The sequence below is a fragment of the Gossypium raimondii genome, chromosome 5 (assembly GCF_025698545.1).
Source record: "Gossypium raimondii isolate GPD5lz chromosome 5, ASM2569854v1, whole genome shotgun sequence".
Lineage (NCBI taxonomy): Eukaryota > Viridiplantae > Streptophyta > Magnoliopsida > Malvales > Malvaceae > Gossypium > Gossypium raimondii.
Window position 1 is genome coordinate 22881342 of NC_068569.1, and position 70535 is coordinate 22951876.

The following is a 70535-nucleotide window of genomic DNA, read 5'->3' on the forward strand; positions in this document are numbered from 1 at the left end:
CTATTCACAAAACGAAAATCAACACCAAAAATGGGCAGAAAGGAGAAGGATATCATATACTCGATCACTTTAGCTTGTATTTGAGTGATTAAATCTTTATTGTTGATCCAAAACTATAAGGAAAGTGACAATAACGTTTCAAAAGCCACACTTTCGGGAGATGGAAATTTGTCAATTATCAGGACATTTTTTCTCAGGCATTCCCCTTCAATTTAACCATCGTTTACGAAAATCAGCTAGAACCCCAAAGTTTTTAACTTATGCGAATGGGGTTAGCTGTTACCAAACGGAGAAGACGGGCCAAGATTCTCAGAATCGGATGTTTATTCTTGGCATGGGTTTTGTCGGACAATTCTTTGCTGAGGAGCTCCGGAATGAAGGCTGGTAAGATTTCCTAACTATCCACTATCTGTAATTTATTAAAATTTTAAAGAATTCATTCATCGTTGGTTCATTTCTATGCTTCTATATGTAGGATTGTCTCTGGGACTTGCACAAGCATGAAGAAGAGAAATGAAATTCAGGAAAGAGGACTCGATGTTCTACTTTTTGATGCAAATCAGCCAGAGTAAGTTTTAGTTTTTATTTAATTTCATTTGCAATTATGTCTGTATATTGCATCTTGCTTCTTTTTATTTGCTTTTGTCATAATTTCCTTTTTGTAATGATTTTTGCTTCATGTTTTATGTTCTATAGGATGGGTACCATGAATACATTGAAATCCTATACACATCTTCTTGTCTCAATTCCTCCTATTATGGGTATTGGTGATCCGGTATGCTGAGAATGTTTCGGTGCCTACTGTATTTGATCCTTTTTCGGCCAACATGCTCATTTTTTTGAGGTTTTTAATTTGGCATATTTTTTTTCATTTGTTGATTTTTAGATGCTTCAACATGGAGAACTTCTAAGAAGTACAATGATAGATGGCAATCTTCAGTGGCTCTGTTATTTGTCCTCTACAAGTATACCTTTCATCATATTCATATCTGCTGTTTTGCTGAACATAGCATGCATTAATGCTTGAATATCTGCAAGTAATCTATATCAGCTTAATGTTCTGCTTTAAAACTTGAAAAACTATCTAGCCATTGTCATGTTCACACTGTTCTGCGGCTTTACTCATCAATAGAGGGGACTATGGTATCTGTTGGAGAGCTTCGTTGTGTATTTTAGAAGTTCGTCTTCCTTGTAAAGGACAAAACCTTGCACCATTTACTCCTTAAAAGTAATAGTACAATTTGATACCTCATGCCTAACAACCTCATTATGTTTAGCAAAACTTATCTGGCATGGAAATCCACTGTGATCTTAACAGGTGTATATGGGGATTGTGGTGGTGCATGCGTGGACGAGGAGTAAGACCAAGACCATACCCACATAGACTAGTGTTTTATAAATGACTCCCCATTGGGAGTACTAATTTCCTGCATTATATAATTGCAGTTTCCTTGCTAGCCCTACAAATGAGATGGCTAAATTGAGGTTAGTTGCTGAGCAAGGATGGTTGAATCTAGCACATGATGTTGGGATCAAGGCACAAGTATTCCGACTTGGAGGTATCTATGGCCCTGGTAGAAGGTTTGATAGTTTTCATAACCAGTAGTTTGATGCTTAGAATTACTATTTAGTAAGGAACTCACATGTTAGCACGAGTTTATTTTATGAAGATGGTGATATTAGGTAAATTTTGGCCTTTATAGTTCATGTATGATTAGCTATGTAAATCAGCTCCACCTTTGTATGTTAATGCTATCAGCAGATCATTATTCAAAAAAGAAGTTATCAGCAGATTTGTTCTATGTTGTTTTGATTCTTCATTTTCCTTAAAAGTATCCATGTCCAGCACCCATACCTGGCATATACAAGTCAAATGCATGGGGTTAAGAAATTCCAAAAACTATTTGCATACATAGAAAAATTGGAAAAAATTTAATATACTCGTGATCCACACCAACTGTGTTTGAGTTACTCTAATACTGGTTATAAATGTTCATTTAAATTAATAATGTCATTATTAATCATCAATGAATTTAAATCGAACTTTTCGTGTCATAAATGTTCATTTTAGCTTATTGTTGTGCACTTCAAGTTCTGCACAAACTTTCAGGAGGCTTATGAGTGAGAACTGCTTCTTTCCTTTGCAGTGCCGTTGACACAATAATTAAGCAGGGACCTTTATCAGAATCCCAGAAACGGAGAGTTGCTAAACAATTCACGTCCAGAGTTCACGTGGCGGACATTTGTCAAGCACTCAAGGCCAGCATTCGCATCCAACTCTCCAGGTATGCTTTAATTATCAGCTGCAGTTAGGTTCGCTAGTGAATTTTTACTGAATAAGTATCAATTGAAGTCCATTTGATTAAGAATTCAGAATATCATACTACAATCTACTTTCAAGAAGAGATTTGGCATCAAAATATCAGTTTGTAATTCGACAACCTCCATCATGCAGAATCAAATTCATGATTCTTGGAACTTCTAATAACCTTCTAAATATCTTGTCTATGGCATCTAGATATCGAACCAGTCATTATGTTGTAACTTTTTTCAGGAGAATTTACAATATTGTAGATGATGATCCAGCATCTCGGAAAGAGGTATTTGCTTATGCATTGGACTTGGTTGAGAAAAAGTGGCCTTCTCTGGTCAAGGAAATCACTTCTCATGAGAGAGCTGAACCATTTGTTCAAAAAACAACTTTAAAAGGTGAGAAACGAGTTTCTAATGCGCATATGAAGAATGAATTGGCTGTGCAGCTTCTTTATCCAAGCTATAAATCTGGATTACAGAGCATAATCGACCAGATTGGGAACCCATTTTAGCTATAAATCTGTATGCATTTCACCAGCGTTCATTCTTGGCTAGTTTTAGAGACTTTTTTTTTAAGGCAAAACCACAAGGTTGCGTAACTGTGAAGTAACAAGCTTTGTTGTTTTTGTTGTTCTACTGTAAATATGTCATGCCTTATTGAAGTTATTTATGTCTGAATCTTGCTCTTATTGCTTCCCTGACTGTACTAAGCGACTGCAATCGGGCATCTGTAGAAAACTATAAGTCATCCATTCTCAAATCAACTCAAGACCAAGACATTACAACGGCAAAGGACGGTGCAATTCAGTTTGAACATAACATAATTGTGATGTTTTTATTTATTTATTGATATTCAGCTTGAACAGGTTATTTGTTTTTTTCTATCTGCAGCAAAAAGAATGGCAGTAACAGCTATTACAAAATCAGGTCCTAAACACTATTTAAATATTCAAACTACCGTCCTGCACCTCAGTGTTAGCCCTGTTATGAAACCATTTGATAAGTCCTCGAAGAGCAACATTAGGATCTTCACATTTCATCAACTCTCCTGCAACCTCAGCTGGTGTTGCCTGAACCTTATCTAACCACCCTTTGATTTCACCAAAAAGTTGATGATCTTGAATTCGCAAGTAATTAGAAGCCAGGGTTTTGAAACCACTAAATGTGCAGTAAGACATATGGAGGTGCATATCCATGCGTCCTGGTCTTAGCAGCACTGGATCAAGACGGTCCTTGTGATTGGTTGTAAACACTATTATCCTTTCATCCCCACAACTTGACCACAGTCCATCAATGAAGTTCAGTAGACCAGATAATGTAACCTGCAGTAAAGGCACCAATGGTCAAATGAGCCAATAGATTTTAAGGGATATTTCATTATTGATGCATACCTTGTCATCTTCAGCAGAATCTAGTGAAGTATCAATGTCTTCAATGACAATTATAGATCCATTACCAGTACCAATTAATAATCTCCTCAAATCCGAATTGCATTGAATTTCTTTCAAATCCAAATCATAAACATCAAACTTAAGATAATTAGCCATGGCAGCAACCAAACTTGACTTCCCTGTTCCAGGTGGTCCATATAACAAATACCCACGTTTCCAAGCCTTCCCTACTCTCCTGTAAAACTCTCTTCTCCTTGAAAACCTATCAAGATCTTCAATCAGTGCAGTCTTCACTGTTGGATCCATTGCCATTGTATCAAAACTTGCTGGATGATCAAGACTGATGGAACCCCAATAATCAGTGCCATTGTAATCAACCGTGTGAAGCTTCAATGTCTTGTTCTTTTCTTTTATCTCTTTTGCTTTTTGAAGAAGGTAAGGCAAGTAAGAACCCAACACCATCTCCCTGTTCTTCTTATGAAAACTCAGCTCGAAGTACCGTATTTCCTCCTTTAAAACCCCATTTTTGTTGTTTTTCTTTAACACATGGTTCCTCGAAGTAGACAGCAACACCCACTTCAACTTCACACCTTTGAATACATCCACCATTTCTTGATTCTTGTCGGTAGTCACTTGCAAACGCTTCTCTTTTTGGGGCTTGTTAACTTTGATCCTCGGCGTGGACGACGACAGCTTTTCGCCCAAGTAAACATTTGCGGCGTGGAAGACTTGATTGGCCGTGAGCCCGTCGGATTCTTCGATGACGACCGTGAGCTGAGAAGATAAAGAGGACGAAATCTTGTGAAGGTGTAAAAAGAGACGATCTTTGATGGATTCGGGGATGAAATCATTGGCGATGGTTCGTAAAAGAATGACGGAAGCGGTGAGAGAGGCGGTTGCTGACAGAATTGCTTCGTAGGAAGGCATAGCTTTGGTTGAAAACCACATTTTTTTTTCTTAGTGTGTAGAAGAGTCCATTTTCGGGGGGTTTTAGAGAGGTTTTAAGCTAAGAATTCTCTGGGAGAAAAAGTATTCATGCATAGGTTGCCTTTCCAGGCCCAACAAGGAAATCCAACAAAGAAGCCCACAATTTGTACAAGGAAAAGCTAAAAATATATTAGGCAGCCCAACGTGGTTTCCTTTGCAAATAGGAATTAAAATTCCCAAATCTACAATTTCGTCAGTTCGGGTCAAAAAGCATAAATAGCTCTAATTGTATTTTTTTAGTTTTTTTGCCCATTAAACTTTGTTTTTTTTTTCAAACTACTTTTTCTAACAGATTTAATGAAATTACCATTAAAAAATTTAACGAGAATGATGTAGAACATTTTTAATGAGATATAATTTAATACTTGATAACAATAAAATAATTACATGTGAAAATAATAAAATAAATAAATCATATATGAAATTAAAAAATAACTCTTAATTTAAATAAAATAAATGTAATTATCTAAAAAATGTTTTAATAAATCAAATCGAAAATATTGAAAGTATACTTTCATTTTGAAACTTTTTTAGATAATTACGTTTATTTTTTAATTAAGAGTTATTTTTAACTTCATGAATTATTTATTTTATTAATTTCACATGTAATTATTTTATCGGGTTATCTAAGTAATAAATTACATCTCATGAAAAATATTTCACGTATGAAAGTCGACATCATCTCGTTAACTTTTTTAACGACACTTTCATCAAATCATTAAAAAAGCAAATTGATAAAAAAGAATATATGTTTATGGCAAAAAAGCTCAAAATACAATTAGGGCCAAAACATTTAAACGTTAGTGGCCAAATTTTTCATTTAGTCGAATTTTATTCAAATTCTTTTGGATTCTTAATTTATTGTGCTTTGTATTGATTTAATTTCAATTTGTACTTTTGCACATTAACCCTAATTTCTAATTAGTGCATCATTAATTAGAATTAGAAATTAGTTAGTAGAGTGATTATACATATTTGACCTATACTTTATTTAATAATTAAATCCTAATAAATCTTAATCAAATTAGATCACTTTTGAACCGAGTTAATCTTTTATGATAGTAAATAATAACATATTATATGTAATGTCCCAAAATCTTTTTATTCTTCTTTTCCATATTTAATATCAATTTGTATTATGTATGTAGTCTATTTATACTAAATATACCTTTGAAAAGAAATAAAATGTATATAAATGTTGATGTTGACGACAAGAAGAGTATAAAAAAGGAGTTGTAGCAGTTTTGGTATTTGGAAAAGAAGAAAAGTGGGGGACCAATTTTGGTTTCAAAATAAAGGACTCATTAAATCTTATTAAAGTGGATCATGCCCCAGTTTTTGACCTACAAAATATTTCATTTTTGTTTTTTGTATTAGGAAAATTTCTTTTGTTTATGAAACCCTACATTTATTGTCTAGTGGTCTGCCCCCCTAATCCCAGTTTCCTCGTTGCTTCCGAGAAATTACGTTAAATCACTTGCAATTTTACAATAATTCAAACATCAATCATTGAAGTTATACTTACTAAAAAACAATCAACAATTTCGTTTTAATGTGTAATTTGGTATAATTATACATATAAGACTTAAAATGTGATTTTTATTTTAATTTTTAATTTAATTTATATACATTTAAAGAAATAGATACATATTAGATTAATATAATAATTTATAATGCAATATATCAACAATGAATTCCCTTGCTTTTTATTTTTTAATTATAACATATATTTAATTTTATATATATCTTTGTTTTAAATTTTTATTTATTTTATAATATATATTTAGTTTAATTTTGCCAAAATTAACGTATTACGAAACATTATTTAAAAATTTGGGACAGAAAGGCATGATGGTTTGACGTTGGGATTAGAGTCGAGGAAAAGCTATTGCTCTGTTGTCATTCTTATTTAATATTATAAATAAGAAGATCATAGGTTTGATAATTGATACCAAAATATTTTAGTTTTTTTAAAAAAAACAATGAATTATATTTAGATATACACTTATTTAAAAGACTTTTTAAAAAGTCAACACGAATTACTAAAATAATATTATATTGTTGATTGTGTGTTAGCACGATTGGTATGAGTATTATTGTTAATGTAGGAGGATGTGGGTTTGAGTGTGTTGAAACGTATTATCCTTTTATTTATGGGTTAAAGAGGGGTTTTGGGTAACTCTAGATATTGTCTTACAAAAATAAGATATAATCAAAATTTATAATGATTATTAAAAAGAAATGAATATTATATTAGAGGTGGCTGCCCCCTGGTTGAAAGGTTTAGAAAAGTGGAAAAAGGAGTGAGAGTTCAAGTGATGTTTTATTCAGCAACAACTAAATGAATATCATATATGACAGCTAGTGAGCAGTAGAACAGAAATAAAAATCACAATCTCTGGTTGCAGACAAGGATATTATTGTTCCAATATGAAGACAAATCTTATATTATAATAATATTTAAAATCAATTGGCAACTTGCCCTTTTTCACTTTTTCATAGTATAATAGATATTTACTATTGCTATCGCAACATGAAAGTAACAACTACCTTTGTATTTCAATATAAAATATTAATGGTTTCCCATTTATATATATGTGTAGCTGAATATAGCAGTAACAGGATATACTTTGTTTAAAAGAGATGCAATTTGCAGGTAATGGATATTGTGATGAAGTCAAGGTGATGCATGGTGTGTGCATATATATATATATAAAGTCGAAGGTTGAATAGAAATAAAATGATTATATATCTGCCATTTGTAGGGGAGCTTCCTGCATGGATCAAATAATTGTTTTTTCATCAACGCCCAGTTGACGGTTAATGCCAAGCTGCGAAACAACGAAAATGTTTGTAATGATGATGGCTTAGTAAATAAACAATGAACTACCCTCCCCTTTTTTGGTTAAATAATTTTCATGGGTAAGAGTTGATGATTATAAAGAAGTGAATCTTAACCTAAAATTAGATTATCGGATAAAGATGTATATCTGATTCGAATATATATATAGGTAGGAATAGTACCCATAGCACACGAGAGGTTTGAACCCCACTCTGAACCCATTGTTCCCTAACAAACCACCGCCTAAACCACCATAGCCTCAACCCTTCTTTTTTATCCCAATGGGTCCTTTTTGTCAAACATCGAAGACCAAATAAAAACCATGTTCTTGAAAGCCTTGAATTATTGTACTGCAAACAGCTGGGCTTTCATAGTTTTTCAAACTTACTTGGTACTGTGGTCTAATCATAGGCAAATAATGAGAGTTTTTTTTACAAGGAAAAAAGGAATTATTAGAAGACATGACACAATATATCACTTCAAAGGGACAATACATAAAGCTGTTGGTGGGAGCTACTTTGTCCTTGGAATTGCAACTTTTTTTCTCTTTTTTTGTTCCAAGGGATTCTGAAGTTAAACCAAGTTTCGATAAACACGATTAAGAATGAGATTAAGACAAAAGTAGAGCAAAAGTTATTGACTTTCTTGCTAATGATTTGAAGCTTTTTGGTTGTAAATTCATCCACATTCTAATTTTATTTAATCAAATTATTAAAGTGCTTTCATTTTCGACTGTTAATTCAAAGCACGTAAACGTGCGTTTCTCAATTGGTGGTGACATACAACACAACTCAATGCCAGTTTCCCTTTTCTAATGCACTTAAGTAGATATTATTGTAGAGGAATTATTAATAATAATAATTGAGATTAACAGTGTAATTTTTCATGATGGGGGGGCCGGGGGGTGTTCATGAAGCCAACAGTTACCTTTTTTGGCTTCTTTTCATGCATTTCACAGCTCTTTTACATACTAGTACTATATATAGCTTCAGATTTTTTGGGTATTGATAGTCAAACACTGAAATTGGAATGCATATATTCTATGCAATAATCATCAAGAATTGGAAAGCAATTGAGGATTATGTACGAATGCTGGTTGAATCCAGGGTAAAGAATTTGATATTGTTTGAGACTTTACATTTTAATCTTACAGTAACTCTATATTTGATAGACCATTGAAAATTTTAAATAAATTTAAAATTAATATTTTCAATAACTTGATTCTTTATGTATGTTGATAATCCAAATTAAAAATAATCTGATAATTTTTTATAAAAAGTATGAAAAATAATAAATACACAAGAGTTACTTAATTATCACTTAATGACAAATATTTTAATTAATTAATTATATTTTATTTATTTTAATATTGAATTATCCTATAAAAACTTTATGTTTAAAATTTGATTTTTGTTTAGAATAAGATGAAATGTTTAAAATTAAGGATAAAATGTAAAATTTTATTTTATAATTTAAAATATCTATATTTATCAAACAATCTAAATATATTCCATAACCAGTTTTAAATAATATATCAAACACTTTTATAATTTAAATTCAGTACTTAAATTTTTCATACTTAATGTTTAACACTTATTTTTCAACACTTAATTTTCTAATTTATCATACAGCACTAATTAAAATACAAAACATAAGAAATATCAAAATAAAACAGAAAAACACAGTAAGGAAATGAATAAAATATAAAATAACTAAGGAATGTTTCCTCTAACCAAACTGATGATAAATATAAAGTATTTTGGCGCTTTTTCTTAAATTTTTTATTTCAATATTTTGGCTCTTGAATTGCCATAGTTGATAAATAAGAATTGGGATTTTGCTTTATTCATGAAGGATATTACCTAATTTGATATTTAAAGTACATTCAAATTCTCAATTTGGTATCTAAAATATGCCTCATTTATATATTTTAGTCCATTTAAAAAAAATCTTATAGCCAATCACACAGCACCATTTGACATCTTTATGTAATTTTTTTCTTTTATTAAATTTATATACACATTAAGAATATAAAAATGGAAATAAATATATAAAAATTTAGAAATATATATATATATATATAATCTAGAAAAAATTATATAAATTATAAAAATAAAATTTACAAAAATACAATAATTGATAGTTGAAATTAATAATATTATTACAAAAATGTAAAAAATTAAAAATTTAAAAAAGGTATGAAAATATTTTTGTATAAAATTCTAAAATTTATAATTCTAAAATTATAAAAAGGTATTCAAGTTTTGCAATTTAAGTACTTTTTTAAAATTTATAACATTTTAATTTTATATATTATATATGATTTTTACATTTTTAATCAATATAATATATAATACATAAATTAAAAATAATTGACACTTGGCGTGTTCTAATAGCGCCACATGACCGCTCAAAGTCAATTTAAATTTAATGTTTTTATTATAAATAAACTTAATTATCATGTGGCATTTTTCATTAGTCAAAACATGTCACATGACACTTTTCGTTAGCCAAAGTTGCTTAATAAATTTTTTAAGATCCGTTATAAAATGGACTTAAAATAAAGGAAATTAATACTTTCTAAAAAAGTTAATTACCAAAATTTAAAATGGTGAATTAAGTGTTTTTTAATAAAATAAACAGATAATGTAATAATTTGTTACTGAAAAGGAAACTCAAACATTCCAAAATTCGTACCAAACCCCAGTTCTGGTTGTACTGAAATTTTTACTAAACTGGGTTTTAAATCCGTAGATTTATCCAATTACATATCTATAAAAATAGTATTCGGCAAATTTGAGATTGAAGTTTCAATATCTGGGAACCATTAACAACATCTTTTCTACCAAAAAAATGGATTGCATTTGATTCGTAAGTCAAGTAATAAACTCGGCAAAGCAGAAACACATATATTAGCTTGATGATCATGGTGTTTGATCTGACTTCGATTGGAGTTTTGTGTTCATAGAACTTAAATAAATTATCTTATTAATTTTAAGCCGGGAAATATTATCACTGTACATCCTTAACAGTTATCAATACTATATGATCCTAAAACCTAATAATGTTGTAATTAACCTCCTAATGCTTCAATAGGATAGGCATGCACTTTTCTTTTGTCCTAGTGTAACAGTGTTTTCTTGCAGTAGAGTTTTCTTTCTTTCAGCAATGAAACTATCTATGATCCGCTGAAACTCTTCGTTGCTCATTTCCTCCATTGATTTCCTCCGCGGCTCTATACCTGAAACCACCGTCTCTCCGCCGCCGCCTTCGCAGATTGATGTCTCGGATCTCCGAAACTCGATTGGCGCTCTTTGGTTTACAGATTCCGAAACCGTTGATTGACTTCTTAGATACTCCTTTTCCCTGACTTCAGTTGATGAAACGGCAGGCTTTGTCTTTGTCGGTACTGTACGGTTCGCCGTCGTCGTCGTTGTAGGTTGTTCAACTGGTGAAAGGGAAGTCTTTGTCTCTCTAACCGTTTCAACTGTCGGTTCTAGCTGCTTTACAAGAGAAACCGGAGGAACCGCCTTTTCTACATGAACAATTTGTTTGTCCACCATGCTCTCTTCCGCGGCAGGAACGGCAGTGGCGACGGTGGATCTGAGTATACTCCGGCGATAACTGCCGACGTATTCGTCGTAGATGTCAGCGCTTGTGGTTTGTTTCTGGGTGTGTTTTCCGCCAGACAATATATAAACAACAACGATGATGAAGTTTACAAGGACAAAGGTGAAAAGAGGTTCATTAAAAGCAGAAACCAAACGGCGGCGGAAATCTCCGGTAACCTCGAGGGTGCCAGGGATGAAAGTAGGGAACCAAGACCATGCAAACAAAAACAAAGCCAACAAAAATCCGGTTAAACGAAGTCCAATCTTCAACTTCTTCTCCATGTTGTACCTCCATAAAGCATCTTCTTTCTCGGCCTTGACGTTATCAAATTCAAAGGAAGCCATAGTTTTGTTTACAAGAAAAATGACGGTGAAAGTTAAAAGGTTGCTTTCACAATTTATTGCAAGGAAAAAAAGAAAGAACTTTTTTTTGGGTTTTGTGAACTGAATGATTTGAAATGATGATTCGCAGGGCATTATATATAGATGAACCCATGCAGCACTTTTTGCATTAAAAAAAAGAGAAAATGTATAAAAAATAATGATGATTGAATAATATAGGGTTGACAAGGACAGAGAGCGAAGCAAAGACTTAAGTAGGAGGAGAGTAGCACGCGTCGGGAGACGAGGGGTGAGTTAGGTGGTCCGCAAGACTGTAGACAGCAGAGGAGGCAAAACGGACGAGATCGAACGGGTCCCGGGTTGGCGCAATTATTTTTCTCCGTTGCTGTGTCGCAACTCGCAAATCTCAAGCCTATGATTTTAATATTATCAAAACTAGTGGTGGGTCATACGTTGCCTTCTAATTTTTTTTATATATATTATAAATTGACAAATTAGGAGTTACTCCTTCTGTAATTTTTATTTTCTTTTATTTTATTATTTTGAAACTAATATTTTATGTTTTTAGAAATAACTTTTCAAAATATTTTTATTGATATTTTTTATTTTTAATTAATATATAATTTATTTTGTTATTGTTGATACACTATATCAACGGAAGTTGAGAAGGAGGGGACAACACTCCAAACCCTACCTTTTTATCTTCTTCTCCGCTTCCGTTAATACCATGTATCAACAGTTCTAAAACTTTTTAGGTTTTTTTTAGTTCACAACAAATTCATTTATAAATCTTTATTATTCTATCAATAAATTCTAGTTTAAGTACTACTATATTCGTGTTTATCCATATTTATTATGGTCTAGCTCTAGATATATTTTGATTGTTGGTTTGATTTTAATTAGTAATGGTTTATTTTAGTTATAGGTATTTAGATGTAGTTAAATATTATATCATCTGCAATTGTGATAGTATTTGTAATTGGAGTCGTAATTTTTGAAGAAATTTTAAAATCTTTCTATATGGTTATTGGAAGAAAATTATTGATTATTTCAAATTGATTAAATTAAATTAATCAAAATTACTCGAAATTTTCATTATATTAACATGTGATAAATATAATGATGTAATTTTCAGGTGAATTTTTAAAATTAATATAGAGTAATTGAATCATCATAAGTTTATAACAAGATATGAGAAATAATAAAAACATGCTGACATGTAAAATAATATGAATGCATAAATGTAGGTGAAGAAGTTTTTGGACCAATTACAAAGTGCTATGTGTTAAGTCGAAATTATCATAGGTGTTGTAACAGCCCGTTTTCAGTGAAATCGGGACAATGGTTTCGGGACCACAAATCGGAGTTAAAAAGAAAATTTATTTTAATATTATTGTATGGTCTGCATTATGATAGGAAAGACGTTAGAAAATTTTGATAAGAAAAATTTTACCGATTTCATGTTTAATTATAAAAAGGACCAAATTACATAAAATGCAAAAGTTGAATTCTAGTAGCTAGAAGGATTAAATAGCTATGGAATTCAAAATTTGAGGCCCTTATAAGGAAAATAGACCATTAAGAGAAGTTAGTAGATATTTATGATGATTCATCCATGGAAATTTAATCAAAGAAAATGGCTAAATTGGAAAGTGGAAAAATAAAAGATGATAATTAAATTAAATTAAATAACAAAATATCATCTTTTTCATCATCTTTCCCCAAATTATTTTCATGGAAACCCTAGCTAAGAGAAAAGAGTTCAAGTTAAATTGGCTTAATTGGGTAAGCATTCTTGTCCCGTTTTTAGTAATTTTTATATTTCCGAGATCGTAGTAACCTAATCTACCTATTTTGGGGATTAATTTGTAAAGTTATCAAAATATTAAAAGTTTTCCATGGATGACTATGCTGAAATTTTGAAATTTATGGTAGAAAAATAAAAGGTTGTTGATAAATAAATAACTTTTGTAAAGTGAAATTTGATGAAATTGAGATTTATGAACTAAATTGTAAGCCTATTGATGAATGAGTTGTAATAGCATAATTGGTAAAATGTGCCCAAATGCATATATGTGTATTTGGTAAGTTTGGACACTTGAAAATATGTGATGATATGTCATGCATAAGATTTAGTTTTTGTTTGATTTAAATGTTTTGAATTGGCTTGGGAATGTGTTAAAATGTTAATGTAGGTGCAAGGCAAATTTGGGTGAGTAATAAGGCTTGGAAATGATCGTATTTTGTCCACAAGGGCAGAGACACAGGCGTGTGTCTCAGCCGTGTGTGATACACGACCATGCACACGGGCGTGTGGTTTGGTCGTGTGTCCCCTGCATCTTAAATTTTGAGAAACAGAATGCTTCGAATTACTCACACTGGCAGAGACACGGGCATATGTCTCAGCCGTGTGTGTCACACGGCCTAGCACCTGGGCATGTGACTTGGCTGTGTGACTTCTGCACCTAATTTTCGAAAATTAAATTGTCCACATGGCTTAGCACACATGCATATGGCTGGCTGTGTGACCCAAGTAAGAGAGTTACATGGCTATGGACACGGGCTGGGACACGGCCATGTGCTTCACATCGAATACCCACACGGCCTGGGACATGAGTGTGTATCTCCTGCACCTAAAAAAAATTTTGAGTTTCAAGTTTAGTCCCGACTTGTTTCTAAAGCATAAATTGGGTCTCGAAGGCCCATTCAAGGGACATTATGATTGAATATGTTTGATTTCGGTTATAAATAGTAAATGATATGTGTAAACTGTTTTTAAATCTGTAAACTTCGATAATCCTACGAACCCTGTTTCGGTGACAGATATGGGTTAGAGGTGTTACAGGTTAAGACAAAATTTCAAGGTAAAAATGATGACACCATACATTGTACTATAATTATTTGTTCTCTGATTGATTTAAATTAATTAAGAGATAGATTATAAAAATTATATTATTACTAATTAAATTAAAATAATTAAGCAATAATATTAAATGATTATTGTATCTATAATTAAGTAATTAATATGAAGAGATAAATAATCAATAAAAGAGTTTAATTCTTGTATAACAGTCAAATGAAGAGATTAAGTTCTATAAGAACTTTCTTTTACTTTACTAATTGGTACTATAAAAGTGGTTACCCTCAAGCCATTTAGCACAACTTCACATGTTTAGAAGTCCAAGAGTTTAGAAATCAAAGTCTAGGGTGAAGATTTTGAAGACTAGAAGTTTTCTCTAAAATCCCAAGAAATCTCTGAAGAATTCGAAAAACTCAAAGAAATTTTGAAGAACACCGTACCACTCGTTTAGAAGTCCAAGAGTTTAGAAATCAAAGTCTAGGGTGAAGATTTTGAAGACTAGAAGTTTTCTCTAAAATCCCAAGAAAGCTACTCTTCGATCTTGTTTAAACGACAGAAAAGAGGCTAAACCCGTTTTTCGAGATCAAGCCTAGAAGGCCCTTGAAGCGGAATCTTCCAAGATCAAGTCTACACGACCTTGTATCAAAGTTCTCCGCAATCCGATTACAACAACTTAAAGGTGATAAAAGTCGTTTTCAAGAATCGCTGAAGCAAACATCATTTATTTAAGATCAAGTCTCAAAGACCCTTTAATCCAATCCAATCAAATACTGAAGTAAGTATCTTGCCAAACTCAACTTCAAGATTAAGCCTCGATAACTCTTGAAGTAAACTGCATTCTTCCAAGATAAGTCTTAGCAACCCTTGGATTGAAGCTCCATCCAAGAGAAGAATCAAAGGAGTTTTTTTTTTTTTTTTATAATCAGGAAATTTAGAGATTGTATTTCTTTCAAAGTTGATAAATAGAAGTCCAATTTTTCAAAGTCAATTTTTGACTCAATTTTGTGTGTATAATAAATATGTCAAATTTTATATAAAACAAAATATTAACTATGCAAAAAAGACAAATATTTCTTGAAAAACCCTTATTTGAGATTTTTTAAAGGTTTGACTCTTATTTGACAATTTTGAAAGTTTTGGCCTTCATTTGAGCATATTCGTAAAAATTGATCCTTATAAGACCATTTTGAAAGGTTTGATTTTTATGTGAGTAATTCATAAAAGATTGAACTCCAACTTGAACATTTAACATTGTTTTTATATAAAGTGTAAATTTGGATAAAATGTTTTAATTATAATACTATAAATATACACAAAAAGACAAATATGCCACAACATATAATTTTTTTTAAATTGAATCACTATGATTAATTATGCAAAAATATTTTATAAAGTGAGATATGATAATGACAAATTTTCTCTAAATTAAATAACAAGATAAAACTACAAAAATATGAAATGAATTGAGATATAACATTAATACCTAAAAGTAATTGAACTCCGTATATTGACCTGATAGCTAAGGGTGTTCACCGCTAGGGCTGTGCATAATTCGGTTAACCCGATTTTTTTTCGGTTAACCGACCGAGTTCAGTTAATCGGTCAGTTAATCGAAAAAATTCGGTCGGGGGTCGGTTAATTTTTTTTATTGTTTCGGTTAACGGTTAAATCGGTTCGAAACCGGTCGGTTAACCAAAAAAAATCGGGTAAACTGAATTTTGCAGGGTAGGGCCTAAAATAGGTCAAATTAAACCCGGCCCAATTTTTTCTCAAGCTCAACACCGAATTTTTTGGGTAATTTTCGGGTAATTCGGGTAATTTTCGGGTAATTCGGTTAATTCGGGTAATTCGGGTAATTTTTAACCAAAAATAAAAAACACATAATTTTCAGTTAATTTGGTTAACCGACCTTATTAACCGAAAAAAATTCGGTTCGGTTAATTTTTTTAAAAAAAATTTAGTTCGGTTAACGGTTAAAAATTTTGGAAGGTCGGTTAATTCGGTTATAGCAATTTCGGGTCGGTTAACCGAATGAACACCCCTATTCACCGCCTCAAATATGGTCTAAATTCAAGTCATGTTTATCACATTGCTGTTAGGGTTTTGTCCTATAATTCACCAAAAAAAACCTAAAAGTAATTAAAAAACATAAATACAATAATGACACAAGAAACTGTTAAAATTTACATACTCTGAACTATTAATATTTAAAGATTTATATAAATTCAAAATACTTTATTATAAAAAAAGTCCGAACACCAAAGTATTTCACATTTTCATTTCTGCTCCTTTCTCCTTTTCCATCCCCTTTCTTTTCTTTTATTTGTAATTACTTACTTAATTATCCCTTAAAAGTTCAATAAAACAAATTCCATTGCTTTAGTGTCTGCCATGATTTAAATTCAATACAAGCCATCCATTTAATGTTCAAACTAATGCTCAGTTTTTAGGAGTTTGATGAAGCAAACGTTAAATATTTTAAATATATAAGTAAGAGGTTTTTTTTATGTATTTGTAATAAAAATTAGATAAACGGTGACATGTTTAGAATATAACACATTATGGTTGAACCAAATATTATTTGGAAATATAATTTTCAATATCATTTACGATATTTGAAAAACCCTTATTTGATAATTTTGTAAGCTTTGGCCTTCATTTGAGCACATTCAGTAAATATTTTATTCTTATAAGGTCATTTTAAAAGGTTTGACTTTTACATGAGCAATTCATAAAAAAATTTAACTCCAACTTCCAGCATTTAGCTTGTTTTTATATAAAGTGTAGATTTAGATCAAATGTTTTAAGTGTTATGTGTTTTTTAAAATTTTTAATTTAATAATAGATATACTTATATGCGTCATTTAAACATGGTTCAATAGTGCCGATGACGACTTGACATCTCATCCTGGATTAAGGCAGAAGCATTGGATAATTGAGTACCTAAGTTCGAGTTTCACTATGCGCAATTATAGTTTGTGAGTCTCTAGTAATGTAGTTGGTTCTGCTTGCACTGACCGGTGCGCACCGTTCTAGTAACAAACTAGAACGATTACTTCTCTTTTCCGCATTGGTGTAAATTCCAGTTTGTACCTGTTGCACCGACTTGTTCCAACCAATTCTGGTTGCACCAATTGAGACATTGTGCATAGGCAAGTGCATGAATAATAATGTTAAAAAATAGATAAAATTATTATTTAACCAACTTTAATATTTTTTATTAATCAAATTTAAACTCTAACCAAGGTAAAGGAGTAACTTTAAAATTTTAAGTAGAAAATTAATGAATAATAAAAAGTAAGGAATTTATATAACAAACAAACTAAAAGAAAAAGAAAAAGAAGATAAAATTCTATATGGTTCATAAACACAACATTTTATGTATGTTTTTTTTGTTAAACTTTCATTTTATTTATTTAGAACAGGATGATTTTGTTGTAGATTTTTAAAAATAATGTTGTGGATAATTTTGTTGTTTAATGTGTGGGATGTTTTTTTTCTTTGTTTACTTTAGATTTGTTAAATGATGAAATTTTATTTGTGAAGTATATTGATAAGTATTTTATATTTTAAATTATTTAATCTAATTTAATTGATATATTTTATGTTTTGTATATCAAATATTTTTCAAAAAAATCAATAAATCTGAAACGGTACACCGAAACATGTTGTTATTGGTACATACCAATTCTAGTAGAAAAACGGTGTGTCCACTAGTGTGGTTCTAACTACCTTAGTCTCTAGTCTGATCATGTTATGTGCATATGCCATGTACGAATTTTGCTTGGATTTTTTGGTTTTGACTAATTCTTTTCGATTCTTTGTCTACTATGCTTTGAACTGATTTGATTTTATGTTATAATTATCCAGACATATATTTATAATTATACATATACTCTATTTGTAATAGAAAATCTTTCAAGAAAATATTGTTGAATAATTATACATACTTACAAGAAAATATAAATGTAAGAGTACTTTAAGTTAGGGTGGGTTTGGATGGGTTATGCATTTACCTGCTGTTAATATAAAAACAACGGTGAAATGAGACACTGTGACGTAATTATTTCAAGAAAGAAAAAAGTTTAAACTTTAAAAACCAAAAAAGAGAAAGAAGAATCCAGAAACAAAGATAATTTCAATTACCAACAAAGACAATTTGGGCGTGTAGGAGATTCAATGTCTAATTGATTATAGACATCCAAGAATTGGTCGACAATGATTGTGTGTTTTCATACCAAAGTGCGGTGGTCTGATTTGGACAACTTCATTACAATTATTTCTCAAAATGTTTGGTCCTTAAATTTAGCATACTTATTTATTAATATAATACATAGGTATGAACAAATGCGTGGAGACCTAACACCCTTCCCATAAATCTTACAACAATCCATTTGGCCAAAATATATCATTCTCTCCAGAAAAGTAGATGACAACGAGGGGAAGAAAAATCCCTTCTCAACTCAACTGGTTTGTTTGTAGGTTTACTTAGTGTAGCCTATTAAAAACTCTAACAGTACAGGGTGATATTCGAAACAAAATTTGAGTTTAAAATTAAGTTATATATTTGTATAATAGTTAAATTTTTATCTTTTTAGAAACTAAAATGTAATTTTATTATGTACTAATTTAAAATTTTATAAATTTTAAAAATGTTAAAAGTTGAATTTTTCATATTAAAGGGGCCAAGGCCCTTGATAGTCTCGTTGTGGCCACCCTAAATGGGAACTTATACTGGTAGGTAATCAATTATAACAAAGTTTTCATTTTGATCGTCAAACTTAGAAAAAATTACAAAAAAATCAAGCACATTTTTTAATTTTTTTTGTCACTTAACTATTAATTGAGTAATGTGATATAATACGGAATTATAAATTCTACTTAAATTTCACATAATACTTTTAAACTTTTTTTTCTATTTAATCCATAAACTACGTTGTTTAAAGTGTCATGCTTTATTTTGCCAAAGGAAAGAAGAGGAGAATGAAAGAAGAAAAGTTGAATTTATCAATATAATTGTATTTTTCATGGATGTAAATTTTGAATTGATCGATATCTCTACCATATTTATCTAAAATAGTGTATATATTAATATTTATTGAACGGATGAAAGTTTTATATAAAACAAATTGTTAGGAATTTTTAATTTATGTCAAATTTGACATGTATGATATATATGAATAGAAAATGAAATATAATACTAAGATCATTAAAATATTAATTGTACAATGTTAGAGTTGTGTGACCCAAATTCTAAGAGACTGCTTGTAAGTCAAGTTAAACAAAATATATCTTCTTTCTAGAAGATTTAGCATTTATGAGTATAATATATTTATAATTTATTAACATAATATATTTGACTTTTATTAGAATTAGGTTTTTTCAACCTATAAATAGATGTAGCCGAAACCCTTCTTGAAATCATTCGAATTCGACATAGTGAATTTTCTTCTCCTCTGCCCGTGATTTTTTCCGTGATTTTTTTCGGAAAGGGTTTCCACGTAAAAATCTGTGTGTTCTTTATTTTTATTTATTTTTTTCTTTGTGATATATTGTCATTACCGACGTTCTATTTTTACAAATTGGTATCAGAGCTTTCGGGTTGTTTATCTCGATCACGATAATGGCGTATTTGAAGTATGAAATTCTGTTGTTGGATCGCAACACTAGATTTGCATTGTGGCAGAGTAAGATGCAAGTAGTTCTTACGTAGATGGATCTGGAGGATGCCCTACTAGGGATAGATAAGATGCCTTCGACATTAACGGATGAAGAGAATAAGTGTAAGGATCGAAAGGCGTTAACACAATTACATTTGCATTTGTCTAACGAAATTTTACAGCATGTGATGAAGGAGAAGACCGCCGTTGCATTGTGGAAGAGGCTGGAACAAATATGTATGTCGAAAACTCTAACCAGCAAGTTGTATATGAAGCAGCGTCTTTGTGCTTATCGTCTAGAGAAAGATGCGTCTGTGTATAAACACTTAACAGTGTTTAAAGAAATTCTCTCAAACTTAGAGGCTATGGAGGTTCAGTATGATAAAGAAAATTTAGGGCTGATTCTATTTTGTTCGTTGCTCACGTCTTGTTCAACCTTTAGAGACACGATTTTATATAGCTGCGAGTCTCTCACAATTGATGAGGTTTATGATTCTTTGACCTCGTATGATAAGATGAAATATCTTGTGGTTAAATTCGACTCTAAGGGAGAGGGTCTCATTGTTTGTGGGAGACAAGATCAGAATGCTGATGATGATCGTAGAAGGACATAGGAATGGAATCCTCACAGTAAATCTAAGGGTAGATCGAAGTTTTCAAACAAAGGTAAAACTTGTAACTTCTGCAAGAAGAAAGGGCACATTAAATTTGAGTGTTATAAGCTACAGAACAAGATCAAAAGTGAGGCTGCGAATCAAAAGAAAAAATAACTAAAAAATTTCGGTGAAGCTGGTGTTGTAGAAGACTACAGCGATGGTGAAGTTCTAGTTGCTTCTGTCAACAATTCTAAAGTGAGCAATGAGTGGATCCTTGATTCGGGCTACACCTTCCACATGAGTCCCAATCGATATTGGTTTACAACTTACAAAACAGTGTCTAAAGGTGTTGTTTTGATGGGAAATAATGCTTCGTGTAAAATTACAGGTGTTGGAACGATTAAAGTTAATATGTTTGACGGAGTTGTTAAACACTTAGTGACGTTCGACATGTTCCAGAATTGAATAGAACTCAACTTTGGCACTATATGCAATTTGGTCCTTTTATCAATTAAATATGTAATCGGTAAAATTTTCTTAACAAAATTTTTATACGATATTCCTATCATATGATAGACCAATAAAAAATTTTATAATAATTTTTTTCTTATGGGCTCAGGTTTGTGGTCTTGATACTACTGTTACGATTTCACTGAAAACGGGCTGTTACAGCATCTAACAATGGTATGTTGATCTCGATGTTTCTGAATGTTTCAAAGATCTATTTTTCCTCCTTACCTCTTTGATGTTGGTTCAATCGTCCTAGAAACAGGGGTTGAATTATGGCAGTAGAGGTTTCGTTCGGACCGATTCATCGTTCTTTTATATTTTCTAGGAAGGATCTTGATTAAGATTCCTGCCAGGATTTGGTTCAGTACTTTTCCACTTTGCAACGTCACTATATTTGCATGTTGTCTTGGATTATGTTCCATTTGTGATGGCAGCTTCCCTTGTGAGTTCATTTTCTCAATTGATATGGTTAATTATGTTATATACGTCTCGATTTTCTATTAAAAATCCTTTGTTTCCTTTTGGAAATCAAGAGTTTGTCGTTGTATTTACTGTTGGAAATCAAACATATTAGCTGCTAATTTATTGACCATGGTTTCTAGAGAGGTACTTGAATCTCGTGGCTGTTGTGGAAACCGGTTTTGGTATGGCTAGTTATATTGTGGTATGGCTAGTTATACTATTGGTTAGCTCCATAACTCAAGTTAGGATGGTCTTTCCATCTTGGGTTATAGGTATTAGCATAGGGGTTATATCGCCTTTGTGGTGGCCTAGGAAAGCTCCCCACAGCATCTAAATGGGTCATAGTATCATCATACAAACTAAAACATGCATCAATTTTATGTTCAGGTGTTGCACAAATTTCGCATAGTTGGGTCAGTCTTATTTTTTCTGTAACAAGAGAATTTACAATATTAGTAAGTCTATCAACTTTTCTTCTAAGGTTGAATTACTTAGCTGGTGAACCCTTCTAGTGGATTCAGGATTGGCTCGGAATTGCAGAGTATTTGTAACCATTGTGGAGATCAAGTCCCTTGCCTGTTGGGGAGTCAGGTTGACCAACGCCCCTCCACTAGCAGCATCTACCATGTTCATTTCTATGGGGTTCAAGCCCTCATAGAAGTACTGGAGAAGAGACTTTTCTGTGATCCCATGTTGTGGGCAACTTGTGCACAACTTCTTAAATTGTTCTCAATAGTCATAAAGAGACTCCACAACTTTTTGCCTTATCCCAACAATCTCCCTCCTTTAGATGTTTGTGTGGATTTTCGTTTTGAAACCCACGAAAAGTTGGCAGTAACTGAATTAATCTTGACTTTAGTTCAAAATCAGTATCCATAGTAAGATACGCAATGCATAATGATTGCTATTCTTCTAGAGCTTCGGTTATTTGCCGGATTGTTTGAGCCATAGGTTGATATGCTAGATTCGAGTTTTTGTTAACCCTAGTGTTAAGCACTTCTTCTGGTGGATCGACTCCTACTCTTTCGCTTTCTAGTGTTTGAGTAGGGTTTCCGTTAACTCTAGACTCAACCTCGTCGTTTGCTTCTATTTTCAGCGGTTGGTTACTCTAAGTCCCTACCACCGCTGACTGCTTTTTCTGTAACTTCGTTTCCTTGCGATTGGATCTCGCTGTCTTCTCTATTTTTGAATCAAACGCAAGAATACCTGGAGCAGATCTGGTCATAAGAAACAAAAGAAACAAGATTAGTACGTTACTAGTCCCCATCAACGGCTCCAAAATTTGATGTGTCGTTGAGAGCAACAAAAATATCCTATCCTTATAAAATAACAAAAAGAATAGTATAAGGGAAGTAGGGTCAAATCCTCAGGGACTAGACTTGTACAACTTCTTGTTCCTCGAGATCCCGAGCACAGTCGTGCCCAAAAAAAGCGGCGTACCTGGAAATAAATAAAAAAAACAGAATTAAAAATTTGGTTGAATTGAGATTGCGTAAATTGAAATTGAAATTATAAAAATAAACAGAGTTGAGAAAATAGAGTCTTTGATGGAGAGATATCAGCCTCCGGTTATCTCGATCCTTCTTGGGTTCAATCCTAGGCTTTTAGGTGATCCTTCTCGAACAGAATAAGCCAGTTATACTGGAAGAGGACGCCTACGACCACCAGCTCCACTTAGATTTTAGACTTACGATTTAGAGGAACTTGACTCTAGCCAATCGTAACTTTTGTAGGACTGTCTTACACTAGATCATCACTTCTCAATGGCGAATGCCACTCCATTTTGTCTATTGGGCTCGACAACAACTAGCGCAGTAAGCTAACGAACCGACTGTGTAACCTTCCTAAAACAATCAAAGCGGCCGCCTTTGCACAAGATGAAAAGATGAAAAGTTTAGGTGTAATTAACGTTTCAAAAAGGATTCAATTGAAAGGTTTTTATTTTAAGCTACTCGTTGTGTATATCTCAACTTTGTATGGTTGTTGTTCTATTACTCTCTTATTGGATTTGTTCTTCAAATTATTAGTGGATGTTTATCTTGGACAATTTTAATGTAAAAAAATTATAGAATAAATTATGTAAAATGAAATAAAAGATATAAAATTCAAATAATAAAAATTAAAATAGAAAAATAAGATTAAAACCTTAAATTGCCTCTAATTTGATTTATAATTTTTTATTGTGTTTCATCGTCTCTGTATAAATCCTATCTATAGACCTTTATACATGTATGGTGCACTTTGAATACTGGTTTTATTTTACATAAATTATTTCTTAATTGTCGTGGTTTTATTATTGTAATTAAGTTAATGAATTTTCTATTACCTTTTACATTATTTGTTTTCTTTAATGTATTTATTATTGTGTATGAATCAAATTGTTGGCATTATAAGTAGTCACTAGGAATCAATAATACAAATATGAAAAAGTGTATTGATAAGTTATTTAGAATGTTTAATAATTTATAATTCATAATTAATGTAGTAACATATCATTAAGGGAATAAACTCAAATGATTAACTTAGAACTCAATGTTTTCATGTATGCTTCCGTTATTTCTTTTACATATTATATATTTGATTGTGAAAATAATTGCAATTATTTTAAACAACAATTAGGTGAGAATAAATTAGTTAAGATAAGCTTGGGAATTAACTAAACTTATTTTTTTTTAAAAACCCAAATTTTTGTTTCCTTTATGTCTGGACAGAACTAAGCTGTCAACTGTATATACCAAAAAAACGATTTAAAATATGATGGTATGTAAGTGGGATACAAATGTATAAGATATTTGTGCCTTGAGTTATTGTCTTCTGATGGATGTTTGGATTAGACAGTAGATTAGCCCCATGAATATCAGTCTAATCATGTCAACAATCAGGCTTGCTACTTGGTTTATTTTAAGCTCTGGCTTGAAGCAATCCATATGAGCAATGTTAAATTTGATTAATAGTTTAATTTGTTGAGTCAGACACATTGAGTACATACACTAAAAGAAGGGGTTATCCGAAATATGTGAAGAGATCGAGTCAATTTCAGTGTCTGCAATTTGCAACAGAAGGGATCCAAGTAAGTTTTAAAATAAATCTACTCCTCGTGTTTTTGCATATATGGATGTTAGTCAGGGTCCCAATTGCCATTCGGCCGTCATAATAATAATAATGGAAGAAGAAATTATTAGAAAAATTAGACAAAAATATCCTCTCACTCCACCAATGAAATTTGGCATCAAATTGGAATATTATACCATTTGTATACTTTTTTAATAATTTAATGTCATTTCAGTATTTTCGTCCTAAAAAAAAGAAAATTAAATTTAATATAAAAATACTGAAATGACATTAAATTATTAAAAGATATACAAATGATATGGTATCTCCGTTTTATATAATCTTTTATCGTATGTTTAATACAATGCAAAGCAAGTCAAAGTATGTTGTTTCACTTTTATTTTTAAAGTTAAATTCGAATATTAAATATTATAATAAAAGATAAAATGACATTGAGTTTTTAAATTAGGAAATTATTTTTCTGCTTGGCCCTTGAATTTAGTAACTTTTCTAAATTTTGTTAATCAACTTGGATTCTATTTAAAATGATAATGTGATACTTTGAGATTATGTTGCGTCATCATTTGAAACTTTTAAAACTTTATATAAAATCTAAAAAAAATACAAAAATGTTAAAATATAAATTTTAAAAAATTTGAGGTAATACAATATTAAAATATCACATCATACTTTAATAAAATTTACGTTTAGATACTAAAATGGAACGTGGACAAAAAAATGTCCGGACAGTTCAATAGCTAAATGTTACTTTATCCTTTAAAATGAAGGTATAATGATTTTTTGGCCCTTCAATTTTACAAAAATAGTTATTTAAGCTCTTCATTTAATTTAATTTTTTTTTATCTTTGTTAGCCCTTGAACTTATATTTTTTTGTCAAATCACCTCAAAATGAATGGAAAAATTAACATTTGCTAACTTTGATGACGTGCCATACAAGTGAATTACCACGTGTATGCCATTAGCAATTAATTAATTTTTTTAAAATTAAAATATTTAATACATTTTATACTTTTAAACAATTTAAATCATTTTATATTTTAAAATATTTTTGTACTTAATTAATTAATGTTTTTAAAATTAAAATATTTAATATATTTTATACTTTTTAAACAATTTAAATCATTTTTATATTTTAAAAATAATTTTGTACTTATTTTATATTTTAAAAATTAATTAATTGCTTATATGACATCCACATGGCAATTTAAGTTTATGTCATGTCACAAAGTTAATAAAAGTTAACTTTTTCACCTATTTTGAGAGGGATAAATCTTAAAATTATACATGAATTTTTATTTAATGTGCAATTTTATATATGAACACGAAACTCTAATTGTTGTTCGGATGTATACTTGAAAGTTTAATTTTGATTTAAGCATGCACATTTAAAGAAATAAATACATCAATTTATTTTATATTGGATAAATATAAGTATTTATGTATGCAATATATAAATACAAAATGATGTTATATCAATAATTATGTTAATAATTTATAAGAATTGGATCAAATTAAAATTTCATGTATAAGATTGCACAAAATCAAAGTTTATGTATACAATTTCACATTAAACGATAGTTCATGTATAATTTTAGAATTTATCTCATTTTAAGATGATTTTACAAACAACACCAATTTAAAAACTAAAAAAAATGAAAAATTAAATGGTGTTAAAATAAAAAAAATTTTCTAAAGTTAAAAGCCAGCCTAAAATGAAATAAATTTGGAAAAGGTTGAGTCGGGAACAGATAAAGGTAGGATGGGGTTGGGCCAAGAAAAAACCGTCCCCAGCCCCCTCAATCCGATTCAGTAAGGTAAGGAAAGGAGCCCCAAGGAGATGAGACGCGATGGGCTTACTTCGAAGAGTATGCCTTCATTTCCATTTGGGTGGGTCTCATTTGTCTTTAATGCTAGGGTGTGCAAAATTCGGGTAAAACCGAAAAAATTCGGTTAACCGACCGAATTCGGTTAATTGGTCTGTTAATCAAATTTTTTCAGCCAGGGGTCGGTTAATTATTTTTTGATTTTTTGGTTAATGGTTAATTGGGTTCAAAACCGGTCAGTTAACCGAATTTTTTCGGTTTAACCGAAAAAATTAATAAATAAAATTATAATATATAAATAGGCCCACTATTCACCTAAACCCAATCCAAACCCAAGTATTCAACCCAACCCAATTACCCAACCCAACACAATCATAAAAATTACAAATAATTTAATAAATAAAAATAAAATTCTAATTAACTAAAACTAAAGTCTAAAAGTCTAAATATAATTCAATTATGTAGTGATTCAATTCGGTTAATTCGGGTAATTCGGGTAATTTGGTTAATTCGGGTAATTCGGTTAATTTTTAACCAAAAATAAAAAACATATAATTTTTGGTTAATTCGGTTAACCGACCGAATTAACCGAAAAAATTTAGGTTCGGTTAAATTTTTTGAAAAAATTTTGGTTCGGTTAACGGTTAAAAATTTTGAAAGGTCAGTTAATTCGGTTAATGTTATTTCGGGTCGATTAACCGAATGAACACCCCTCATTCCATCGGCGAAAAAACTAAACCCAATCCAAACCCAAGTATTCAACCCAACCCAATTACCCAACCCAACCCAATCATAAAAATTACAAATAATTTAATAAATAAAAATAAAATTCTAATTAACTAAAACTAAAGTCTAAAAGTCTAAAAATAATTTAATTATGTAGTGATTCAATTCGGTTAATTCGGTTAATTCGGTTAATTCGGGTAATTCGGTTAATTCGATTAATTCGATTAATTCGGTTAATTTTTAACCAAAAATAAAAAAAAAACATATGATTTTTGGTTAATTCGGTTAACCGACCGAATTAACTGAAAAAATTTAGGTTCGGTTAATTTTTTTGAAAAAAATTTGGTTCGATTAACGGTTAAAAATTTTGAAAGGTCGGTTAATTCGATTAATGTTATTTCGGATCGATTAACCAAATGAACACCCCTCATTCCATCGGCGAAAAAACAAAACCATTTTCAAGCGGTTCCGAAAGAGACCCCATGTCTGACCACAGTCCCTAGTTTACTTAGACATGTATGAATGCTGTTACTTGCTTCACAGCTTTATTTCTTTGTTGTTTTGTTCTAAAGGAGAATAACCTGATCGGTGGAGAAATTCGTCACCATCCACCTCTTCCTCACATTCATTCATCTCATTAGTTACTCTATAAATAAATACCACTCTCCATTCCTCTACACTCCCACTTTCATATATCACAAAAATCGACTGAAATGGCCAAGTTATTGGGTCCTCTTCCAAACTATACCTTCATTTTCCTATCTTTCCTCCTCCTGGTTTACTCCGGTAATTAAGCACTATCTTTATTCATATATACATCTATTAAGCTGCATAAATGTTGTACGTTAGATCATATTGAAAGTTAGAAAACTTGAAAGTTTTTTTTGGAACAACAGGGACGCAAATGGTGGAAGCACAGGTTTGCTCGAGGCCAAGTCAAACAACGGGAGTAATTACTTGTCCGAGCAATTTGCTTTGCGACCGACGATGCAGGGACATTGAAGGTGCCATGTATGGTGCGTGTCAGCCCCGACTCCTAGGGTCGACATGTTTATGCTACGTTAGATGCTGACCATCATAGCATCTATGTATGAATGAAGATTGCACCACGTCCAACCTTCATCTTATGTAGGGATACAACTCAGTACTACTCATGCCACTGTTATGTTTTACTATCTGAATAAAACCGGTGCGATTACTATTACATGATTAAGCTGCCATGGGCATGGCTCTTCTATGACTACATTTTACAAAATTAATTATAAAATAAATATTAACTTTAATTATATTAAATAAATATTATTTTAATATTTCAAGGTTAGGATTATAATAAACTAATTATCATTCATAATTTATCATACAAAATATATATGAGATAAATTAAAGTAAAAAAAATATGGTATGGGAAAATTAAAACACGATCTCAACACAAAAACTATTTTTAGGACTATACAAAGACGAGTGATATCATTTATTTGATTTCCATTAATTTAATCATTGGATATCGGGAAAACAAAAAATCTTTAATCAAAAACTGTTTTCATTGCACACTAATGAATATTTAGAGTGTGGAGGAAAAATGATAATTAAGAGATATTGATAATTACCGTAATTTGTCTTCTCAGAAATATCGTTTCACTAAGAAAAATATTCTTGTGATAGGTTCTGTTCCTAGTAAAAAATATAGTGAAATCATATTTCCTATTCTTTCCTCGGACTATGCTAGTAATAAAAATGTTCATTTCTTAAAACATCCTATATACATAGGCGGAAACAGGGGAAGGGGCCAGATTTATCCCGACGGGAACAAAAGTAATAATACTGTTTATATGGGGTATGAAATAACCATAATGGATGCCTTGGATGGACATCAAGTGGTTGATATTATACCCCCCAAGACTACAATTTCTTGTTTCAGAGGGTGAATCTATCAAACTCGATCAACTACTAACAATTAATCCTAATGTAGGTGGATTTGGTTAGGGGGATACAGAAATAGTACTTCAAGACCCACGTACTACACATCCAAGGTCTTTTGTTCTTCTTGGCATATATTGTTTTTGCACAAATCTTTTTTGTTCTTAAAAAAAAAAACAGTTTGAGAAGGTTCAAGTGTACGAAATGAAATTCCAGATCTGTGGATTTATCAACATCAAGAGCAATTAGGTTAGGTATAATGAAAAAAAGAATGAAAATCCTTTTGCTTGTTTATATTCTTTCTCTAGGAATTGCTTTTACCGCATTCAAAACAAAATATGTATATTATGAAGAATTAATTCAATGAACAAACTATTCATAAAAACAAAGCTTTCTATCCTATTCCATATATTCTATAACTCCTTATCGTGTTAATTATCAATTATTAGGTATTGATATTCATGAGCAATAGAAATTAATATTTAGGGATAGATATTGCCTTTCTTTTCTTATTTCAAATAAATTGAAATGATTGAAGTTTTTCTATTTAGAATCGTCTTAGGTCTAATTCCTATTACTTTGGCTAGATTATTTGTAACCGCATATTTACAATATAGACGTGGTGATCAGTTGGACCTTTGATTAATTAACATACCTTTTTTATTGACCCTTTTAATTCTTGAATTTTTTAATTTCAATTTATTTAATAATTTAATCCAAGGAGGTCAAATTGAATTGTTGTTCAATTCTTTTATTGACCGAAAAAAAAATAGCATTGAAATATATTTTTATTGACCAATCAGAATTGTCTCCCAAGATCTATAATTGTCCCAAAAAGTCCAATATACATACATTATTGGACCTTTTGAATAGCAGTCGAGAAAACCTTATGAAAATTGAACACTTTCGCATAGAAGATGTAAAATAAATATTGGGGGCGAGTAGGGACCCCTAAATGGAAAGTTTTTCATTTAGGCCCTTTAAAATTTTTAAAATTTTAAATTAGTATACTTTGGTTCCCCTACAAATGATAAAAATTTAATTTAATATTTTAAGAATTATAAATAAATAGGTTATTCAAATGGTGAAATTGTATTTTTACTCTCGTAAAAATTATAATTTAATTTCGACCCTAAAAATTTGTTTCGGTTATCCCAAAATATGTTAGATTAAATGCGAGGTTGTAGAAGTTATTTTGATATGAATGAATTAAGTTTGTAAATGACATTGAATTTGCAATATAAAGGAAATGATTGCAACGAGTTAAATAGGTTTATATTCTCAAAATAAAGTTTGTATTAAAAAATTATTCGATAGTTTTAAATTTTATAAATAGGTTAAGAGATTGATAGATAAACCAATAATTTGTTTCAATATCCAGTGGAAATATTTCTTACAAGGAAATTGTTCCACGGTTGGACACTGCTTTTCACTTGTGTAATACACTTTAATTAATTTATATAAATAATAAAAATAAACTATTGTGATCAATATTATTATTTTATTAATAAAACCATAGTTTAATATATTTTTAATAATTTCATAAAATGAAATAATTTAAAACTTTTATAATGTCTTTTTAGTCTAGTTATTTTCATTCTTATCTCAATGGTATAGTTACTTTTGAATCAAAATAAATATCTCATTATTATTTTTAAATCACCACTGCAATAGTTTTAATTTAACTAGAAAAGGAAGCTTAGAATGCATTTATTGCATAGAAAATTGTTTTCGAAAACCATTTGCTTAAAATATATTTAGTTGGTAAAACTTTCAAACAAAATTATTTTCATAACTAACGTAGAAAAGGAATTTCAAATGTTAAATAAATCAATAAGCAGCATTAATTTAAAATGTTATATTTTTCTTATCTACGTAAATACAGTCAATTTGCAGAACTAAACAAACAGTTCAATTGAGTAATTACATGAACTGATTTTCTAAAAGGAACCACATCAATAGACGCTTCTCAAGCTTTCCGAAGTCTGCTCTCATCAATTTTCAGAGCATCATCTTCATCACTAGCCTCTCCCTCTCCATCGTTTTTACTAACGCTTTCATCATCTTCTTCTCTATCTTTCGGTCAGTCCATTTGGTCGGATTGGGGCGAGCAAATAAAGAAGACTAGGCTACGGTAAGGGCCTAAGGGGTATCCAATGGATAGGAAATGAAACTCGTTGAAAAGAAAAATTATAGGGCTTACTCGAATGCCTTCATTTCCATTTTGGGTGGGTCTCTTTTGTCTTTAATGCTCGACAAGCCCACCCCTTTCCTCATTTCAAGCGGTTCCGAAAGAGACCCCATGTCTGACAACAGTCCCAAGTTTACTTAGACATGTATAAATGATGTTACTTGCTTCACAGCTTTCTTTCTTTGTTGTTTTGTTCTAAAGGTGAATAACCTGATCGGTGGAGAAATTCATCATCATCATCATCATCATCATCATGCACCTCTTCCTCACATTCATTCATCTCATTAGTTACTCTACAAATAAATACCACCCTCCATATTCCTCTACACTCCCACTTTCATATATCACAAAAATCAACTGAAATGGCTAAGTTATTGGGTCCTCTTCCAAACTATACCTTCCTTTTCCTATCTTTCCTCCTCCTGGTTTACTCCGGTAATTAAGCACCATCTCATTTTATAATCTTCCGATACTTAGGAATCTATACTTACTGAATATAATTTGATCTAATGCTAAGATATGTTTGGTTAAACTTTAACGTTTTTGTGGAACAACAGGAGGGACGAAAATGGTGGAAGCACAACTTTGCGAGAGGCGAAGTAGAGCTTGGGCAACCAATTTTTGTCCGGGCAATTTACTTTGTAACCGACAATGCAGGAATGTAGAAGGTGCCTTAAGTGGCGCCTGTCTCCGCGAAGTCTTAGGGTTTGCATGTTATTGCTACTCTAGATGCTGATTCTAGCATCTATGTATGTATATTGCACCAAATCCAACCCTTCATGTTATGTAAGTCTAGAAATAACACTAGACTGATGCCACTGTTATTATATTATCCAAATAAAGCCGGTGCCATTAACTATGACATAAGCTGCCATGGCTGATCTTTCTCACTTATGTTGAATATGTAAGTAGATTGTTACAAGTTTTTATATTCTCCTTCATATCAAGATGAATGTCTCAAGATGAATATCTCAATTGATTTAATTTTTATACTTTAATTTAATGATTTTTTAACTTTTAAAATTTTAATTCTCACTAGACAATAATTATTAAATTTAATGAGTTAAAATTTTTTATTTTTATATATTACTTATAATATAATTTAAATAATTAAATTTAATTACTGTTATTTTTCAAATTTCAAAATTTAAAAAACACATAAAATTAATTAACTAATAGGATTTAACCCAAAAAAAATAAAGAATATGGAATGGATGGTTTTAAACACGAGAAAATACATAAATAGCTGTGTTAGGGAGAATTGAGCTTTGACTATAAATACATATAAATCCAATAGGCCTATGAAGCAAAGACAAATGGCCCATTTCTGGATAGCCAATTGGCCGGTTGCCGCGTTTACTTGTTGAGCGACCCAACTCGGATTGTAACAGGGCTGAACCGAACCATTGAAGGGGGCTGGCCATTTCGATTTTGTTTTTGGTGTTCACGTTTCTCTCTCTCTCTCTCTCTCTCTCTCAAGCCTTGAAGAAGAAGTAAAGAAGAAAATCCCTCTTAAAACAGCCTCAGTGAAACGTAGTGAGAGAGGAAAAGCAAAGATTTTCAGTGGAAGAAAGCTAGCAATTTGAATCGGTGTCGTACGGAAAATGTTCAGGAACCAGTACGATACCGACGTCACTACATGGAGCCCAGCTGGGCGATTGTTCCAAGTGGAGTACGCGATGGAGGCCGTGAAGCAGGGTTCGGCGGCGATCGGTCTCCGATCCAAGACCCATGTGGTGTTGGGTTGCGTCAACAAGGCTAATTCCGAATTGTCTTCTCACCAGAAGAAGATCTTCAAAGTCGACGACCACATTGGGGTCGCCATCGCCGGTCTCACCGCCGACGGTCGCGTGCTCTCTCGGTATATGCGAAACGAGTGTATCAACTACAGCTTCACTTACGAATCGCCGCTTCCTGTTGGGAGACTCGTCGTCCAGCTCGCCGATAAAGCACAGGTCTTTTTCATTTCCTAAAATCTTCAATCATTGTACAATTTCTAGAAGAAAATATTAAGCTTTAATTTCAGTGCACTTAAGCCGACGGATGATGCTGATTTTGGGGTTCCTTTTAGAAATTGGAAATGACTTAAGGATTTAAACCCTAAATGGTTCTTTGCTGAAGTCTTGACAAGCATGAAGGTTTCGAGCAATGCTTTCAAAATAAATAAAACTGCAAATCTGCTCTCAATGAGAATTAGCTCACATTTAAGGCTATTATGTAGGAAACATTGATTGATCAAGTAATGTGGAAACTATACGCAAATATCAGTAATTACATTGTTGGTGAACCAGTGGATGATTAACAAAGTAAAAATAATGTCCCAACGACCTGTTTACCATTAGAAGAAAATTTTACTTGATGACGACTAAGATGATACGAATAGAAAACGGCTACAATGTAAGTGTGTGTTAGTGAGTTAACTTCACTTTGAAGTTGAAGCTAAGAGGTTGAGTGCACCCGGTATGAAGTGTCTAGGTCCTCAATCTCATACTTGCTGTGAAGTTGCTCTTTGTTTGTGACCAAACTTCACAGTATAACACAGGCAATGGATTATGTCATAAAAAGGATAATTTGAAAAGATTGTTGATGGTTACGAGTGCCTTACAATGACCATTTAGATACCTAGTTTACATTTCTATAAATCGAATGATTGAGAGGATGTAAGAATAGAAGCTATATTTAGGTTGCAATATGCTAGTGGTTTCAGCACTGAACTCAAAGACATTAGCATATGGTGCTCAGGTTTAATTGCGCTGGTGTTATATGATCGAGTAGCATTTTTCCAACTTTCAAAGGATTACTCAATATGGACTCTGTATATTTGTTGATGTAATTGCTGATGTTGTTAGTGATACTGAATTAAATGTCATTGTCGAGTCTCGAGGTTATCTGCACACCATCTTGGTATTAAACATGATTGTTGATAAATCTTCTCTCTGTATAGCTAGTGAGTTTTCAGTTTGTTTGGTGTGTGTGTCTTTTATTTTTAACCCTGATTAAACGAAACATAGTTGATGTTAAAGCTAGCAATATCTAATGGAGCACCAATCCTACTGGATTCTTGAAAGTTAAAGTGTTAAGCAGTTCTTCAAAAGAAGCATAATAATCTTATTTGTTTGTGCAATTGTACAAAGGAAAATGCTCATGTTTTGGTGGCAGGTTTGCACCCAACGCTCTTGGAAACGACCTTACGGTGTTGGCCTGTTGGTGGCCGGCTTGGATGAATCTGGGGCTCATCTTTACTATAACTGTCCAAGTGGGAATTACTTCGAATACCAGGCTTTTGCCATTGGATCACGGTCACAAGCTGCAAAGACATACTTGGAACGGAGGTTTGAGAACTTTACAGACTCCTCGAGGGATGATCTGGTGAAAGATGCTATTACGGCAATAAGGGAGACCCTGCAAGGAGAAGCTCTGAAAAGCTCAATATGTACAATTGCTGTGGTAGGGGTTGGAGAACCGTTCCATGTATTAGATCAGGGAACTGTACAACAAATCATTGATACCTTCGAGATTGCAGCGGAGCAAGAAGACCCTGCTACCGAACCTGATGCTGCTACAGGTCAGGAGGCTGCCACTGAGCAGGGCACTGCTGCTGATCAAGGTGGTTCTACAGATGAAGGTGCGGCCCCAATGGATATTTGAGGATGCAAGAACCAGGGTTCCATCCATGTTAGGCAGTTGTAAACATTATTGTGTTGGATATTTCCTTCTTTTATTCTCTTACGCAAATTGTCTTTTTACCCTTGGTGCAAACATTCAAATGCTAGGCCTGAAACTTTTACATTTATGCTCAAAGATACTGAAACTTTTAAATTTGCCTCAATCTCTGCTAGGGAATTGCATGTTCAAGAAATTTCAGATCAAATTTGGTAAGTGTTTTAATGATTCGTGCATAAAATGACAAATTTATGATGGCATTTAGTACATCGAAGGAAAAGATGATGTAACATAAGGCCTTTGCATCTGATAATAAACGCTTAATGTAAGTCCTTGCAAAGGAGTTTCTACAGAATAATTCAGTGATGATTCAACACTGATTAGGTTTGCCATTTTCTTCAGGAAAAAAAATTATTAAATAGCAGCAATAGAAGTGAAAATCAATGCTTGTTTGATCGTGGAGACATCAATTCCGAAATATCAGGAAGTGGTAGGCCCTTTATCTGCATCTGCTTATACATCCATTGCCAATTCTCAGGTGTTACCTCACCCCCAAGTGAACGAATCACTGCACCACCACTACATGAGCCCACTTTGCAACATTCCTCAAGTGATAATCCCTTGACCAATCCATATAAGAAACCACCAGCGAAAAGGTCCCCAGCTCCTGTGGCATCAACCGCTTTTGTCTCCCCTATAGCCGGAACTCGGACAACCTGTCATATTAAGAATCTTTAGTTTTGCCGGTCTTCAGCTATGCATATATCATCTATAAAGGCAAACTGCACAATTTGGCCATACTTTCCAAGTTGAGTATTAGTAAGTAACCAAGTACAAAGGCATTCCCTAAATGGGAGGCATTGATAATCTCTTAACAACAAAAGACTGCAAAGTACGAAAAAACATTGGTTAGTTTACAAGGTTGTGAGTGGCCAACCTCTTGTGCGTGTTTTGCGATGCATCCGTTGGCCCCTAATGTAACCACAGCCCATCGGCAATATTTGGACAGGTATTCCAGTGCAGCTTCAGGGCTAGCATTTGCTTCACCCCTAAAGAAGTAAAATTGAAAAATATGTATCAGTTACTACCGACTGCAGTTACAGCAGCAATTGAAAAATAATCACAGCCACCTTAGTAGTTCTGTTGCTTCATCCTCGTTGGCAAAGCAGAGGTCGATATCTCCCGACTCCAGTAACTTTAGAAGAGGTTCTCTAAAATTCCGAACCATCTGAGCAAAGTCACAGACTTCATAAGATAAAATGTTGAAGAGCTCCATGATAGAGAACTGTACTAGAATATCAACCATAAGGTCGAAGCATTTACTATTATGATGCTTTTAAAATGTTTTATTTTCTGTGAATGGAACCGTTTTAAGTTACATTATAATTCACTCTGTACATAACATTGCATCCAACCGTGGGCAAAAACAAATCGATAATCCAATTACCTCAAAACTGGCCAAATCGATGGAGACAGACAGACCCTCTTGTTTGGCAAATCTTATAGCTGCTTGAGTAACTTCCAAATTGAATATTCCATATCTCATTACTAACCACTGCAATGAAAGATACATCATTAAGTCGAATTCTGTGCGATAACCAGCTGCCAAGGACTAAATGATGAAATGTGGTAAAAAAGTGAACATTCTACGTAGGCCATTTGAAAACAATGACCAAAAGAATATGATAATCGTATAAAAAAAAAACTCCTTGGTCACCTTAGAACCACTAAAGTCATCCTTGGTCAATTCATCCCCCTGAAAAACAACGAGGAAGAAAATTGATTGTAAGTTTGTGCTTGATATGGCACAGACATAGATCAGAAAGCAGTTTATTACACTGAAAAACAAAAACACTCACCTGAACTTTTACAGCGGTCGACAGGCAAGGGCGCATTGTTCTATTGCCGTATGCATCAACTAGGCAAACACACTGCATCATGTCATATTCACTAAGAAAGTTTCAGTATGTTCAAAGCATAGTTAAATTTCATAGGAATTGTATCATGAAGTTCACCTGAGCTGTTGGTCCCGTCTTCTTTCGCAGTCTCGAAATATTAACTCCAGTAAAGTTCATGTTACTTACAAACAATTGGCCTTGCTCATCATCCCCATGGGCCCCGATCATTCCACTGTTAACACCAAAGCCAGAGCTAAGTCCACGAATAGTATTTGCAACACTTCCCCCAGCCATAGTCTTCATAGGAGATGGATCATCAACTGAAGTAAGGATATGCTTTTTCAACTCGCTTAATATATGCTCAAGCTCCTTGAATTCCACCTACATTATCAAATCCAGTGTCTGAAATTGTCATGCTCATCAAACAAGAAAACAATCTAAAACTTTGCAGTTCAATGGTTGAAACTTGAAAGCTGTTGATTTAGTAGGGACAAAACTTGGGAGACAAGAGCAAATGTCATTGGGATTGACGACTATGAAACATGAGAACAAGTAGAAGAACATAAGAATCTAACCAGAAAAAAGTCTTGTCCGCAAGCCTAAAATTACCATAAAAGTTATAGTTACGGACAAAGCTCCCGCATGCATCAACCAATTAAGAAAGAAAAAAGATATATTTGGTAAGCCTTTTCAATTTTCATGGTCCAGAACATAGCAGAACGAGGGGAGAAGGGAATGAATAAAAGTTGGGTAATCTTGATGAAAAATAAGTCAATAACCCCGAAATTACACCAACGAAGACAAATTAAAACGAAGGAGCGTGAACCCAGAAAACAGCAAGTAATAATAGAAAGGAAGAGGAACACAAAATTAAGAAAAGAATTTAATGAAACGGGTAGTTAAAAAAAAAAGTGGAACATACCGGAATGGAGCCACCACGTTCACCAGGAATTTGATGGAGCAAGGACCAATCGACACGAGCCACATGATCAATGAGGGCAGCTGGCTGTAGTCCCAGGATAAGGGGAGCCTTGGCCTCCCCGTTATTAACCAAGGTTTCTGCTCCCATAGTTTTTAGCCGCTGGGTGGCCTTTGGTGACTCCCTCAAAAGGGTCTCCTTTGAAGTAGTAGTCTCAGGCTCAGGCTCAGGCTCAGGCTCTATAGGATTTTGCAGCGAATGTCGTATTATATAGGCAAAGCCCCGAACATGCGTACTCAGCACTGCGTCAGTTGGGCTCTTCCACTGCCCTTCACTCCTCAGTGCCCCTATTGGCCTATTCAGCCCTTTTTTTATTATTTACTATTTTGTTTCTTTACTGATTTTTACTATAAAAAAAATGGGCCTTTTGGCTCCAAATGGTGTGAAATCTTAACTGTGATTGGGGGTTTGTGGGTTAAATACTAATGATTAATCCACTGTGGGCAAGTTTCAGTTGGTAAGTAAACATTAAAATGAACTTGACTTGCTCTGTAAGATGTCGGTCCAATAACTTCGATTTATATTGGGAAACTTTTCTCTTTTTGTTTTTGGTTTCTAATGAGTAAATTTTTTAGATTTTGATAGGTTAAATGAGAGGATATAACTCCACCTTTAAAATTATTAAGGTGTTGACTGATTTTGCCCTAAAGGTTGTCAAAGCAACATTAAAGAATGTGGAAAATCATGCACATGCTCTCGATCTTTCTCAAAACCAAGGAATTTTGATGCTATATTGTGCCGACTATAATCACACCTTTCTTTTACATGTAGTGCATGAATTTGTACAAAAGGAAATAACTTCCATCATGTCACATCTAACAAAATCAGATTAAAAAAAAAATCTGTTTATTCAAGAATAATACTTTAAAATTTTCTCCCTCAACAATAAAAAGTATTATTTCTCTCAGGGATTTTGTCATCCACTTAGGGAAGCGCCTCAGTTTTGTGGCAATTTGGTATCTGCAAGATTCATGATAAGTTTTAGTATTGAGTATATAAATAATTACGGAGGTACCTGGGTACGACATAAATCAAATTACCAACCAAGGCCATATATAAGACTTTAAAGCAAACCTTGTACCACTTGAGCCAGCCCTCCCTCGAGTGGGAGACAGAACTCTTAAGTGGGTCTCCACCAATCGAGGTGCTCCCTCGAGTGGGAGACAAAATCCCCAAGCGAGACAATACCTTCCATTGTTGAGGGATCGGATCGACGTCCCTGAGTACAACACTTCGAAGACTTCTTTCGAAGGAGTCGATCCCCCCTCAACACATATTTTTGTATCATTGATATTTTAATGATCCAACTATTGAATTTATCAATATAATTGTATTTGTTATGTATGTAAATTTTTTGAACCGGTCTAATATCTCTATCATATCAATAATATTATATATATTAATATTTATTGATCAATAGATGACTTTATATAAACAAATAGTTAGAAATTATAAATTTAGACATGAAACATAACATATAACATTAAATTATTAAAATATTAATCGTACAAAAATATGTAAAATAGTGTAAAACTATTTTAGTTTTATCCTCCCTATCTTTAGCATATATAAGTTTTAAATTTTTATTATACATAATTACCTACTAATCAATTATAATATTTAATAATATTTAAAAATAAGAATTTAAATTCAAAATCAAAATAATAAAATACATTTAACACAAAAAGTATCTAATAAAATTGATAACTATGAATCATAACTTTTACTTATAAAATATACAAAGTTGGAAATATAATATCAAGTATTAAAATAATTTTAAGAATGTATCAAATTGTGAATTATAATATTAAAAGATATTATTATCTAATAAAAATCAAATAAACATATAAAATAATATAAAATCTAAAACCATAATGAAACTCATCGATGTTATGGAAATTTAAAGTTTTTATTGTGAAAGAAATTTATAGAATTTTATTTAAATATATTTTTAATATATAATTAATATCCAAATATACTAAATTTATCAATAATTAATTTAACCATTACTAAACAATTTGATTACCAAATATTCTTTATTATATTTTTAAGAAATACTTTCATTAATCATAAATAACAATAATACATAAACATGACATAATGAATAAAACGCTACAAATTATTGCACAAATACCACCGTATGTAAAAAGAGCCCAATAGAAGAGATCAAAGTTTAATCAACAGTAACCGCAATATTGGAACCACATCACCGAGTTCAATCTCACGATCACTATCAAAATGCTTTGTCATGACAAATAATATTATTTATTTTATAAAGCAATGTTATTTTAGTCATTACCTGATTGAGTAAGTGTTTAATTAACTTATTATGCCAACTCGGTTAGAAGCTTAATATATAACTTCATTATGACACACTCACAATATTAGTGAAAAATTATATAACAAATGTATTTATAAAAATAAACAAGACTTTAGTTGAATTGGTAAAGTTTAGAAAATAAAAATCATGACACTTTGGGTTCAAATATGTTTTTTCTAGATTTTATGTAGGTAGCACTTTCTATAGCAAAACAACTTTTCATTATAGCAGTTAAGTTGGTTGTAGAACTGGTTTTATTTATATTTTACTTTTAACTTCTATAATAATTTTTCATCTATAATGGCAAAAATCATAAAATATAAAGTACACTCTTCATAAAATTAGCTCAAATTTCGTTTTAAATTTTAGTAAAATTAATTATATTCCTACGTGAAATAAAAATAACAAACTTTAGTTAAGATATTGTTTTAATAGAATTAAATTTTACATACAAATATATTAATCATATTTTATTATAAATGCAGTTTAAGTATCACTAATTAATATTATTAATATATTATATTTTTAATTTTAAAATTTTTAAAATTAAAAAATAGTTTAAATTTCAAATGATGTATAGGTGTATCGAATGACGGTGTTAACAACCATCTCTATGTAATATCCAAAATTTTGATAGATAAATGGATTATTATAAAGAGGGCTGATTGTATAAAAATACAAAATGTCATCAAAATGATATAATTTGTTGCTTTATAAAATCAATAGATTTTTATAATTTTATAATTGAGTTAAGACTTGGTTGATGAGCGACAAAAACTTAGTTGATCACATAAATAATAATTAAATATCCCAAACACAACTACATTTACAAGAATATAATAATAATTAAAATAAAATAACATGTTAAAAAATAAACCTCACAAAATTGATAATCTTACTTCACCTTCTATAACTATAGACGAAAAACTTGTATAAAATATGAATATAAATAAGAATAATATTTGATACATCGTTGGTGTATAAATTTCATGTATCATTGAAGAATAATAATATGACTTATCATCATTAAATTTAACAAAAATATAATAAATACTAATAATTTTATTTAAACATACGAGTTAGTATTTGGTGCCTTTGGCGATGTGTTTTTTTATTTCACAACAACCTTAAAAAACGGTCATGTATATATATATATATATTTTAATATTTACTATACATTATAAGACATTTGTCAACCTCTGACCCTGGTTGTGGAGTTTTAAAACTCCACTGGTAGTGTACCAAATGTTATTCCAAAACATAATTAAACATTAAATGTAGCTATTATAAACAAATATTAAAAACTCTCGAATTTAGGATAGTGGGTTTAAGGTCTCAAGTATAGGGTTTAGGATTTTAGCATTAATTTGTAATTGATTAATATTTAATTATTTTCAAATAAAATTATTAGTATTTATTTATAAGTCCTCTACCAATTTTCATTTTTTTTAATGATGATTAATTATATGGAATATATGGATATTATTAATTACATTCATGAATTAAGTAGATTATGTATTAATGAGGTTTATTTGTTACTTGATTTTTTTTAAAAAAAAATCTAATTTAATTGTGAAAGTATTTAAAGTTTCTAATTGATACAATGCTTAGAATTACCCATAACTTATCTCAACCTTTAAATAAGAGGATAAACGCGCTTCAGCACGCTTGAACTCACGTCCTCTTGCATTGGCAACAATACCAATACAAATTTTTAAATAATATGTTCTACTATACTTTAGAGCTTAATTAGATTTCTATTATCATGGAGAGAAATTTGAGTAAAATTTCACGAGTTCATAGATTTTTAAGAAATATGCAACTTTTTAAGGTGGTGTTGCTGAAATATTGAGAAGCAATTACATTGAAACCGTGTACATAAAGTGATGAGTAATTTCGTCTTAAGAGCAAAACAACGTTAAATTATCATTCTTTAAATCAATTATTAACAAATAAGTTGATTGTTTTAAATTTTACGATAAAGATTTGTATAAAACTGAGATACCATGTCATTTATATCACTTTTCAATAATAAATTAATATCATTTCAATATTTTTATCCCAAATTTCAAATGACATAAAATACAAGGGTAGGGTTGGAAAATATCCACCGCCCGTGGTTAAGGCACTATCCTTCCTAATAATCATCCATAATTATGATAACATAATATAAAAACATTTAAAAATGTTAATGCTATAAAGTAAATAAATAAAAGGTTGGGATAAACAAAAATAATGGAAAAAGAAGATGGCTGAAATTACGGGGAGAAGGAACATCCCAAATCAAGGGCTTCAATTATTGCAATCAAGATCCGACCATTAACAATATTTTATCAACACTCTGACTAGCTAACGTGGCTAGAGTTGGGGGGGGGGGGGGTCAAGATTTTCGCACGTGGGTTAGGTCCAACATGCATACTTGTCTTTGCCTTTCCTTTTACTTTTGGTACTCATATAAAATTACTAAACAAATAAAAGAATAAATTTATTTTAATAATTTATGTTGGGTTTACAATTTACACATAATTTAGTGATTAATGATATAATTTACTTAAAAAGTTGTCGAAACTATTTTTTGAAAACAAAATTTTAGTTGTCGACTTTAAAAATAAAACTGGAGTCGCCATCGATCCGTGATTTAGGTGTGATCGGCTCACCTTAGAAATTATTTTGGTCTACGAAATTTGAGAAAACGAGTTCGGGAGTCAGTTATGCACGAGGAAGGGTTAGCACCCTCGTAACGCCCAAAAATCGGTACCAAATTGATTATTTAATGTCTTAATGTCGAGAAAAAAGATTTTTTAAAACTCAAATGATGAAACTTGAAAAAGGATAATCAACTGTTCAAGTTAGATAAAGAAATCGAGACCCAATACATTAGGGTACAATTTCTCAAAATCTCCGAACTTTGAATATTGCATTTTAGTTTTTAAAGAAAATCTTCATTCCGAGAAAGCAATGTGTCATGCCCAATACATTAGGGCACCACAAATTAAGTTCCCGAAAATGACTTTTATACTTATGCATTTTGAATAAAGAACATTCTCAGTTATTTAGGATTAACAAAGAAAATCGGAACCCAATACGTTAGGGCTCAATTTCCTCGAAAATCCTAAATACCGAATATTGTCTTTTATTTTAGAAATTCTTATTTCGAGATAATAAAATGTCATGACCAGTAAGTTAGGACCCGACATTTTTGGATTCCCGAGAATAAGCTTTTATTGGAAATCTGAATTTATTGCAAAATAAATACTTGGCTTTCTAAATTCATCGAAAAATGATCACAATCTAGTAAGTTAGGACACGATCTTTCTCGAGAACCATGAATGCCAAATATTTTGAAAATTAATAAAATATGAGGATTTTAATGCTAACGAAACCAAAATATATTTTCTTTAAAAGTATAATAAAATGTTAATGCATATATATATGTATACAAAAACCATGAAAATGAATCAATAATAAGATATATAAAATATGCACATACATTTTAAAAATAATAAACATAAAAATATATAAATATAATATATTAGTAAATTACGAAAATATGAAAATATATATATAAAAACATGCAAAAAATATTTTATAATAATTTTGAATAGTGTATAAATATGTACATTATAAAAGAAATATATATATAGAATTAAAAAGGAAATAAATGAAAAACGATATGAAATTCATAAAATATATGTATATGTACGTATGCATATAAAACTAAGAAAAATAAAGTAATAATAAAATATATAAGACACGTATATATATTTTAAAACCATTTAAAACATGTACATATATATATTAACATACATATGCGTATAAATATATATAGGTATAATAATATTAATATCTAATATAATAATAAATAATACTAACAATAAGACAGTAATAATAACAATTTAACAGTATTAATAAAAAAAACTTTAAATGACAAATGAAGGATTAATTTGGAAATAAACAGAATTTAAAGGTTGAATTCAAAAATAGAAAACGAGAAAAGGATTAAATTAAAACGCGCGCAACAGGAGGAGGACCGAAAAAGCAATTTACCCAAACCTCCTAAAACGTTGCATTTAAAAGGGGTTAAAATAATAAAATTGGAAACCAATGGGGCAAATTCAGAAAACTTTAGAAACAAATTAAAGCAATAAAACAAATCAAAAGGATCAAAAGCACAAATATCCTATTAGGATAAAACATGCGGGCTATAAGAAGAAGGAAAGAAAAGCTGCTCCATTTTTCCACTTTGCTCCTCACATTGGCATTCTCCCCTTTTTTTTTCCAACTCCGATTCAAACCAAGCGCAGCGAGAGCATCAACGACATGCCGCCATCGGTAAGTGCCTCTTCCCTTCCTCTTTACCTCTGTTTTGCACACCCAGAAAAAAAAAGAGAAAAAAATAACAGAGAAAGCAATAAAAGAAATGAAGAAAATTTGTCTAACCCCTATTACAAATGCTGCAATTGGTTTTTATATCACCCCCAAATATTACAGAAACTATTTTTCCCCCTTTCTCTTTTGCCCTTTTCTCTGTTATTCTAGTGCTCCCTTCTGTTACCGTTGTTGGTGGTTCATTGCAGTGCATCTTGGAGAGAACGTCTTGCACGTGCAACGTCTTGGATGGGCGAGAGGCGATGGACGAATGACAATGCGTGATCTGCTACAATGAGGAAGGGAAAAAAAACTGCTGCTAGGGTTCCCATTTTCTGCTCCTGTTCAATATTTTGGGCTAGTGGGTTAGGGTTTAGTGTATTGGGTCATTGAGCTTTAGGATTTTGGGCCCCGGGCAATAATTGGGTATTACAAAAGTAATAAGAACTAAATTGATAAAAAGTATAAATAGTTAAATTTATCTTATCCCATTATTATTTTGTAATAAATTGATATCACTTTCCTCAAATTTCAGCCGCTCTAAAAGTGATCCATTCAAAATTGAGATTTTGAATGCGACACTAGACAGTAGTTTGCAGCTGAGCTGCCAGTAAATTAGGCTCGAGGCCTTTCAGTACACTTCCTCCAAACATTACAATCCCCAACCTAATGCAATGCAATATACAGATATGACATGCTGTAACATAATATCATGCATGTAAACAAGGCATACAGTATCAAATCAGTGGGACATCATCAGGCTTAGTCATATCAGTCATACAGTTATTTCAGTCAACTAGGGGTCTAGGTAAACTTATTGACCCTACAGTAGGTTTATAGTCGACTTGGGCGACCCGTGCAACCTTATCAGCCAAACAGTGAAAATGGGCCTACAAGCCCATGATGTTCGCCCGTGTGGGCCCACACGCCTGTGTGACCCACATGACCCAAATTGGCCTTGGCCTCGTGATCCATTTTAATGTAACCTGTGCTAGTTAATTATTCATATGTGTTTCCACTATTTACTTATATGATTCTTCAAAGTTGTTTACTTGAGTCACTGCTACTAAATTATTTGTATCTTAAGCTACAAAATTCCGAATTAAGATCCGCAAATTTTTTCTGAAACCAGACTCACATATCTTCTTACCATAAAATTTTTAGAATTATTGGTTTAGCCAATAAGTACAGTTTATTCTTTAAAGTTTCCCCTATTCTGCTGTCTGACAATTTTGACCTTTCTACACTAAAAATTAATTATCTTCCCGTAAAGAATTCAGATGATGTTCTCGTTTGTTTCTCTTGAAAGCAGACTCATTAAAAATTTTAAACATATAAATTCTACCCCATAATTATTTTTATAAAATTTTTAATAATTTTCCAAAGTCAGGGTAGGGGATTCCGAAATCATTTTGACCCTGTCTCACTAAAATTCAAATATCTCATAATATGAAATTCTTTTGCTTAGTTGTTTCTTCTATGAGAAACTAGACTCAAATATCTTTAATCCCATATTTCTTTTCATCCTCTAATTCGATTTCCATAATTTATGATGATTTTTCAAAGTTAGCCTACTACTGGTGTCCAAACAACAAGCAATTTCGGTTTTTTGTCGAATCCCTTATTTTTGTGTTTCGGGTACACACTTGGTTTTGTTTGATGTTAAAACAGTCCCCGAGCACTTCAAAGCCTATAATTGAGCAAAAAGCACGATAATTAGTCTTACCTCGCTATTAATCAAAATCTCGAAACCAAAATACTTACTCATAAAACGATGAACACTTACCGCAAAAACTTCAAATCGGTACATTTACGAAAATCACGAGGAGAGCCTTAATCCTTGTGAAATGCTGCTGCCAACACCCCGGAATTAGACTATTGAACACAAAATAATCTTTTAAAATGATACCCAACAACTTACTAAATTTGCACAAGTGCTGCTTAACGCTACGAAATCAAGAGGAAAGAATGGTTTAAGGGGAATAAGGGAATTTCGGCAGTAGAGGAAAGAAAAGAAACGATAATCAAGTAAGAAGCAAAGAAGAAAAAAAATCAATAGAAATGGGGGAGAGAAAACGTCAAAAAGATGGAGAGAAAAACGACTCTCTTTTTTCGAAAAAGGAAAAAAATGATCAAATTTTGGATATCCTCTCCTATAATCCCCTAATTCACTCCTAAAATCGCTCCCCCACTTCCCACTACACATCCACCACCACTTAGAAACCTAGTTCAGCACAACTCTTCTCGAAATTAAGAGCAAAAAAATATAACCCTTGCCGTTCCAAAGATTCAAACCCATAATCTCCACCATAATGACACACCATTTAACCACCAGACCCATTCTAATGTAATTTACCCAACAATCAAATAAAAGCCTACTGAACAAGAGCAAGACCCAATTCATTCAAAATACCAAAATTTGTCCAAGTGAAAGCTTGAACTTGAGACCTCCCAAACACTCCCAGAACACATAACCACTAAAGCTGACAGATATTTATGTCATATTTTCACAATAATGAAATTAGAAATTTTGGGGCATTACAATTAAGGCTCGGTTTGTTTACCAGTAAAATGTTTTTCGGAAAATGATTTCTAGAAAATGATTTACTTTTCTGGAAATGATTTACTTTTCTGGTGTTTGGATGAATCTGTGTAAAATATTTTCTGTTGTTTGGCAGATTTCCTGAAAATATTTTCCAGAAAAGTTGTTTTTACATATATTAATAAATTTATATATATTAATAAATTTATATTTTAAATTGGTTTTATATATATTACAATGATTTATTTATTTATAAATAAATAAATCAAATTAAATATATAATAATACTCAATTATTAAGCTAGAATATTAACCGTTATAAATTGAAAACAACCAAAATTTATTCACACTTTTTCAGATAAACGACAAACACAAACATAGGTTTTCCTTGTATACATAATGGAAGTTTATTAGCTTAATATTGATGACCACAAAAATTTTATTGTTCATCAATTTAATTTAACAGAGAAATTATTTTTTCTCAAACATATGTATAATTTGAAGACATTGAAACTAGGAGCTCAAGTCAAAGCTCAAAGCCTTGGTACTAGCTGCAATTAATGAAGCTGTTTTGTAACAACTCTTTAGCAAATAGTCCTCAAGTTTGACATCACAAGTTTACATTTGCCGTTTTATAGCTTGTTTTAGATGGTCCCCAATTTAACTTGCATCACTAACATGAAGTAGAAAGTAGGCAGCGGGCATCAAATCTCAAGCAAAAAAATTAACAAAAATGGTTCTAACTAGACAAAATCTAAAAATCAGAAAAATGGTGACCATTATTATTCGCATGAAGACCTAAGATAACAAATTGTGTAATTGATAGCAAGAGTTTCAGTCAAAAGTTCCACACGGTGAACAAATTATCATAAACAAAGCTGGCCTATTACTCAAAAGCTATTCCCGTTTCTTTCTTTCATATTGTATCCCCAAGTTTTAGGACTCATCTACATAGTTTCACCCTATTCTAATTTAAAGGAATCAAGTTATCTAAATACAGTTGAGATAAAATAAACCAGCCAGCTGAGATGGGTAAGCATGTTACAATGATAAAATATGTTTGCAAATGGGCAGAATTAACTATTGAAAAAGGATTGATAGATTCAATTCCATCAATGAACATCTTCCACAGAGATTTATTTGGGAATAGCACAAAAAAAAAAACACAACAACTACATGGAAACATTTTATCAACCACTCAACAACAATGAAGAGCATCAAAGAATGATCTCAAGATAGAAAACAACTTGACTTAGACAAACTATGATCTAGTGAATAAGCTCAACAAAAATCAGAACTCTTAGTAGAGATAACTTTCACATAGAATTTTTTCCATACATATATTTTCCCATATCCAAAACATATATTTCCTTTTTAAGTTTTCTTCAATAATAAAGCAGAAACATCATGCTCAAACACACAACAATTGCTCGAAACAAGATCTCTTAAGCATAATAAATAAATAAAGGAGAAGTTCACTACAGTATAATTGTACAAACCACTAGAAGAAGGGCCTGATTCACCACTGGATCCGCTGGAACTATTGCATCTACTATTTCTATGGGTTAACCCCTTCTCTATTGCTACTGGAGGGTAACTGCTACCAACTATATCTACGACCTCATCAACTTAATCATTACCTAACAAGAAAGAGAAGAAATGTTAGTTTCTGCAATGATTTGGTTTACTACTACCTTGCTATCTGTAAACAAATCCAAAAATGCACAGAGGTTGGTAAATTACCTTTACACGACTGCATTGATGAATTGCTAAACCCTGACTCATTAAGAAGCTACAAAAACGGAAAAGACAAAGCAATATCATAAATGCAAATGTTGCATTTTGGATAAAAGAAAAAGAAAGGCACCAAAAGATGAGATAGATGCATAAGGATACCTCCATTTCACAAGATTCAGCTTTTGCCTGGTTTTTCTGCTTTTCCAGCAAATAGTCATCCAAAAGTTTACACAATTTGTACAATGTTTCATGACTTAGAGCATCAATATCGATCTCAATCTCATCCTCACCCATTTGACCATCACTAGAACTCTGCTCTTTAAGAAAGTCAACAATGTTTTCAGGCAATTCTCCCAACAAAGACTCTAATTCTGTGCTTAAATTATGCTTCTCCCGATCGGTCATGATCTGTCTGATGGGCTCTGGCTTGACAATAGCATCTTTTTGGTTAACTTTTTTCTTTTTCAAAGGTAAAATATTACTATTCGTTTCACCTTCTATAGGTGTAGCTGCTGTTGAAGGCACATCATCAACAATTTTTGTTACAGGCAACAAAGAAACAAAGAAACAAAGAAAGGCAACAAATTTCAGGCATAAAATCGATTAAAAGTGTGGAAAAGTAAAGAACAAGAAGGAAAAAAAAAGAGCTTTATGCCATACCTTAAGCCAAGAACCAGCGAAGAATTCATGGTAGATTTGCATGAGAAAGAGAGAAAGAGAGGAAATGAAACAGAATATGCTGAGAAGAGAAGATATGCGACGGACTTTTACCTGGAAGAGAAGATAAAGAACGGAAGAAGGAAAAGAAATGAAGAACGGAAGAAGGAGAAGGAGCCTTACCTGGATGAAGGAGGAACTGGAAAATGTTTTACAGAAATGAAATTCGTAAACCATTTTCACCCGTGTCTTGGAAAATATTTTTCAAATGTAAAATGTTTTTAGTCAAACAAACACTGGAAAATCAGGTAATGTTTTCCTGCAAACAAACTGACTCTAAGTGTGGGTTTTGATGAACAGTATATTTATTTGCGGTTAGTATAAAAATAGTGGTGGTGGAGAGATTAGATATTGTAACGATGTTGTAGCGTGAGACAAAAAGTGAGTTAAACTCACCGTACCGCATCGCCCATCTAAACAAGTACGGATTTAAAATTATTAAAATATAAAACCGTATTGAATCCAAGGAACCAAAATAAACATAGCAAAGAGCACTTGGTTTATTAACAAGCTACTCGTGTTGGATTAATTGATTTTTAATTAAATTATAAAATAAAATTTAAAAGTTCAAATATATTTAAGTTTTTGTATTTTTCATGAGTTAGAATTCAGTTTTCATACTTTTATTTTTAAAATTTTATTCTTTTTATTTTTGAATTTAAAATTCAACTTCAATTATTAGCACTATAAAATTTTCTTTTAATTTTGTTGAAGTGACATTTTAACTTTTTCTAACAAAATACTCACATGATAACCATGTAAAAGCATTGTAATAAATGTAAATTTAATAGATAATTTTAATAGTGTTTAACAACTCTTAAAAATTACATCACTATTTTAATTAAAATAAAATATTTGGTCTAATCAACATTGTAAAAGTTGAGGTATATGTCAAGAAGTTGATGTATAATGATTAAATATTAAATTTTAGCGTAGTATAGGGACCAAAATTGAAACTTGACCATTGTTGTATAATCTATAGAAAAATGCATTCATAGGTTTTTTTTGGTGCCATGTTTATAAATAGTTAAAAAAATCACTTTTAACCTTTCAACTAGTAGTAACTTTTTTATTCTTAGGTCAACATACAAATGATATAATAGTAAAATAATAAGACGAATATCACATATACGTATTTAAATTAATTGGACTAACTAATGCGATTGTAAAAGTAAAGGGCCAAAGAATGTAAATTAAAATAAAAGATTAAATATCAAATATGAGCAATATTAAATTTTTAAAAGACTTGCTCTAACTCATCATGTCAAAATATTTTTTTATTAGGATAGTATTTCATTGAAAAACATTCACGCAAAAAATTATCAGAATAATCAACAATATTAATTTTATCACGAAAAATTTGTTTTAGAAAAGGATTTTTCGAAAATGTATTAATTTTATAAAAAATAATATTTTTGGTGTTTGAGTAATTTAATGTAAAATATTTATTTGATAGATTTTCTTGAAATTATTTTGAATGAAACAAGCTGAATATAAAAGATTTTATAATTAAAACGTAATTGTTTTCATTAATCGTTCCATAGTCGATCAAACATAATGGAACCAAGGTCAAGGTCCTTGTGAACATGTAAGCTGGGCAACTCATCTGCTACTTTATTCGCCTCATGGTTAAGAGAGACCATCCATTGCTTTTGCAAAGTTCCTCGATATCTCAACTAGCCGCGGACCATTTCCATCAACACAACCCTGATCCAACAATGAACTGCAACCACATTATCACATTTAACCTGGACATTTCGATATCCCATTTCTCATGCCGAGCAAAATCTCCCCTTCGACATCATCAACCACTAGATTCAGGCCACTCCTTGTATTCAAATAAATCCAATCAAACAAGTGATGTGATCCTTCTTGGGGATAAGAATTCTCCAAATCGACTTCACACAAAGACAATCCCTCAGAGTATGGAGAACAGACTCCACACAGGTGGCATGTGGCAGCAGCAGTTAAAGCCCTTCATCAGCAACCGCCTTCGAACCACCAACCATAAAAACTATTTGAGTCGCTATGGACTTTTAAGACTCCATAGCATCCTCATAAGCATTCCACACCAAAAATTGTCCACTACTGGACCGACTCCAAATGCAGATGTCATAAAAACGGAAATGCATTCCCCTTTGCTAAATTTTGATTAATATGGTTTGTTTGTTTGTAAAAAGAAAGTTTTAAGAAATGTGAAGTGTAACAAATGCTAAATACAGATTCATCCCCCAATGTACAACTTTGTACAGATTCCACACACTCATTACGTAACCAGAGTTGAGAGCAAAGCTCTTACAGTTTTGTATAACATAAACATATATGGATTAGGCTTAAAATATGCCCGAAAAGATATAGCATTTATTTAGTAGGTAAAGATTAAACACTGATCCCAGAATCTGGGTTAAGCTTGGAAGCAGCAAGGTTGGCAACGTGGAACTGTGGTTTGTAACTGTTGGTAGGCCGGTCAAGTACAGGCGGTTCATTCAAGAATGCCCAATTGCTCCTTGTCCACCTGAAATCATTTACATTAATTTTACGTTATTAAAAGAAAAAGTCAACTATAAGCCTTTTTTTTTCTATTGAGTAAACTAGTCAACTAAGATTTAGCTACTTACCAGCCATTTTTCTTTATGATATTCTCCAGGCTTGTTTCTGCATCCTCCTGGCTGGAGTTTGATCTCAGATTCTTACTTCCATGCTCCTCCAATGGTGTTTCCTGCCATATATAGATGTAAAAGAATCATATCCTCGTATCTATATCCGAAAATTTATCAAATGAGTGAAAAATGGGAGTGCTTTAAAGATTTATATACCAGGGAAGAGTGAGTGCAGGTATATGATGGACTAAAAGTAGCTTTAAGATGTTCTGCCTCCGTTTGCTTCTTTGATTTCCAATAAGCTTCGATCTCTTCCTTGGTCAACGATCGATTTCGTTCGCGTATTACTGAAAAACATTTTCAAATAAATTGAAGGCAACAGCATGGAATCACTAAAGAATTCACAGAAATTACCTGATGTAGGATCCGATTCTGATACAGGAGAATCCCATCCCGCCATTAAAGAACCCATTTTAACGATGTGCTTTTACTTTCTTGAAAAACCAGAATAAAGTAGTAATTTGTGACTATGTCTCAGCAGATGTTGAGAAAGCCTTTTATATATAGGCTTGATCTTATTCTCGTCCTTATCCTCGAGACCAAAGTATATTATTTCACTTAGGCATTGACAAAAATGATAGTTACAAGCTCCACTATCTATTTAGCAGCCAACAGAATTTTCGTCAAAGCTATGGGAAAACCAGAGGGATTTATGAAAATTGTGGGCTGATGCAGGGGTTGTGAAGTATTTATCTTCCATTTGATAATCCAAAACTATTGATGACACTGACTGCGCATTAATTTACGTTACTAGTTTTTATGATGAAAATCCATTTGAGGATAAGGATAAAATATGGGTGTCAAGTCACCGAATCTAATTTATCCCACTCCGAGGTTAATTGAGATGGTAAGTCTCTTTTTTATCTTAATTATTGATCGACGATTCGATCATCGTTTTAGGTATGAAATAGTTTTAAAACTTGTAATATTAGTATCTACTTTTAATGCATTCACAGAATTTAAAAAATCAATTATAGACTCTTTCTGATAAATACCTTAAGAAATAGAGAAAAGAAAATTAAAAATTTTAAATTTTTAACGGGTTAAAAGTTTAAAGAAAAATTGTATTAAAATGCTTTAAATTTTTAGAGAGCTAACAAATGTAATGTTATTATTTAATTAAAGGATTAAAAGAGATTAAGTTGAATTATTAATTGAAAGAGAGGCTAAAATGGAATTACATTATTTAACCGGTCCATGATGAAATTTTTAAAGGAAAGACAAATTGAGTTTTTTTTGGTAAACCTTTGGTTTAAATGTGTCAAAGGTCCCTATACTATTTTGAAAATTAAAATTTAGTCTCTATATTTTAATTTTAAGAAATGGAGTTCCTGTATTTTTTATTTAAAATTTGGGTCCCTCTGTCTAATTTTGTCACTAAAGTTAACGGTATCAAAGGTAAAATAATTTTTACCCTCAATATTTACAATTTTTTATCAATTTGGTCATTACCCTTTAAAAGCACATACAAAATTCAAAATTTTTTCACATTTTAAATAAAACTTAGAAATTTTAAAATTATAATTTTAAAAGTTAAACTAACAATTGAACCGATTTCAAAATGATCTAACCAATCGGTTAGATTGTTTTGGGAACAAATTGGTTAGACCATTTGAAATCTATTAAATTGTCAGTTTAATTTTTAAAATTATAAGCTTTAAAATTTCTAAGTTTTATTTAAAATAGGAAAAAAGTCATTTTTAAATTTATTATGTACTTTTAAAGAGTACAAGCAAATTGATAAAAAACTATAAATGTTGAGAGCTGAAAAGTTATTTTACAACTTTAATAGAAAAATTAAACGAAAATAAAAATTTTTAAATAAAAAAGTTCAAGGACTTAATGTCTCAAAATTAAAGTATAGGGACTAAAATTTTAAATTAAAAAAAAGTAGAAAAACCTTCTAAATATTTTTTTTTGGTTTAGACGCTAAAATGTTACTCTTTTTAACTTGTCGAAACCATTTTTTTGAAAACAAAAAATTTAGTTATCGACTTTGAAAACAAAAATTGGAGTCGCCACCGATCCGTGATTTAGGTGTGACCGGCTCACCTTTAAAACAATTTGGTCTACGAAATTTGAGAAAACGGGTTCGGGAGTCAGTTACGCACGAGGAAGGGTTAGCACCCTCGTAACGCCCAAAAATCGGTACCAAATTGATTATTTAATGTCTTGGTGTCGAAAATTAAAAAGATTTTGTTAAACTCAAATGTTGAAATCTGAAAAGGATAATCAATTATTCAAGTCATGCGAAGAAATTGAGACCCAATACGTTAGGGTACAATTTCTCAAAATGCCCGAATTTTGAATATCACTTTTCAATTAATTTTCAAAGAAAATCTTCATTTCGAGAAAATAATATGTCATGTCCAATGCGTTAGGACATAACATATCGAATTCCCGAAAATGATTTTTGTTTATATTTTAAATAACGAATATTCTCGGTTATTTGGAATTAACGAAGAAAATCGGAACCCAATACGTTAGGGCTCAATTTTCCTCGAAAATCCCTAACTTGAATATCGTTTTTATTTTGAAAATCTTTGAATCATAAAAAATAATTTAATGTTTTGACAAAATCAAAATGTAGTTAAAAAATGTGTTAAAAATGTCAATGCAACATGAAACGAATATTTTAATTTAAATTATACATGTATATGATATATATATATATATATATATATAAATGGTATAAAAGTAAATTTTGCAAATATGTATATGACCATGAAATAATAAAAATAATAATAATAAAAATGCATAAGTTTTATAAAATATTAGTGCATACATATATATGAATACAAAAGTCATGAAAATAAAACAATAATAAAATACATATCAAGTATATTCATACATTTACAAAAAATAAAAGTAAAAATATAATATATTAGTAAATTATAAAAAAATGAAAATATATACATAAAAACATGCAAAAAAATATTTATAATAATTTGAATAATGTATAAACATGCACATTATGAAAGAAATATATATATATATATAGGATTATAAAATATGAAAATGTATAAATATTATCAAATAATAATGTATGTACGTATGTATGTAAAAACTAAGAAAATAAAATAATAATAGAATATGTATGTGTATTCATTTAAAAACATTTAAAATATATACATATATATTATAATAAAACAAACATATGCGTATATATGCATAAATATAATAATAAAAATAAAAAATGTATATATATTAATAAAATAAAACAATATATATATATATATATATATAAAATAAGATACATATGCGCATAAATATATATAATAATAATAAAATAATAATGAGTAATATAATAATAATAGTAATATATAATATAATAACAAAGATAACAGCAACTTAATAACAATAATAGTATTAAGAAACTAATATTTAATCTAATTTGTAAAAGCAAATACAATGGACTAAATTAGAATCAAAACAAAATTAACAACACAAAATCAAATTAAAATAGAGGATGAATTTGCAAAATGCCGGCAACATGAAGGGTCAAAAGGGAAATTAATCCCTCCTCTCCCAAAGTGCTGTGCAGCACTGGATTAAAATCAAACAAATTTAATGTTTTAGGGAAAAATTTGAAAATAGCAAAAACAGTGGTTTTGAAATAATGAAAACATGAGAGGATTAAAAGCATAAATAACCCATAAGTGCTTAAAACCCTTTTCAATCTCAAATTTAAAGCTATTCTGCAGCAGCTTCAAAAATTGTTTCATCTCTTCCCAACTCCTCACGCCAAAACCCCCTCCCTTTTAACTTTGATTTGGACAAATGAAGCAAACGATGCCGACGGCGCGCCTCTGCTGGTAAGAATCCCCTCCCTTTCTTTTACTTTTCGTTTTCTTTCTTAAAAAAAACGAAGTAAAATACAAAAGAAAAAGATGAGACAAAAAAGAAACAGTAAAAAAAAACTTGGAAAGAACAAATCACCTTCAAAAATTTGTTTTTTCTAATTCTTTTCTTTCGTATTTCAGTATTTTTCAATATATGTCTGTGTAACCCTTTTACAGATTTGATTTGGCTTTATATAGCCGAAACAACGGAGAAAGAAACTATCGAAAAAAAACTCTCCCCCCCCTCTGTCGTCTTCTCTGCCATTATTTTTATTCGTGGTTCATGGCTTGTTGCCGGTGTGGGCGTTGGAGAACGTGGGTGAGACAACGTGGGCAGTTGCTATGCAATCATGCGTGAAGACGGTTGCTGCAACGTGGGGGCGAGGGTGATGTCGATCTGCTGCTTATTGCCAAATGTTTCTGCTGTTCATTTTTTTTTATTTTAGGCTAGTGGGTCAGGTATTTGGGTTAATGACTTGGGCTTGTAATGGGTTTGGGCTTTAGGCTTAGTTGGGCCCGGGTCAAAAATTGGGTGTTACAGCTGCCCCTCTTTGCTTGTTGTCGTGTAACGGGAACAGAGCAAAGACTAAAAAGCCCAATTTTGCCCGGTCATGCTGAACCTTGGCGCTCTTCAAGTAGCCTCATTCCAACCTACTGCGTCTGCAGAGGTATAGGAATCGGTGCTTCAATCCACTCCACTGCAACATCAAGGAGATGGGACTTGTACCTTGTAGCTTCTCAAAAGAACAAAATTTGCAATCTCTAATCTGCTCCACCGTAACTTCAGGGAGATAAGACTCGTAGCTTCAACTTATTCTGCTGCAACTTCAAAGATAAGTCTGAGGCGATCTGCTCTCTACAACTTTAGAGAGATAAGATCTGTGGTTTTAAGCTACTCCATCGCAACTTCAGGGAGATAAGATTAGTTTCTTCAATTTGTTCAACTGCAATTTCGGGGAAACAGATCCGTCGTCGTCAGTCTACTCCACTAATGCTTAAGGAGATAAGATCTGTAAATTTCAATCAATTCCACTGTTGCCCAGGGAGATAGAATTACTGGCTTCAATGTACTCCACTGTAACCTTAGGGAGGTAAAATCCGCCATCCTTAATCTGCTCCACTACTACTTAGGGAGACAAGATCTGAAATCTTCAATCTATTCCACTGCTGACCAGGGAGATAGAATTACGGCTTCAATGTACTCCACTGTAACCACAGGGAGGTAAAATCTGCCATCTTCGATCTGCTCCACTAATGCCTAGGGAGATAAGATCTGAAATCTATTCCATCACGACTGGGGAGATAGAATTACGGCTTCAATGTACTCCACTTGTAACCACGTGGAGGTAAAATCGCCATCTTCGATCCGCTCCACTAATGCCTAGGAGATAAGATCTGAAATCTTCAATCTATTCCATCTTGCTTGCCGGAAGTAGAATTATCGGCTTCAATGTACTCACACCAGTAACCACGGGAGGTAAAATCGCCATTTTGATCTGCTCCACTCATCGCTTAGGAGACAAGATCTGAAATCTTCAATCTATTCCATCACGCCTGTGGAAGTAGAATTACTGGCTTCAATGTACTCCACTGTAACCACAGGGAGGTAAAATCTGCCATTTTTGATCTGCTCCACTACTGCTTAGGGAGACAAGATCTGAAATCTTCAATCTATTCCACTGCTGACCAGGGAGATAGAATTACTGGCTTCAATGTACTCCACTGTAACCACAGGGAGGTAAAATCGCCATTTTTATCTGCTCCACTCATCGCTAGGGAGACAAGATCTCAAATCTTCAATCTATTTCACTCTTTGTCGTGGAAGTAGAATTACTGGCTTCAATGTACTCCACTGTAACCACGAGGAGGTAAAATCTGCCATCTTCGATCTGCTTCACTGTCTATGCAGGAAGGCAAGATCTAAAATCTTCAATTCTATTCCACTGCTGCCCAGGGAAGTAGAATTACTGGCTTTAATGTACTCCACTGTAACCACGAGGAGGTAAAATCCGCCATCTTCGATCTGCTTCACTGTCTATGCAGGAAGGCAAGATCTGCTATCTTTAACCTGCTCCGCTGCCACCGAAGGAGGCAAGGTTAGTGTCTTCGATTTGCTTCATTGTCAGTACAGGAAGGCAAAATCTGCTATCTTTAACCTGCTCCGCTGCCACCGAGGGAGGCAAGGTTAGTGTCTTCGATTTGCTTCGTTGTCAGTACAAGAAGGCAAGATCTACTATATTCAGTCTGCTCTGCTGCAAACTCAGGAAGGCAAGGCTGAAGTTTCACCGGTTTGTCCTCTGAGGAACATGACCTGTATAATTCAACTTATGAACCTAATTATGCCTAGTGATTAGGATATCATGATCAGAATGAATTAAATGCTCCTAACTAGACATGTATGAATGACGTTTGAATGAATACAGAATGTTATTTTTTCTGAGAATGATCCCGCTTAGGTAGTCATTACTAAAAATTTATTAAAGCCGTATCACTGACGCACTACAACGTCCTCTTGCTCGGCTAGCATCTTCAAAAAACCACTCAATCAGATTGCCCCCATTGTGAACTTCAAAGTTCAATCTACTGGGATGCAACATTGGTACCATCTTTTCCCCGCTGTAACCCAAGGGTAGAAAAATCTGGCCTTTTCTCAATCCTCATCTATCGCAATTCAAGGATGCAAAATGTGAAGCTCTTTGGTCTTTTATACCAATCTCAGGGTGTCATACCAAATGCCTATGCACGAATGAAGGATTCTCCTCTCCAAAGAAACCATTTTTTATTGCTAGGTGATCATTGCTTGCTTGTTCATTGACGCTTTGTCACTAACACGACATCTTGTCACTTTGTTCAATCAATATTATGACAACAAAATCTGAAGGGATAGTCTCAATTTAGACATTTCCTTCCCAGATATTTCAACCTTTAAACTTGGTGCGTTCTAAACAATAGTCCTGTTTTAGGTTACTGTATTATTTAGAAACTTCTAGAGTAATATGCAAAACCTCCCTTGTGAAAGTTTTATTAGTCCATTAATCATTATTCCAATGCAACATGCTTGCAAAAAGCTTATAATAATGGATAAGAATAAAGTTAGTTTTGAGCATAGCTCGAAATGAATAAATTATCAAAAATAGTAAAGAAAGATAATAAAGAAATTGATTGGGAATGCGTATCTTGGAAAAGAATGAAGTATTCCAAGAATAACAAATTCAAAATAAATAGTATGGAGACGAGGTGCCCAGATGTCGCAGCTTGAACTTCTCTGTACAAACTTCTTGAAGACCATTTTGAGTTTGACATGTGTTTAGGAGATCTACATTACTCTGTCGATGCCCCAAGATGTCGCGTACCCTTTCCTGCTGACTAAGGCATATCAAGATCACAGCATGTCCCATTCTAATCAACATTTGAGCTGCTCTGATTACCTCATGCTCATTTTGATCAATGTTTGAGCCGCCCTTTTCGGGTTTTCAACTTAAATCCCCTTTGGTCTAAGGCGCCCTTTGCAGGTTTTCACCTTAGCCTCTCCACTTTTATTTTTCCATTTTTCATTTTTTCACTTTTTCATTTCTCATCTTTTTTTTTTCTTTTTTTTTTTTTGCGACTCAAAGTGCCATTTGCGAGGTTTTACCTTGGTCCTTCTAAATATTTTTTTTTGGTTTAGACGCTAAAATGTTACTCTTTTTAACTTTATAATTCTTTTTTACATATTTAAAATTTCTTAATTTTTAAGAGACTTTATAACATGTATTTGGTTTAATTCCGTAGAATTTAATATACGTATTATAAGGATTGGCAGATAAATGAAGTTGTATTGGAGACGTCTTCAAGCTCCATAGTTTTAACAGGGAAGAGTTTTTCTTGTATGTTGAAATAATTACAAATAAATCTAATATTTTACATAAACTTGATGATCAGGAATGTCCCGTGGAATTGTTAGAAATGGCAGTAGAAACTTTCTTAACATGTTTGAGGGTAGATCTGATCCAACTCTTGCCACTAATCATGTTCTTAGTCAAGAAAATCTTCGCCTCTTCGGCCGTCAGCTTCTGCGACCATTCAACTCTTTTACTTGTATTAGCTCCTGGCCCGTAACATTTATACTCTCTATAGAACACCGTGCTACAAATATAAAAGAAATCAAAACAAAATGGTACTGCACCCTTTAATGAAATATAATTTATTTTGGAAGTGAAAACTATTTTCGCAATTTTGTGGATGCCTCGATAAAGAAAGGGTGGTTTACTGAAGTCATACTTTAATTACTCACCGATGTAGGAAGTGGATTGAAGATTTATAATAATAAAAAAAGGATTACTTTTTTTTTTTTGAGACATTGAAGCATAAAATTGTGAAAACCGTCTTCACAATATCTCATAACAGATATAATTTGAAAATTCTTAGATCAATAAACAAAGTGTTAATCTTGATTGATTGTGTCAATTTTTCGTTTACCTTTGCTTGGTTGCGTCTCCCCAATCGTCCCATCCTCGTGGCAGAATGACATTAGACATATAGGTCAAGACAAAAATGACCCTGGAATAAGAACCCCATGGCCTTCCTAATATAGCAGTCCTCTCCCCAGTTATCTTGCAACCCAAGAATGTAAACCCTGTCTCCTCCGTCGGTGACCCCCTTTGTTGTGCTGTAATGGCTGAAAACTCTTCTGACAATGTATGCAAATGGCACCTCTAAAATAAATCCAAAAATAAAAATGGAATCCCAAGAAAAATTATAGTTTAATCTTCAAAGTACTTCAAATAAATAAATAAAAAGTTCGAAAATATTAAACACATTATTCAACACTTATTCGAGTAACATAAGTAACGCATACCTCAAAAAGGGAAGCGGCATTCCCACAAATGAAGTCAACAGCTCCTTCAATGTAACAGCCGCGATAATAGTGTCTACCATTTTCATCTAGCAATGTATCTTGGTAACCTAAAATTTTGCATCCTAAGAAAACTACCTTATCTCCAGATACCCTTAATGCCACTGCTTGAATTCCATGATGTCGGAACGTATTCTATTTACAAAAAAAAAAAAAAAAAAAAATCGATTAACTCGAGCCAAAATGTTTTAATTTATGAACGTACGGAATAGATGAGTAAGAAAGTATAGAATCAATGTGATGTTTTATATACCTTAATCGTTATATATTGACCAACAAAATTCGAGGCCAACACAGTAAAAGTAGCGGATTCAATTATATTTCCACTATCATTCCTCGTTATTACCGTGCTATTTGTCTTGGAACCGCTTACCGTAATGAAAGGTTTGTCTCCAGGCACAATGATCTTTTCATTGTAGATTCCAGGCTTAACCAATATGAAAAAAGGTTGTTTGTTGTTTGATGGCACGGCATCAATAGCGTCTTGTATCTTTTTATAGTCTCCTTTCCCTGATTGGTCAACTCTTATAACTACAGCCGCAGCTGAAGTTTCAGCAGCATCTGCTCGAGGGGTGGTACTCGCCATCAACGTGAACATAGTTACAAAAAAGATGAAAGCAGCCATTGTTACAAACTGAAGATTGTAATGAGCAGATTATGAAGGATATTGTTGTTTTATATATTATGTGGGGGCCGATTTCTTGCCATGGAAGTGTTACACATAAACACATCAATTTTCAAGCAATCGTGTGTAGATTAACTCAACATTATGTCAGAAAAAAGAAAAGGGTGCGGTTTTCCCAAATTCAAGCAGCCGGCAACTGGAAAATTTGGCTTTTTTCCACCACTGAATGATTATAAAAGTGGATTTAGTTGAAAATGAAGATAAATTAATTATTTCTCTATGGTTAATTAATTGTTGGACTACTGTATCGTATTCATTAAACTAACATCTGATTTAATTTAATTTAACCCCAATTGAAAGGAATTTATTAGGTGCGGCTACTTGAGATTAAAGTTAGAAATGTTAATTGGAAAAATGAAATTTTTTTTGCAATCTCTTAATTTTTTTAAAAGATAAATTCATTAATTTATTTAATGAATAAGACCATATAAATTAGGGGAAAAAATAATAAACTTTAACAACACAACAAAAACTTCAGCTTCAATATAAATCAACAAAAGAACCGAGCATCCACCAAACTAAATAGGATGACGACAAAACCAACCAAAAATCACTCGCAAAAACAAGACTTCATGCATAAACAAGACTAAAAAGCGTACTATAAGAGTAGACAAAACTTCTAAAAGTGAAGAGTTATAAAACGATGAAAAAAACAAACAAAAAAAACATATAAAACTTAATATAACACGAGTCCAAACCGACTTATGAAATCATTTATTATTCTGAAATACTCTCAAACTAAAAAAAAATTAAGAAGTCAACAAGGCACCATCATCTATCCATCATAACTTGTGAAGACAATAAAAATATCCACAAAATAGATCTACAAATTGAAAAGAGAGAAGACACCTAGAGCGAATGAGGAAAAAAAAGAGAATTGATGAGTAAGAGAAAAAGGCAGATGGTAGCTAACCTAGAAGCTAACACGGCTGCTAAATAAAAACAAAAAGATAAGAAACAAACAACTTAAAAAAAAAAAAGTTTTTGCAATATCTTAGTGTTGCAAAGCTTTGAAATTGCTTAAAATCTAACTACCCTTAGGATCTACCCTTTTCACCTGCTTGGGCTTTGTTTATATTTTGGTACTTTTGGGTCAGCCCATTGTTTAAGCTCCAAATCTAGTCAAAATGTGCTGAAAAGGTATCCATTAATTAAGGTTCAAATCTTTATCAGCCCAAGATCATTCAACTTATGTTGGATTAGACTTGTTGATGGATCCAATTGTTCATTCAAGCTCGTTATAGAAATCAATCTAACCTTGAATATAGCATTTTATCTATGTTGGTACCAGCGTTTTTACTAAAATGAAATTTTGAGGAAAAAAAAATCTTCTCCTATACTTGAAAGAAACATTGGGTAATTAGGGATTGAAAATTGGTAGAGCTGTAGTTGAACTCTTAGACATATGTCACTTGAATTCATTTGCAAGAAAATCCAAATTTTAGTTCAAATCAAATGACATTATTGGCTCCAATCATGTTCTTTGCCAATAAAATGTCCGCCTCTTTGGTCGTTAACTGTTGCGACCATTCAACCCTTTTTCTATTATTGGCTCTTGGTCCATCACATTTATATTCGCTATAGAACACCGTGCTGCAAATATCAAACAATAAATTTGTTAAGCATTGGTTTTGTCGAAACCTTTTTTTGAAATCAACCTTTTATTTTTATTTTTATTTTTAAAATAAAAATGGGAGTTGCCACCAATTCTTTTTATTAAGTGTGATCGGATCATTTCATAATTTGATCATTTTAATAAAAAGGTTAGATTTACTAAAACGATGGTTTTCGGTCTACAAAATCTAGGCAATGGGTTTGGGAGTCGGTTATGCATGAGGAAGGATTATCACCCTCGTAACGCCCAAAATTGGTACTTAGTTGATTAATTGATGTCTTAGTATCGAGAATAGAAAATTTGAAGAAAATTTAAACACAATCCTACATTGCATGATGATATTTGGTTAAGGTATCGCTTAACTAAATTTTGTGGAAAAAGGACTTTATGTCGAGTTAATCAAGAAGGAAAGATCATGTCCCGTAAGTTAGAACAGAATCCCTCAAATTATCGAAAATAGTTAGAATAATCGTCATGTTGATTGTTACTTAAATCTTGTTTTTTTAGTTATTTTGAATAGGATATTCGATTACTTTGGTTCTAGAAAGATGCTATACTCCGTAAGTTAGGAGCACGACTTCTTCGAATCCCAAAAATAATGAACATTGTCTTGGTTTTGAATATTTACTATGTATTACGTAAAATGAATATAATTTTTTTTAAAACGATATACATTTATTTGGGCATAATGTAAAAACGGATAAATGTATTTTAACAGACGGCACGATGATTAGTAAAATAAGGCAAAATAATAAGGTGAAGAAATAAAATAATGACGTAAATAAATAAATAGATGAATAGAGAAAATAAATAAAAGGTAAAATAAAATGTGATACTTGTGAGTAATAATAAAGCAGATATAATGAAACATCAATTTATAACAATGATATCATGTTGTGATTGCTTATCATAACATGAATAATGGAATAATAATAATAATAATAATAATAATAATAATGACAAAAAGAAAGAAAAAATGCATAATGAAAAGAAAATATAAATAATATCAAATTTAAATATTTAAAAGGTGAAAGAATAACAAATAAATAGATAAAACAAATATAAATAATATTAAATTTAAATGTTTAAAAGTAAAAGAAAAACAAATAAATAGATAAAACAAATATTAGTAATATCAAAATTAAAATATTTAAAAAGTAAAAATAACAAATAAATAAATAGATAAAACAAATATAAATAATATCAAATTTTAAGTATTAAAAGAGCAAAAGAATAACGAATAAATAAATAAATAGATAAAACAAATATAGATAGTATCAAATTTAAATATTTAAAAGTAAAATAATAACAAATAAATAAATAGATAAAAATATAAATAATATCAAATTTAAATATTTACAAGTAAAAGAATAAAAAATAAATAGATAAAACAAATATAAATAAAATCAAATTTAAATATTTAAAAAGTAAAAGTATAATAAATAAATAAATAAATAGATAGATAAAACAACTCATAAAAGGATGAAATTAATTGAAGGAATGACTGAAGTGAAATTTAAACGAAATTAAAAGCATAAATCATAATAAAATAAATAAACTAAATAATAAAACAAAATAAAAGACTAAAATTGGACACGCGAAAAGGAGAGAGTTGGTAAAACTTTTATGAGGTTGATATTCTCTAAACTAAAATTTTAATATCGCATAAAAATATATTTTAAAATTTTATATAATATTATGACTTTCACGAGTCTAAGATTATTTGAAGTTAAATTGAAGCCGATCATTAAGTTTGACAAATAAAAACATTACATAAATTAATTTCTCTCTTTTACCTTTTTATTTGTTTTGATTGGACAGAAAAGAGTAAAAGTTTAATTACAAAAGCAAATAATTTCCACTTTTTATAATATTTTTTAAGTTTAACAGTTTTTGAAATAATTACAAATGAATAAATGAATAAGTTTAATATGATTACATATACAAACGAATCTTATAAGAGGTAGAGAAAAGAATAAAGAAATCAATATTACAACATGGGCTAACAATAATTAATTAATGTTGTTTTTACCTATTAAAATTGTTTTTACCTTCCTTTGCCTAACTTTTGCTCCAATTTGAAGTAATTAAATAAAAAAAAACTATCCAACGAGAGAAATAAAATTTCTTTCTGTTGATTTTCTTACCTTTATTACTTCAAACTTCGACTTCTTAAAAGAATTCCCTTTACGTATCTAAAATTTCATAATTAAGGATTATAATTTCCTTCACAAATTGATTTTGTATTATATACTTGTTGCGATTAAGGCAGTGTAAAAGTTTAAAGAATGATATTTTATTATTATAGAATTACAGTACCAACGTAAGTATGGCTAACAAATTAAATTAGGGATTCATATCAAAGTAATCACTATTGTATTAATGAATGTATCATTTTTATACTGGTATTAGTGTCACGGGCCACAGATCAAAACTCGTGACGATTGCACAAAAAACGTCTCATAGAGGTCAACTGATAAAATGAAGCTCATTTTATTTTATTTTGAAAAGCATAAATCAGACGAACTATTTAAACCATTTAACTAATATCCGACAGAAAACCCAAAACCAAAAATAAAGCCCGAAAATTAGTTCAAAAGTCCAAAAAATTTAATTAATAATTAAATTAAACCATCTTATGCAAGGGAAATCCAATCCGAGTCTATGAGATGTCGCCAATCCCTAATCCTGCGAATTACCTGAGGAGATAAAGTAAACGGGTGAGCTATGAAGCTCAGTGTATGACTTAACTCAAGCATAAGTACAAATAATGTAATAAACAGATCATAATATCACAAAGAATTTTATGACGATCAATCAAGCAGAATTGAGAATGCATGATTATGTCAATGCAGTATTTTCTCAGAAAAGCATAATGCATATTTTAATTTCAAAAATTTCCTACTCAACTCCGCTAGACACCAAATAAAATTCCCCAGAATTTGTGTATCTAAAACGCACCAACAGATAATTGTGGTCGAGTTACCATCTTTGCAATCAAGCTACCAGAACAGATATGTGATTAAACTACCAGATAGTGCAGATCATTAAACTATCAGAACTTCCTCCTTACCATATCATCCCAACCCCATGCAATGAACGATAAACATGTTGAACATGCAATCTTATATTTAACATAAATCAATAGGCATGAGATTCATGCCTTACAGAACAAATGTGTTAAATTCCAACAATAACAAATCAGATTCGCCATAAAGTTACATGCAACATCAAATCTCATATCATGATATACCCAGATTAATCACGCTTAATTGCAAACACAGCAGACCAGAATGTGCTGATAGTAAATACAGATTTGTAGATCAGATATACCATTTTACACAACTTAGCATGCTTTCAAAAAAATGTACATACATCATTAACATACCAAGCATTCTCTATCAGTTACAAACGTAACCATATAACAGATACAGTACTATTGCTAACCTCGAACCAATGACCCAAAACACAACCTATACTAATATGCTTGGAACGGACCCACACGTCCGTGTGGCTTACACGCTCTTACTGGCCACACGAGCCAACTACACGCTCGTATGGCTCACATGGCCGGACACACGACCAACCACGCGCCCGTGTGGCTCACACAACCCAACACACAGTCGTGTGGCGTCGACTGAAAATTTTGATTTTGCATAGTTTTACTAGTTTCCGTGTTAAAGACACACACCTGACTATTTTCTCGAGATGTTCACACCACAGCAACAACCAAATTCTACAGACATATAAATAATTTGACCAATTAATAACCACATATAAAGATTCGACCCTTACTTCCTAAAACATTCGGCCATTTATAAAAAAGGCATTCGACCCTAACAAGTTAATTTATCGCCAACCAGACCCTAACTTGGGTGTTTTGACACTTACCCTCGAAGAGAAAATTATCGAAACCCTCAACTCGTCGAAAGAGTTTGCGCCTTACAATCCCACCTAACAGAGTCATCATCAATTAGAACATCATTCAACCAAAATTAATCCAACAAACCTCCCAAGGAAACTGAAACAATCTTCTTAAAACAAAACTAACAAATTACACTTACTTGAAGATTAAAATAGGAAGAAACACAATCGAGATGGTGACAAGACAGAATATAGGGCGTCAATGAAGTGAACACCATAGTGCTATTTGCTATTTAATGGAACAAAAAAAAAGGAAAAGAAACAATAAAAGAAGTAGGAAGCAAAAGAAATTCGGTAGAAAGAGTTATAGCAAAAGAAATCACGTGAAAGAAAACAAAAACAACAAAAAAAAAGATTGAGGGGATTGTAACATCCTCACTTAAAAAAAAAAGAAGAGAAGAAGAATATTTACGGTAGAAGTGCTTGAATAAGTGATCTATAAATAAATAGTAGTATAAGAAATTGTGATTGTTTTAAAAAACCGTCAAACATGAAAACACAGAGGATTATTAGTAGGAGTATATAGTTAAGTTAAAATTTGGTATCGAGTTCAGAATTAAATTGAATAAGTTAGAAAAGTATAGAGACTAAAGTGCAATTATCCTAATTTATTTTGATAGAAAGGACTTAATAACAATATTTCCATTACATAAAAAATCAATGGTTTCATGATGACTTTTAAATAATTTTTTATTAAGTAATAATATTTTATTAATTAATATTATAATATATATAAAGAGAAAAAGAGAGAAAGATAACATCTTTCTCATCTTCTTTCTTTTCACGTCAAACAAGGGGGAAGACAAAAAGTTCTTCCATCATTCTCCTTTAAATTCAAGTGTAAGGTATGGTTTTCTTCAAAAAAAAAATTTAGGTTTTGAATCTTTGAAGCTTGCTTTACATATATATACCAATAGTTTTTTATTTTATCAAGTATTTTAAAAGTTTTCATTAAAGGATATTGATGGAAGTTTAGAAAACTTAAGTGAAGTAGATATATTTTTGGGTAGAAAATTATTAGAAGATGAGTTCTAGCTTGTTAGAAGTATGAAAAAGAAATAAAAATGGATGAAAAGTTTATTTGGTATATTTGGCCATGTTAAAGGGGAAGTAGAGAACATTGGCCACTTTGTGTAATAATATTGGTGCTAAATGATAGCTTGTGTAGCGGTGAGTACTCTGGTGAAGATGGAATTGAAAACGGATAATCGAGCCTAAAGATATGCGAATTTCGGACTAGAAAACTTAAGTTGTCAATATGAATAATCATGCATATTTAAGTTTATTTTTATTAGTTTTAGTTTTAGAATGGATAAATGATGTTGTTTCGTAATGAATTACTCCTATTGTAGCTAAAAACGATGCGAACATCTTGAAGGAGAAAGGCGAAAAAAAGAGTAAAGCGATTAAAACTTCGGTTTGTGCTAATATCTTATTTTCATTACATAAAGCTTTAAAATATTTAATTTAATATGACTAGTTATATTTATTTTATTTTTATGAGTTTTGGATGAGTTTGAATAATTTAGTTAATATTTATAAAATTATGTTTCGAGAAGAATACTATGTTTTTCATAAGACTAAATTAGCGAATTCATTGTTATGATTTGGATTTGAGTATTATGATTTTAGATGATTAAGCAAGAAAATACTTAATATGTTTCAAATTGGAAGCCTATTTTACATTAGGCGATTTGTGATTTGAACATGAAACAGAATTGAAATTAGAATTATATGAAAATGGAATTGAAATGGATCATGGAATTTGATTTTTACCCCGTTTCACCAAGTTAGACGAAATCAGATATAGTTGGCATGCCATAGAGTCTTTATGTCAGAGAATTTAGATCTCCCCAATTCCCAGAGGGTTAAGGGGGAAAAGGCCAAGTCGGTCAGTTGTTATTATTGTTAGCCCCAATTCCCAGAGGGTCGTGGGCTACTCTGATAGCCATTGTTGCCAAACAATTCAGGGTGGTGGATTCGTGTATTTGGTTATGAGTCTAAACTTTAGTACAGGGTCTAAATTGAAAGAAAACAAATACAAAACTTGAATTTATTTGATTTTCCATATTGTGCAAATTAAATTAATTCCTCGATTTTAAATTTAATTAAAAAATTTATTTTCTTTATTCGATTTGTCAATATCAAAATATTAAATTTTATTACTATTAGAATTTTCTTTTATTGTGATGCTATTAATGATATTTATATTCATGTTTTAGTTTATTTCTATTAATTAGTTTGTGTCCAATGCTTATGTAATGATTTATATGATATTAGCACCACTGAGCATAAAAATTGCTCAGCATACGGTTTGTCTATTTTTCCGTGCGTAGATAGTTAGATTCGTTAGATCATTCTAGTAGCATCTGAAGAACCGAAGTTCAGCTCAAATAATGTTGGTGAAGAGTTTACTTTATAGTTGATGTAAATGGCATGTACCTAGGCTTATAAATATATAATATTATGACGTAAACTGAATTTAAATATTTTCATTATGTTTTCTTAGCTAGTATTTTATAACTAATGTTTTGATAAAATAGTTAAGTATAGAAATCTAGTTTATTGATATGTTTTGAGAAATCGTAGTGCTAGGAATTGATTTGGGAGATAATTTGTGAAAATCTAAATTTTGCAAGGGGTTTTATACAAAATAGGCAGAAATGCTACTGAAATTTTTATAAAATAATTTTACCACTACGTTTCCTTTTCAAAAAAAAATGGAAAAGTGAGTTGCTTCGGCAACGAAATGTGACCTTTTATATCTGGATCAAACAACTGGGTTAGGTATAAGGTGTCACAGGGACGATCAAACGTTAGAGGTCTAAATCCTAATCAGATTTTCTCATTTTTAAATTCAATTCAATTTCTGACCGTATGAGTGACACAGTAAGGAGAAACAAAAATAATTCACATTTTGCACATAGTAAGATTCAAACTTAAAACTTAAGGGTCAGCTAGAGCCTTACCACTAAATCAACAAGCTTATTCTTGCTAACAACTCGCCAAAAATAAAAGATAACCTAGATCTGGCAAGCTAGATATAGGAATAAAAATACTTAAAATTCAAGAGAAAAAATTTAACACAGGATGATTAAAGGCTAAAGTTACATATTTTATGTAATTAAATTGGTTAATTTATGAGAATGCACCACTAATTTTGCCATATTTATTGAATTTTGTGCAGGAATGTAATTTGAGACTAAATAGAAGAAAAAGGAAACAATTGGGCCAAATTAAAGAAAGAAGCAAAGAAGGAGGGCCAAAGTAGAATTTTTCCAATATTAATTAGCTGAAAATTTTGTTGACTTAGTGGGGGAGATTATTTTGGGATTTATTTTATTATGGGATATTTTTTTCTTAATTTCCTATGACTAGTTGGCTCCTA

At 31.5% G+C, this 70535-nt stretch overlaps 8 protein-coding genes, 1 long non-coding RNA gene and 1 pseudogene across 10 annotated transcripts in view; 4 read left to right on the forward strand and 6 right to left on the reverse strand.

Moving 5' to 3' along the window:
- Positions 1–2991, forward strand: part of LOC105770257 (hypothetical protein) — a 3289-nt gene extending 298 nt beyond the window's left edge. The window contains exons 1-8 of the mRNA XM_012591374.2: positions 1–384; positions 476–568; positions 697–775; positions 887–965; positions 1319–1358; positions 1447–1581; positions 2148–2285; positions 2555–2991. The exon at positions 1–384 is cut by the window's left edge and continues 298 nt beyond it. Coding sequence (XP_012446828.1) covers positions 161–384; positions 476–568; positions 697–775; positions 887–965; positions 1319–1358; positions 1447–1581; positions 2148–2285; positions 2555–2825 — 1059 coding nt within the window. The 5' untranslated portion in view covers positions 1–160 and the 3' untranslated portion in view covers positions 2826–2991. The remainder of the gene's footprint in view (positions 385–475; positions 569–696; positions 776–886; positions 966–1318; positions 1359–1446; positions 1582–2147; positions 2286–2554) is intronic.
- Positions 2992–3116: 125 nt separating this feature from the next.
- On the reverse strand, positions 3117–4877 carry LOC105770255 (AAA-ATPase At3g50940). The gene is made up of 2 exons (XM_012591372.2): positions 3705–4877; positions 3117–3635 (listed from the first exon to the last, which is right to left on the reverse strand). The coding sequence occupies exons 1-2, from the start codon at positions 4650–4652 to the stop codon at positions 3255–3257; spliced, it is 1329 nt and encodes a 442-aa protein (XP_012446826.1). The 5' UTR covers positions 4653–4877; the 3' UTR covers positions 3117–3254.
- A 5745-nt stretch (positions 4878–10622) lies between these two features.
- On the reverse strand, positions 10623–11489 carry LOC105765983 (uncharacterized). Its single transcript, XM_012585273.2, has one exon. It carries the CDS (start codon positions 11487–11489, stop codon positions 10623–10625), a length of 867 nt encoding a protein of 288 aa, XP_012440727.1.
- Positions 11490–27877: 16388 nt separating this feature from the next.
- Positions 27878–28400, forward strand: LOC128041367 (uncharacterized). Its single transcript, XR_008196336.1, has 2 exons — positions 27878–27982; positions 28093–28400. It is a non-coding gene; the product is annotated as an uncharacterized LOC128041367 (long non-coding RNA).
- Positions 28401–28415: 15 nt separating this feature from the next.
- LOC128041007 (cytochrome f-like) lies at positions 28416–29423 on the forward strand (annotated as a pseudogene).
- A 3290-nt stretch (positions 29424–32713) lies between these two features.
- On the forward strand, positions 32714–35133 carry LOC105770050 (proteasome subunit alpha type-1-B). The gene is made up of 2 exons (XM_012591088.2): positions 32714–33259; positions 34464–35133. The coding sequence occupies exons 1-2, from the start codon at positions 32909–32911 to the stop codon at positions 34950–34952; spliced, it is 840 nt and encodes a 279-aa protein (XP_012446542.1). The 5' UTR covers positions 32714–32908; the 3' UTR covers positions 34953–35133.
- A 116-nt stretch (positions 35134–35249) lies between these two features.
- On the reverse strand, positions 35250–38041 carry LOC105770049 (uncharacterized). The gene is made up of 8 exons (XM_012591087.2): positions 37788–38041; positions 36983–37246; positions 36827–36898; positions 36685–36723; positions 36415–36522; positions 36098–36195; positions 35905–36016; positions 35250–35683 (listed from the first exon to the last, which is right to left on the reverse strand). The coding sequence occupies exons 1-8, from the start codon at positions 37932–37934 to the stop codon at positions 35408–35410; spliced, it is 1116 nt and encodes a 371-aa protein (XP_012446541.1). The 5' UTR covers positions 37935–38041; the 3' UTR covers positions 35250–35407.
- A 10336-nt stretch (positions 38042–48377) lies between these two features.
- LOC105771338 (transcription factor GTE10-like) lies at positions 48378–49850 on the reverse strand. The gene is made up of 4 exons (XM_052631780.1): positions 49471–49850; positions 48970–49322; positions 48817–48865; positions 48378–48713 (listed from the first exon to the last, which is right to left on the reverse strand). Exons 2-4 carry the CDS (start codon positions 49213–49215, stop codon positions 48703–48705), a joined length of 306 nt encoding a protein of 101 aa, XP_052487740.1. The 5' UTR covers positions 49216–49322; positions 49471–49850; the 3' UTR covers positions 48378–48702.
- Positions 49851–51723: 1873 nt separating this feature from the next.
- Positions 51724–52848, reverse strand: LOC105770864 (uncharacterized). The gene is made up of 4 exons (XM_012592219.2): positions 52542–52848; positions 52344–52474; positions 52146–52246; positions 51724–52042 (listed from the first exon to the last, which is right to left on the reverse strand). The coding sequence occupies exons 1-4, from the start codon at positions 52597–52599 to the stop codon at positions 51907–51909; spliced, it is 426 nt and encodes a 141-aa protein (XP_012447673.1). The 5' UTR covers positions 52600–52848; the 3' UTR covers positions 51724–51906.
- A 7023-nt stretch (positions 52849–59871) lies between these two features.
- LOC105770055 (putative pectinesterase 11) lies at positions 59872–61649 on the reverse strand. 2 transcript variants are annotated; one of them, XM_012591094.2, is made up of 4 exons: positions 61297–61649; positions 60867–61058; positions 60488–60723; positions 59872–60154 (listed from the first exon to the last, which is right to left on the reverse strand). In XM_012591094.2, exons 1-4 carry the CDS (start codon positions 61546–61548, stop codon positions 59947–59949), a joined length of 888 nt encoding a protein of 295 aa, XP_012446548.1. In that variant the 5' UTR covers positions 61549–61649; the 3' UTR covers positions 59872–59946. The 2 variants fall into 2 exon arrangements, with proteins under 2 accessions (XP_012446548.1, XP_012446546.1); XM_012591092.2 differs by having other exon boundaries at positions 61177–61648.
- Positions 61650–70535: the final 8886 nt, after the last annotated feature.

What these genes read in the sequence shown, in the direction of transcription:
- LOC105770055 (XM_012591092.2), bottom strand. Translation starts at nt 61,548, where the DNA reads ATGGCTGCTTTCATCTTTTTTGTAACTATGTTCACGTTGATGGCGAGT. An exon ending in GTCAATATATAACGATTAAG is followed by an intron (nt 61,059 to 61,176) that starts GTATATAAAACA and finishes TTTTGTAAATAG; the next exon opens with AATACGTTCCGACATCATGG. An exon ending in ATGCCGCTTCCCTTTTTGAG is followed by an intron (nt 60,724 to 60,866) that starts GTATGCGTTACT and finishes GATTTATTTTAG; the next exon opens with AGGTGCCATTTGCATACATT.
- LOC105770049 (XM_012591087.2), bottom strand. Translation starts at nt 37,934, where the DNA reads ATGGGAGCAGAAACCTTGGTTAATAACGGGGAGGCCAAGGCTCCCCTT. An exon ending in AACGTGGTGGCTCCATTCCG is followed by an intron (nt 37,247 to 37,787) that starts GTATGTTCCACT and finishes TTGATAATGTAG; the next exon opens with GTGGAATTCAAGGAGCTTGA. An exon ending in TCGCAAAACACGCACAAGAG is followed by an intron (nt 35,684 to 35,904) that starts GTTGGCCACTCA and finishes TTAATATGACAG; the next exon opens with GTTGTCCGAGTTCCGGCTAT.
- LOC105770864 (XM_012592219.2), bottom strand. Translation starts at nt 52,599, where the DNA reads ATGGGTTCTTTAATGGCGGGATGGGATTCTCCTGTATCAGAATCGGAT. An exon ending in AGAATCGGATCCTACATCAG is followed by an intron (nt 52,475 to 52,541) that starts GTAATTTCTGTG and finishes AATGTTTTTCAG; the next exon opens with TAATACGCGAACGAAATCGA. An exon ending in ATCATAAAGAAAAATGGCTG is followed by an intron (nt 52,043 to 52,145) that starts GTAAGTAGCTAA and finishes AAATGATTTCAG; the next exon opens with GTGGACAAGGAGCAATTGGG.
- LOC105770255 (XM_012591372.2), bottom strand. Translation starts at nt 4,652, where the DNA reads ATGTGGTTTTCAACCAAAGCTATGCCTTCCTACGAAGCAATTCTGTCA. An exon ending in ATTCTGCTGAAGATGACAAG is followed by an intron (nt 3,636 to 3,704) that starts GTATGCATCAAT and finishes CCTTTACTGCAG; the next exon opens with GTTACATTATCTGGTCTACT.
- LOC105771338 (XM_052631780.1), bottom strand. Translation starts at nt 49,215, where the DNA reads ATGACCGATCGGGAGAAGCATAATTTAAGCACAGAATTAGAGTCTTTG. An exon ending in CTGAATCTTGTGAAATGGAG is followed by an intron (nt 48,866 to 48,969) that starts GTATCCTTATGC and finishes CCGTTTTTGTAG; the next exon opens with CTTCTTAATGAGTCAGGGTT.
- LOC105770050 (XM_012591088.2), top strand. Translation starts at nt 32,909, where the DNA reads ATGTTCAGGAACCAGTACGATACCGACGTCACTACATGGAGCCCAGCT. An exon ending in AGCTCGCCGATAAAGCACAG is followed by an intron (nt 33,260 to 34,463) that starts GTCTTTTTCATT and finishes TTTTGGTGGCAG; the next exon opens with GTTTGCACCCAACGCTCTTG.
- LOC105765983 (XM_012585273.2), bottom strand. Translation starts at nt 11,489, where the DNA reads ATGGCTTCCTTTGAATTTGATAACGTCAAGGCCGAGAAAGAAGATGCT.